The sequence below is a fragment of the Haliotis rubra genome, unplaced genomic scaffold (genome assembly GCF_003918875.1).
Source record: "Haliotis rubra isolate DU_JTF1 unplaced genomic scaffold, ASM391887v1 Scf364, whole genome shotgun sequence".
Taxonomy (NCBI): Eukaryota; Metazoa; Mollusca; class Gastropoda; order Lepetellida; family Haliotidae; genus Haliotis; species Haliotis rubra.
Window position 1 is genome coordinate 960218 of NW_025767040.1, and position 72089 is coordinate 1032306.

A 72089-nucleotide genomic window follows, 5' to 3' on the forward strand; every position below is an offset into this window, starting at 1 on the left:
GATCGACTGCACGTGCAAAACCTGATTTGGCACTAACGTCATTTGCACGACGAATGGATGGGTTTGAGTGGGTTTTGCTAACGTTTTTCTAGAGTCGAAAGATAGGGATCCCATTTCGGATACATAGATGTATCGTCAGGGAAAAATTATTCATTATTTTTCAAATTACATTTTGTGAAGTTTCTTTTTTGACTCAGTATATGACTGTGTATAAATAGCAAGTAAAGAACTAAACATTACCACAACGAAAACAGCAGTTCCCTACCCTGGACACACATTCGAGTATGCTAACTTTTCCAAATAGAGGTGTATTGAGGTTGTGTATACGTAATAAATACTCTGAACCATTTTAGTGTCAGTATTTTACCCCGTCTGTACTTTTGTCTTATTTTCATTATGAAATGCTTGATATTAGGTTCAGTCATATTTAACCATGTAAATGCAAGCGGTGTCGTTTCTGCTGCTTATGTGCTTCAACCCCATATTGTCCAGATAGCCATGCTGTGTCTCTGAATAATAAGCTTACAGAAATACACAAAATATTGCCGACCGATATACACGAATGTACTGGTTTGGAATGAGGGATGTCTCGGGGGCTGTTACATTTTGCCTCATACTTGTTGAAGTGGAGAGATACTGTGTGAACAAACTGTGCAGTTTGTGGTCGAGCGAATGACATCCGGACCTCGACGTTGAAGAAACAACCTGAAGCCACAATTGAATTCGATCACGGGATTGTCTGGCCCCGACTCGATTATTTACAGACCACCGTCATGTAGCTGGAGTATTGCCGAGTGCGGCGTTAAACAAACTAACCACCACAGTGGGGTCATAATACGCCATGGCCATCGATCTTCCTTGAGTTACAACCAGGTGTTCTAGTGTGTGTAATTCCTGAAACAAATATATCCAGGAAAGCCCTTGCAAGTCAAGATTCATGATGTAGCAAGTCTAGATAACGAGTTTCGGGAAAAAAAATCTCCTTTTCATTTTATTTTATGATTATTATTTATGAAGTTTTTTTCAGTAAGATATGTTCATTGCAGAGACTAGATGTTAGTCTAATGGACTGTTTGTGTCATTGGAATGTCCTTTTGGGAGCGTATCAGTTATGTATCTGTATTAAGGAAAAGAAAGTTTTTAAAAAAATCTAAAACACATCCTCCTCTCTTTATATACATGCGTGGAGAGTCATGTAAGATACAGCGACAGTAAACGTGGACTTACATTTATTATGTGTTTTTTAATGTTTAATTTGTTCGATACAAAGCATGTACACGTATATGCCATTATTCATTTACGTTACCAAGTTACCTTGGAGAGCATGGTCTGCTACTAAGTTCCGGTGTGGGACGACATCATTATGGTAACGGGTGTGTACGTGTTTGGTTTGTTGTTGTTGTTTTTGGGGGTGTTTGTTTGTTTGGGGGTGGGGTTTGAGGGGGTGGAGGTGGGTTTGTTTCTTTCTTTTTGGGTAGAAACACCACTCTTTCAAAATTTCTATTTTTGTTCCCCTCATTTCTTAATAAGTGTACTATCCCGTCGGCGAAACACTTTAGTTGTGGGTGCGACGTTAAATAAAGCAAATAACAACAATGACTTCTTTGAGAGGCATTGTAGAAGTTATATAGATGAAGGAAAACCAAGTTCTATGGATAGTCTACTTCTTTCGTTGCAATAAAGAAGTTGACTATCCATAGAACTTGGTTTTCCTTCAACTAACAATAATTGTAATATCAAGTTCCATAGCAACTTTTTAGTGGGGAGTGTTTGAAATTGGGGCCGATATTTTTCGTTTGTGTATTTGTTCATAAGACAGAGAAACACATCGCAGCCAATTAGAAGCTTGACTGGCATTTTAGAAGATGTTATTTGATGAACATGGAGATTTTTCTGGGTAACATCTCAACGAATAAAAACGAAGATGTAACCCAGAAAAATCTCTATGTTAATGCAGCAAATTTTCATTTCATTCGTTTAGATTGGCGACTATCCAACAGCAGCATGAATTATTAGGGTTGCGCAATATAACCGGTTTACCGGTATTTACCGGTTCAAACATGAAAACGATACGTATTGCGATACGCTGATCGAAAACCGGTATTTTGACTTGCATTCGGAAAACTTCGTAACACTCGGAAATCTTCGGTTATTTCCTTTTTTCATTTGTGCAAAATATTATTCACATTTTTATTTGTAATCATGAATAAAAGCTGTAGTTAAAGCTTAATCAAGCATAGTGATTTTGCTGTGTATTTGCTCTATAAATCAAGCAATACCTAGTAGTTTTTTGTTTAAAAATACTTCATGCAATATATTGCAATACATATCGCAATACATGCTTTCGCATCGCAATATGAAAATTCTCTGCAATACCCACCCCTATGAATTATATTATTGGTCTGGGATTATATTTACGTGTGTTTGTTGATATTAATGAAATGAAATGAGTATCTGCACCTGGTATGTTGCATGTTTGATCATACAAAAGTATGTATTGAGTTTCGATCAAAATCATTAAAGCATACATAAAATCAACGAAAGTTCTCGATATGATGCCATGTTCCAGTTTGCAACTACTTACAGAAATTATGATTCAAATAACATTCCAATTCACAATAAAGTACATAAATGTATATAAATCTTTATATCAGAATATTTCTTTCATTAAAGAATAAAGGCAACAAATAGATTTAAAGCATGATTGGCTGGAAAGACATGATAGGAAATCAATTAACTTAAGCTTGAAGCAACCAATGTCACACAGATCGTACCGCTCATCAAATGGGTGTACCCACCGACAGCTATCATGTTTGCTTTGAAGGTTCAGTACGACTCACTTTCAGGGTTTTGTTTGTTGTTGTATTATTATTTTTTTCATTTCATCTGTTTTAGGCTGAAAAGTTCCAAAGCCAGTTTTGGAGATATCAAGAAATTAACCAACTTTATACTGTTTCACTGAAGGGGTCGTTTTTGGCACTGGTACAACAGATATACAGCATATGTACGTTTCTGTATACAGAAAGGTACCCTAAACAAAGTCAAAATACATAACTGAGAGACCATATTTCTCAACTCAAAACAAAATAGGTTCATACTATAATTCCCGTTTGCCTTGTTAAGAGTGGCACTGTACATCTTGAAAGTCACTGTGTTTGCTAATTCGTATATAAAGCAATCAATTGCATCTCATGCAATAGTATGATTGTTCAGACCAAGAAAACGGCGCGGATTGGAGTCGTTCTAGGGTACATTTCCGGTATTCTCTCTTAGGCTTGGCTATGTTTCTGTATGCAGAAATAGGTTGTGTAAAGAAACGTACCATGGTTACATATCTGTGGTACCTGTACACATAGCAGCCCCTTCTGCCTCAGTTTGAAGGTGAAACAATGCTATTACATTAATCAATGGATGCCTATCAGCGTGATGTGTATTTGTAAAGTTGAACATGTGTGTTTTCATGCTTCTTTTGGCAACATTCCAACACCAGGAACAGGTTTCAGCATTTTGTACTCATTTTTGGAAAGTGAACATGTGTTGTCGACACGGCAAGTTAAATCTCTAAAATCAGTTTAACAATCTTGTCATTTTAATAATACGTGGGTATGAGTACTGCTGGTCCTACACAAGGCGATCACATCACCAGTTCCAGCTTCCTTCCAGTGACATCCTTCTACAAGACAACAGCACATTCTAAAGATAGTTGAGAGTAGCATCAAACAAAGTGCTTGTCAGGGCACTTCTCAGAACAAGTACAAACACAGTGATGATGTTGTTGGAACAATTTCATTGTTTTTACTGCAAAAGCTTCTTATTTGCATTGTTTCTGAGATAAATCCAAAAATAGAACATTAAAAGGCCAGCAACCAACATTACAATCTCTTCTTTCTTCTGCATGTGGATTATCACAATGTTAATTACCTTAAGTGCAAGACAGGCAGGGTTTAGGGTGCATTTAGAGGCAATCAAACTCATCATCAACAAGGAAACACACATTAAATAGGGAACTAAATAAGGAGGAAATATGTCAGACCAACTTCGTATGTAGTCTTGCCTTTCAATACCATTTGTAATTCCCTTCATTGCACAGTCACCAGTGTATTGGATACAGCAAACCTCATTTGACACTTTGGAAACCTGTTAGGAGTTTGTTAAAATTAGAAGGGCTATAATTTGCCAGCCAGTAAACACAGTATTATGAAACATGCACTGATCAGAAAAATAATCATACATTATCACTAACCAAGATAAATCTGAACAAAATTGGTATTTCTTACTCACTAAAGTAAACTTCTTTTTTTTCAAAATTAACATTTCACCAGATAATATAAGAAATTTAGAATGAATTCACTTAAAGTGACCTATTTCCATCATACCAGGACCTGCATGAACATTCACATAACACAATTAATTATTACATGTACTTAAGGAGCTGAATGTACACATGCTTTGATAACAGATCTAATTGTTTCTTGATATTTTCCTCTTAGATCTAGTGACTCATCCAAGTTATTTCTGAAGATACATTAACATTACAAATTAGTGAGTTCACATTCACCAGAATTTTGTCTACAAGGAGTATCCAAAGTAGTATTATGCAATGTTCCAAAATAAACAAGAAATAACAAGAAACTATTATCATGATCATGTGTAATCCTTCACAAAAATCAATCACTCTTAGACTTGCAATCTCAGTATGCCATATTAATAACCATTACTATCATAAAAATATTCATCAATCTTATTACATCAATATAAGCAATTTATTCTATAGTCATACAATACATCATATCATGTCAAATAAGAATTTAGCAAGAAGTATTGATTGTGTCTTAAAATCTGAGGTCTCAAAACTGATATAACACAAATTTGGCAAAAATAACCACATGCTACCCTGGTAAATAATTTGATCCGAAATGCTCATATTAGATGAAGACAACAAAAGACCTGCCGCATATATAATTATAGATACATCTTCAAATAAAGAAACATAACTTCTGTCAGAATATATAATATAGATGCATGAAGATATCTTAGCATTATCAGTGGCAAATTGTCAACAAGAGTTGTATTGCAGCTTGGCTCTGGCATAGATTACAAGTACTTATGAGCAAAATTCCCATCAACAGCGCATTCAAAACATCAATCAAGATATTTGCTTTCACATGGCAACTAGAATGAACTTCAGATCAATGTACAGGAAAGGTAATCACAAATTCTTGTTCAGTTTCCAGTGAACAGACTCAATGAAATTTTCTTTTGCTACTTCACTTGCACATGCGTATGTACCTCAGACCAACATACAGGAAAATTAATCACAGATTGCAAGGCACAGCTACAAACTACACAATGCTGAGCACTTTTTTTTTCAATTCTGCCATAATAAATACTACAAAACACTGTCAAGGTATCAACTCTTTAGCAGTAGAGTTGGAAGAGATGACAAAATTATATGCCAGATGATAATTGTGAGTAGTCCACTTGCTAAGGTGTATCAGCATAACATTCTTCATGTCATAGGAATTAGTTAAAATCACTGGTAAGTTTACAGCAAGATTCAGTATCGCAGTGCTCTTGATTTTTAAGCCTGTAATACTGTTGTTCATAATAAGAGAACTGGAACTTGCAGAACTATTGCAAAAGGTAAAGTCATGTAACAGAATAACAAACAGTGTCAATGCCACACCACTTGCAGGCTCAAGCAACAGGAGTAATGAGCAAAGGTCCCATGGAATATGCACAATGTTGGGACTGTACTCTCTATAGAATTCAGTACATATATTACAAAGTAACCCATTCTAGTCCAAGATATAGTCATGTCTCTCCTTATAGATATTCCCCAAATCTTGTCCAAACGCTTTTGGACTATCTCCTGATTACCAGTGACCAAGGTAGGGATGCAGAGGTTTCCTAGGAAGACTAGATGTGAGTGATTGTTGTCCTACAGTGGTCAGGAGCCCATGTTTCCAAATGTCTCGACCATTTGCCTACTATAGGCCTGACTTAAGTACAGCTAGGCTAGATCCATCTATTTGCATACACAGACATTCGGTAATACTGGGAATGGGTTCAAGCAGCAATGCACTTTGCTGTGTTTAGGAACATGGCAGGCTGTAATAAACCTCCATCTACTACTGTTTCACTCTCAAAAACTTCATGGATTGATGTGCACAGCTAGATCAGATACTTCCCTGGGATACCCAGAGACTGTTAATTCTTCACACCTGCTGTTATGAAAGACATTTGGCATGTGGATTAGCCTTTGCTCGGTTGCTGATTGTTCAAAGCAGTATTGGATGAACTGCCTGACGACTGAGGTGCCTGTGCCTGTTGTGCAGGCAGCTGTGATGATGTTGGAAGCTGCTGTGGCTGCTGTTGTTGTTGCTGTTGCTGAGACTGGACAGGAAAGGCATTCTGCATGGGAGCAAACGATCCATGTGCAGCAGAAGAGTTAACTGTTTGCGTCTGGGGGTTTGCCATCATTCCTTGGAACGAGCCTGGCAACTGAAATGGCTGAGATATTTGCTGAGCATTGGCACCTGGAATAAAGCCTTGATATTGAAAGGGGAAAAAAGGTGGTAAGCCCTGGTGAAGATATGGATGCATCATCTGATGGTGAGGTTGTTGTCTCAGCATTTCTGGAATGGAAGTCGGCACGGAGGAAAGATCAACACTGGATTTCCGACTACTCTCATTTGAACCTTCACGGTTTTCACCACCCATTCTATCAGACGTTTTCAGGTCTGAAGTCTCTGTGTGCAGCTTAGCTGCACTCCGCACACGATTAAGATGCACAGAACTATCAGCTGGGGCACTAGATGAGGCTTGTAAACTCAGAGAGTTGTCCCAAGGACACTCCTGTTCCTGTTTCAGTTCATTTAGGGATTTTTTGGTTTCAGGTTTGGCTGTAGAATGTGTGTTTGATCGACTGAAATCTGCATATCTTTTGAACAGATCCTCATCAAATGTACCTTTTGGCTTTTCTGTCTGCCCTTGACCACCTTGATCAACCTTTTGGGAAGTGGCAGTTGGAGCTACTGTCCGTGCTGACCCCATGGACAGCAATGCAGGCGACATTGTATGCACAGTCAGTGGACTCATCATTGGAGATGCCACAGTATGTGGCATCATGCTAGACAAAGATATGCCCTTATTTTTCAGAAAATCCTCGATCTCTTTATTGTGCTTCAGGTGCAGTTCTTCCATCTGCTTCTTCTGTCTGTAAAAGATACATTATTTTAGAAATCATTCTCTGAAGTGGTAATTCAAATGACTGACTGACTGAGTTTAGTTTTATGCCGCTTTTAGCAATATTCCAGCAATATCATGGCGGGGAACACCAGAAATGGGCTTCACAAATTGTGCCCATGTGGGGAATCGAACCCGGGTCTTCGGCGTGGTAATTCAAATGAACTTGCACTGGATCAGTTGAACTAAATATCTTTTCCTAACCTTATATATATATTACTAAAATTCATAGTATCAGAACATACAATCTTGCCCGTCAAAAATGGCATCATAGTGTGGAAATGTGGTCGTCAGTCTCAGGAAGGAATATTGACCTCATTTCATTCTGGAGCATGAACAGATTTCACTGTCAAGAGTGTAGAAAATGAGTAGGTTTCTAAGACATAGTGCAAAACTCTAGTTACATATGTTTGCTTTGGAGTCTCACCTCAAAATCATATTATTGTACTCTGGATCATGATGTAGAACATACATATCTTTTTTGGCTTCTTTCCCTTCTTGAGGCACCACAGACTGTTAATGAAGAAGGTTCCATGTTAATTGACAATACACAATTGTAAACATAATATATCATTAATATATCGTTACTGCCTGACTGAGTTTGGTTTTACGCCGCTTTTAGCAATATTCCAGCAACATCACAGCGGGGGACACCAGAAATGGGCTTCACACATTGTACCAATGTGGGGATTCTATATCGTTACTGATTAAGAGTTAAATGAATACATACAAATTGCCACAACCCTGACCAACCAACCCTGTGAATCAATGCCATAGAAAACTAAATACAGGTTCAAACTAACCTACGAAAACCTATGTGTCTGTAATTTCAGTTGTGCTTTGAAGCTGATTCACAAACACCACGAGGTCAAAAAAACCCAACCCAAATACCCTTCAGACAAACATTTGCAAGACAACAGCAAATTTACCCCATTCAAATGTCTTTCTGTTCATTTACCTTCCTATTTTTTTCTTTTTGGAAGGGCAATGAAGTAATGATGCAGACATTCACTGTATTTCACAAGCCAGCTCTCTCCCACCTTAATCTTGACACTGCTGGTACTGATTACTGGCTATTGTCTAGTGAATCAGAATATTCTGATGCAAACTATGTTGCTGCCAAATTCTAACTAAAGATTCCAGATTCCATCAGAGCGGTCTTGTTCAATTTCCTATCAAGACATAATTCACAGATACCCATTCAGTAACAACATGCTCCTTGACAATAGGTTCAATAGGTCCCAAAATCAAATCAAGAGATTTAGTGCCGACTTTATCAAATGTTAATGCAATATAAGCAAATTTAGGGATAGTGAACTACATAAAGTAACCTTCAGGAATTTTGTTTACATAGGACATACTTTGTTAATGTCGCTTCCAAGACTAATTTTGTTTCTTTATGGTTGACTACTGCTTGTACTCCCTTACCTTCTTCCTCTTTGTGCCCATCTTAGAAAGACGTGGCTCATTTTTGACGACCATGGGAGATGTCTGTGTGCCCATATCAACTGAGTCGGCAGGGATTATGAGCTTATTGCGAGGAGCATTAGCAGAAATGAGTGATGACTGTAATGACAATGAACCTAAACCCATGCATGAACCAGCACCATCTTCAGAAAAAGGATGTGGGGGTGGGAGCTGACCTAATGATATAGAGCGTTTTTTCTTAGCAGTAGCATTTCTATACAACTCTTGGCTATCTAGTGATGCAGCACGTGCCATTTTGTATAAGTGGCTATTACTGGCTCCTACAGAATTATAAGAAGTATCACTATCATGCAACCTTTGCAGAAATCTACTTACACCAGTAGCTTTGAGCATGCCTGCACCTTGTGATCCTTCATCAGTTTTGTTAGTATTCTGAGATGGAATAGATACAGTATCTGATGTGTTAGTGGTCATAACCTCCACCAAATGCCCATCTGCTTCGTCCAGTGACTGAGAAGGACTAATTGTCACATTGTCTTTCACAGTTGTCACTGAGAATCGTCCCTTTCTGGAAGTAATATTTGGCACATTTTCCGGTAAGTTACTCCTGTCAGATTGGTCAAGAGTTTCACCACTACAGGACGCAGAAATATCAGTTTCTGAACTTGTCTGATCTACTGCTATTTTGTCCTCTGTCACTGCCTCAACCGTAAACCGTGACCTCCTTTTCACAGATGTCTGGATTTCATTGGTTGATGACAAGTCCTCATTGGTCTGATTACCATCTGAATGTATATATACGTCATTATTTACAAATCCTCCTGCATAACCATTAGCAGGACTTAGGTCTGTTTGTTGCATTTCATCAGTCATGTGAACACTACCACCTTCAATCTGGCCCCCTGGAGCAGACATTGTCATTATAGGCATTGTATGTGATGCTGTAGTTTGCTGAACATCCTTCCTATTGCCATGTAACTTTTTGATCAATGCTTGCTCAAGGTTGGCTAAATCAGCCTTTCTACTCTGACCATCTGTACTGTGAATAGAGCCATCCGATGAACCATCCTCTGACATTGCTTTCCGAGACTGGCCAGGTGATCGTGGAGGGGAAATAATCTGACCTAAGACACCAGTTTCCGGGCCATGCCCTTGAGCTGGAGCTACACCTTGAGACTGTTGTGAACCCATGGCTGCGGTTGTATACATGGGCATTTGACCTTGATACATCCATGCTTGAGGAATCAAATATTGAGGCAGGGGATTGGGCTGTTGCGAGGACTGGGGCTGTTGCTGCAACTGGTTCATCATGATGTATTGCTGCATCATCTGTTGATGCATTTGCATCTGCAGCATCTGATCAGTACTTGCATAATAGGGTGGGTAGTAGAGGCCCTGATAATGGGGCATCATGCCCTGGTACTGAAGCATCTGCTGCGCACCATGCATGTAGGGATTCATCATAGGCACACCCTGACTCTGTGCAGCTTGAGTGGTCTGACTACTATCTGAAGAAACACCTGATGGTGCATCTTGTGCCTGCACCTGCTGCTGAGTCTGTGACTGAGACTGGAGAGAAGTGGATGGCTGCTGAACATGCGGTGATTGTTGTTGAGGTCTACCTTGTCCATCCATTAATTGACCTTCCATTTGTCCACCCTGAGGCCCAACCTCACCAGGAGTGACTGCCTGACTGCTTGCCTGTCCTGCTACTCTTTGGGATGTCAACTTGGTCAGTTTTTCATGAAGATCAGATATATCGATTGGCACATCAGATCGTGCAGTTGTGCTCTTCCATGATTTCTCATACTCAGGATTGATTGTGTCTGGCTCCCCAACATGGGTAGCGGAGTTGGGCATGTTGTCTGGAGATATTGTATGCTCCTCTCCCTCATCTTCAGTAATCTTGGTCTCCGAAAGGTGCGAATCACAGACCCTGCTCACGATGAACTTCCTACTTTTACTGAAGACCACTGTGGAATCCTGCATCTCTCCACAGTCTGTATGGGATGCAACTCCAGAGCTATCAGTCCCCGCATGGTCAAACTCGAGCCTCTGAAATAGCAAGCAACATGTCAGTTCATGATAAAAACAGATCTGGTAAATTCTGCATCTTAAATAAATTGTACCAATAAAAACACATCTTGACAGTGTTAATTTGAAGAAATGTGTTCGCTTAAGATGTAATTATAATTTTCTTGTTCGTCTGATGTGACTAACCTTAACTGAGTCTCCATCCATGACCTGCCTGACCCTCCTGACTGAGCTGGGACTGGATGTAGGTGTGTTGGCAACACTGACACATATTGACACAGAGGCTGATGGGTCCTGGCCGACCAGAGCAAACACCTGCTGGAGGAGATCTATCACACCATTCACCTGGCTGCCCAGCAACAACTCAGCACCAACCTGAAGTACAAAAGTTTCAATATCAACTGGTGGTTATCCTATAAATGCATGAACTGTACACATTTAAAAAGACAAGATGAATGAGAAATGAGTCAAATTAGCAGTTATGACAATAGTATACTTATCCTGATACAACAGAGCAAATATCCTTCAAACAAAGAACCAAAATATGATTCTCCTCCAAGGGGGCTCTCGCCAACAAGGTCCCCAAACAAGAGTTGCCTCCCTTATCCCTCACACCTGGAAACTGCATGAATCAGACAAGGACAGTGGGGTGGTCCTTTGAATTGTTCTACCAGGATAAGAATACTGAATTTCATAAATATCCTATTTATTGAAATTACTATATATCCTGATAGAACATAATGCAAAGCAAATCTCACAGATGGAGTCTGTGGTTGTGAAATTAGTGTGTTGGCTCCCTTGGCCTGATTATGTCATGGATGAGACTTGCCCACATTTGACTAATCCCTGTACCTACTGTAACATCCTTGATCTGACGATAGAAATGTCAACAACCAGGACACACATTTCACCCATATGGGGAAAATGAACCCTAGCCTTTTTCTTCACAAGGCAGCACTAAGCTACTCCACTGCCCTAGCCAGCAAAGACGTCAGGTACACAAATAGTGGCGAATGCCTCCTGACAGGCCACAAAGGTCAAGGCAATGACATGGAGCGAGAGAACATTGAAGCCCACAAATGCTTTGCAAACTCTTAGAAATGCTACTACAAATCCTTCTTCGCTGACCTCTTCTGCCTTGCCTACTGAACGAGACTCGGTCAAAATTAACAATCTGACCAAAATGTATGGCAAGTGCATTGCTGTTTCTAAGAATTTACCATGTCACCTCAGGGAAGATCGAAGCCATTAATTTTCCTACAGTGAGTGAGTATGGTTTTACGCCACTTTTAGCAATATTCCAGCAATATCACGGCAGGGGACACCAGAAATGGGCTTCACACATTATACCTATGTGGGGAATCGAACCCGGGTCTTCAGCATGACAAGCAGACACTTTAACCATTATGCAACCCCACCACCCCAATTTTCCTACAGAAGTTGAGGGAATGTAGCACATCCAAACAGCATCATAACTAGTGTTGGGAATCGGACGCGGAATCCACTATCGATTATAGGAGGACATGTGGTGAACAATTATCAAAGATAATTGAAATATATACATTTTAAATGTAATCACCAATTTCAAGGGTTTTCCCCCAGGTTTTTTCTAATTAATGTTTTTTTCATAAATAATACTGTCATGCAATGAAATGCATGCATGCAAGAAAGACACTGGAATTGTAATTAAACAATAAAAGTGGTTAAAATTTTACAATGTGCCTAGCATTACACTGTTGAGCGCATGTTTGTTTGTGAATACCCACCAAATTTAATGGTTAGTTTACATCATTCAAGTGTGTTATACTAAAACAACAAAATTCTGATTAATCGAAAATGTTTTTTACAATTGATAATTATTTTCCTTCTTTCAAGCGATTTTTGATTATTTTCGATCATCAGAACACCACTAATCATAACTGGCTGTGGATGCCTTTGTGAAGATGTAAACAGAAGCAGTGCTGTCACTCAGGACAAGGAGGAAAGATTTTGACAGTTCAAGACCATTGGTTGCATCGACAAATGATGTCTCTTGTAGCACTTGAAAAATGAAGTCATTGAGAGCAGTAAACCAGCTGGTGAAGGCTATCTCTGCGATGGTGAGGCCTTTGAGGATGTATTATTGTATTAATACAATAATCAAAGTGATAGTAGTAACAATATTATGAATAGAGATGTTTTGGTCCTGTGTTCAAGAATCAACAATAGGAGGATATTTGCACAATACTGTATCAAGACTATACATACAAAAGTAATAAGTCCACTAATAGAACAATCAACATGGCCTATGTGGTGGCCATATTGAAAACTGGCTTAAAAACATCTTACCAAATCCAGGAGTCAACATTGGTGGAAACAATTATAAGAATGGCCAGATACAATGGATCCAGCTCATAAATCATTATTTAGATGATTCTCACCTTTTTGTCTACAACTGTAACAACAGTGCTCTGGTGAGCAAAGTCTTAGAAGATTATTGTGTCATATGACTTTCAGTCAGGGGAGGTAATAAAGAAAAACAAGTAAATTTCAGAAATGGTATTGTGCCTGAGGCATAATGTGAAGTAGTTTTTCCACAATACACTCCTTCAAGCAAACTTACCAAATTTTCAGCAATCTCCTCAGGTTTATCATTTTCCAAGGAAAATGTGAAAGTGACAGTGTTTCTATTGGATAGCTCCAGCCTGCACTCAACCTCATTGTCAGCACCCACACTGAGAATGGTAGCTCTTGGGAACTTTCTCGAGAGTTTTCCGCCGTTTGGGACGGGACTTCCTCTTTGACTTGTCTTGAGTACTGGATCCTTGAGCTTCATTTTCACTGCAATTGTAAAAACATTGGTTAAATACAAGGGAAAAAAATTCAATGCCATATGCACTAACATACTTGTACAGAATGAGCATAAATTATTACTTACCACAATTTACCAATTGCACAACCTGTCTCACACCCATTTTTTATTCTGAAACATCAATTCACCATTATCAGAAATATAACATAAATCTCCAAGGCCTTGTCTGTGATGAAACATTTCAGCAACTGATAATCTGGAAGAAAATATTTTTCCATTAGGCTAGACAAATAAAGAAAGAAGTAGTTTCCACCATGACAACAGTGACCACAAACTGCAAGGAAAGGCTGCCTACCTTTCTCTGTTGGAGTGTGTTGCATCATCCTGCAAGCAGCCTGTCGAGTGGCTGGAGGGGATCTGGGATGTGCCTGACGTTGAGGACTGAGGTGCAGATGAGCCAGTTTGAGTACCTCCTTGTTGAAGTTGCTGAGCAGCATTGATGTCCAAGTGGCTCAAGTTACTTGCCTGAAAAGTGAAACAATCAGTTACAAACCCCTCTTTCTGTGAAGTTAAAAACCTTGCAAGCCTTCAATCTTCAGCTGGATACTTACTGAATTTAATTAAAAACAGATAAAGAAATGAATGTTCAAATATTACACAATAGTTCTGGAAAAAAGAGCTAGTGTTATATTTACATGTTCTTTCTTAGCAGGTCTATACTGCAATGTTTGAGTTTTTTTCATTTGATATTTACAGTTCATAGTTGCTTTTTGTCATCACTTTGACGCCTTGGTTAACTTTCTCCAAACGATAAATAATAACAAATAATATTGAATAGAATAACTACAAGGGTGTTAATAAAGATTTTACTAGTTTCGAATCAGTTGCTTAAAATGGTACATGCTGAAAATCTATGAACAAGAAACAGAAAAGTAATCAACATTAAACAAACAAATGCATCTTTCTAAGTGTAAAGGCTTAGCAAAGTGCAAAATCTTCAATACAAATACTCAAAACTCATGATGTATTGGTGCAAGGTCTTTTCAATTTAAAAAGATCATGTTGGGATCCTCCTAAAATTTTATTTAAAGTTTCATAATTTTCAAAATATGTAATGAGTGGTGATTGTTAATAGTTGGTGTTTACCTCAAGAAAAAATAATGCAGGACAACTGAATGAGGAAAAAAGGGCAGAGCATCAATAAGCAGAAGTCCCCAAGTTCCAGCTCATGCAAATTTGACTTAGGATTAATTATATTCCGGTATCACAGATACAGATGAACATGACACAGCCATGAGCATGCAAATATTCCTGCCCCTTTTCTCTTTCAGGTATCCCTACAAATACAAGCAACAATGTGTGCAAAAATTATCATGTTTTACGTAAGATGTAGTGCCAAACATCAAACAAAAGGGTCCTGCGTTTTTTTGAGGAAAACACAACTTTTCTCTGGGTATAACCCACAAAATTGTGCAACTTCCAAAATGTCTTAAAGGGGTCTGGAACTAAAAAATAACCAATACAGGCTGGATTGAGATTCATTAGAAACATATTCCTAAAATTGTGTGTGTTAAACTGGAAAACAATTGCAGACAGTAACCACCTGAAATTAAAGAGATATAGGTTAGAAGCAATGACTGCTTTCTCTGGCAAATGTGATATTAAATGTTAATAGGTGCAAACAGCTCTCAGCAACTAAATTCAACCAGCAAGGAAGATAAAAAAAAGTAAATGTGTAGCAATAGATAACAAGGAACTACCATATAAAACCTTTCCTTTACAAAACCAGCAAGAGAATGTAATAAATAATACCAGCCAAACCAAATATTTTGCTACAATATTTTGGTGACAAAGTCCACAAAGCCATAACCTTGAAATTGAAGCCATTAACTACACTACAGAGTTAGTACAGGTTAAATGGTTAACTACATGCAAAGAAACCAAAGTATTTTGTGCAACACACCTTGGCCTGCAATCTGGTTTTTACAGGGGTCTGGGGAGCAGAGTAAGGTCCTTGGTGATAGTGCCGAGAACCTGCCACACCTTTCTGAGGGGACTGCACCTCCTGAGGTGTCAAACTGCCTAACATTCCCTGTCAAAATCAGTTGCTAGTTGCACTATAAACAAGACTCAGCAGGCAGACTGCTGCCCCAGGGGAAAAGCTAAGTTGAGTATGAATAGAGTATAAATAAGTTTCAAGCATAAAGTTTGGATAGAGTTTATGATAAATATAAGATATCAGTTTCGGTCTCTAATGACTCTAGAAGTACCTTCAATACCCCATGGGAAAAAACCTTGTCTCGTACTCGTTTCCAACTTTCAGCTCCTTTATGCTGAGAGAAAAATCAGTGATGTTGATGATAAACTGCTATAGTTTGGTGATGAAGCATGTACATATTGATATTCTTGAAAGCAAATGCTCCACGTCTTGATTGGTAAATACAGTGTGATGAACAGCTGTTTACTGTAACATCACTGTGACATTTATTAGCATACACTGACAACACAAAACTTACTGGTTAATATATTATTTTGGTTAAGAAATTAGCCATTAAATATCCATTTACATGTCAGTTAGTAAAAACTTGACATCAGGCAACCCACAATATTCATACATGCAAGATTTTGTCATCCACATTTGTAGAAAACAAGACACATCCACATTTGTAGAAAACAAGACACCAGTGACATAACGTCAGACGTTTTCTACACAATCAACTAGAAGAAATGATCCTTCTTTCTACAATATATGGATGACAGGTAAGGTCAGAAAGCTGTACTTTTTAACTTTTTAGCTGTGCCTTTAAACATTACGACATTTTTTTCAGATAAGATACTTAAAACAAAAACAAAAACAAAAGTTTTCATGCACTCATATTTCAGGGACATTAGAAGAAAGTCTTAAAGTTATGTTAACATATTTGCACCAAAATAACATTCTTTCAAAAAAATCAAAACAAAATCTTTCTCTTTTATTCAAGACAGACTTCGGAATGTCCCTAAATATAAAGAGGCCGACAGACTCGCTAAGTGATCCAAAAGTTTGTTTTTACCAACCTGCGACACCTGGGATTGTAGAGATGTTTGTGATGTCTGCTGTTGAAATGTTGTTGACTGACCATCATCCTGTCCCATGCCTGATATGCTTGTTTGAACCTGCAACATACAAGTTGCTATGGACTTCAGACAGGAAAGTGGAACTGCAATCATACTCCCAACAATATTTCTGCTATTACACGGCAGCTTGTAAATATATAATGATTGGACCAAGCTATCCTGGTATGACAGAGCTCCAGATGAGCTACATACTCTTCAATATGCACAATAAATCACCAGAAACCAATCCATTTTCATGATCTTTACTTGCTGGTCAAACACAGATATCATGTAACCACGAACACACTATACTGAATAATGCCAAAAAGTGACATGTCTCACTTACTGTATCTCAGATATGTATTACTGTTGTGACCATAACGCTATGTGACACCCTTTGGGATTCACATCAACAGATGGAAACTACCTAATTCTAAACAGAATCATTAATGGGAAAGGTTCACTCTATCGCTGAAGATTACTCAACATATAGGACCCAAGCCAAAAAGAATATGATGAATACCCTACGCAAACTATCAAAACTCAAAGTGAATGACATATCAGGAAAGATTAATATTCTAATTGTATGATGATCAATGCCCAACCATATCATCACCATCTTAGTCGGCATGGTGTCCCTATGTAAATTTGTTTTTCTGTCTGCATCTGGGCTCACACAAGAAAGTTCCTTAGCATGCATGACGTATTTAGGCAACAACTTTGTAGAAGGAACAGAAACAAGTAATATAAATCAAATATATTACAGTTCAACATTTGTTTTGTTTTTGTTACAATCACTTTATATTTCTCCATGACCATTTATTTCTAAATAACATCGTTAAAATTGTCTGTATTAAAAATACAACAAAATTACAAACCTGCTGTGGAATATTTGGAGCTGATCCACCAGACAGTTGTTGTGATTGTTGCAAATTTGGCAAATTAACGTCAGATTTACTCTCCGAAATAGCAGCTGAGACTACAAACAAAACATTAAGGGATATAGGCATAACACAAATATATTTCACAATTTGATGTTGCAGTATGAGATAAAAGGCTTATTATATGGTGGTATTTATATCACATAATACAACCCTCAATCCCAACACAAGCACTGTCTGGCCCTCGGGCTGATATGAGGGTTTGAGGAGACAATCCAGGAATAGATATGAGCATCATCAACATGATATGCATCAACCAGTGAGTGAGTCTGACCACCTCATCCTATTAGTCACCTCTTATGGCAAGCATGGCATGCTGAAGTCCAGTTCTAAACAGGTTCATTTAAAAAAGAATGTTGGAAACTACAAACCATTCACTCCATCCTCTGCTGGTGTCTGCTGTTGTCCACCCCCATCTGCCATGCCCCCTGTACACCAGGTAGTGCACTGAGACCCCCTCCAACCTGTGTCTTACTGACAGCTGGGGGAACCTGCCCCTGGACTAGCTGTTGAGACACATTAGGTTGAGGCTGACCAGGCTGATGACCACCGGTTACCTGGATCTGTGAGGTGGGTAGGGGAGTTGAAGTGTCCATTCCTTGACCAGACACAGGAGGCTGAACTTCATTCAACAACTTCTCTCTCTCACGCTTCACTTGAGCAATTCTTTCACGGATTTGTTTTGTTGCATTACGTTCATCTTCCTCTTGAAGAAATCCAGATTTTACCTTGTTTTGGACAAACAAAATCAAAAGCTATATTAACAGAATTCCAATTTGACAGGTGGACAACTTCTAGCTATATTTACTAGCCCCAAAATGTGAGGGGTTTGAGTTCACAAGCAATAACAAACCAGAGTCCCTGCAATGCTGTCTTGTGGCAATTGTGGTTTAGAAAAAAGCAAGTTTCAAAAACAAATTCAACTGACTATCATTTACTGAGCTTACTGGATCATACACAACTTCACAAGACAGCAGCATTAAGTCACAGACAGATCTTGAATATAAACTGAATAATATTTGGAATACATTGCATAAGACAGTTCCTCTACATTTCATATTTCATACCATGTCTTGAGCAACCTCTTCAGCATTATCCTTTTCCAAATGAAAATCAAACTGGATTGCTTCATTTTCCTTGTGTTTGTCTTTGCGTTTCTTGGGATCAACAACTCGAAGTCTGAGCTGAATGATTGGACGGTCTGCGAGTTCATCATCCCGGTTGACCAACTCCACCTTCAAACCACTGTCTTCCAAGAAGAAGCCATGCTGAAGCAAGTCCTTCACAGTGTACCTTAAAATATAAAGGACAATGTTTTGGGCAATGAGTTTTATCAAATTACCACAGTAATCTTGTTCAAAATGTACTAAAACAATATTCACACACTTGAACACAAACAAGATAGCAATTACATAATAGTTTCACAACACATATGTCCACCCACGACATGTGTCTCAGTAAGTGTGCTTTCAAGCCTTATTCACATTTGCATACCTCCCCTGTACAGAAACTATAAATAATCTTGACAGATTATGCCTTCTGTAAGGTGAAAGATTGTAAGGGTTGACAGGTGACATGTTTCGCAAAACTGCTGTTGCCTAAATATGAATAATTCCTATTACAATTACATGTAAAGCACCTTAAGGCATCATAAATGGTGAATAAAGAGTTCACAAACCATACACACTGTTAAGGACTCCTTGGTGCCGTGACTTTTAGTCATAGCATTCTGTAAGCTTTCTGGTCATTTTTAAATTGGTTCTTGCAATGAATCCCGAACTTGTGACCTTTCGCAAATTAAAGCATGTTGTACTTCTAGAATTCTTAAATTTCAACTACAACATGAACAAAATATATACATTTTCAATTGACAAGATGGATTTCAGATGATAGGAAGCTGCTAATATTGCCTTTTACTACAGATACTTACCTTTCTTCTCTTTTTTGCTTGATACAACCCTCAATAATATCTCTGATTTCAGGATTGTCTACTTTATCACAGGCTTCTGGACGTACACCCTGGAATTAACAGAAAAGTACAATATGCTTATAAAAGATATGAAATGTGTGAACATTTGTGAAAATACTACAAATTTCCCTCAGAGATGAGGATTGTTTGTCTACTGGTTACTAATACACACTCCATCATATCTGAGGATGTCTAAAACCACCTATCAAAAATTATGAATTCACAATGCCTTTTAGAAAGTGAAATGTAATGGGACTCAACCACAATCACTTACTTTGAGACCCTTCTGACAAGTGTAAATTGGCATGGTTCCATCGCCTAAAGGTACGAATTCCCAATGCCTTTTAGAAAGTGGTCAAATGTAACATGTTATATTCGGGATCATACTTTTTCAGTAAAGTACAGATTTCTAGTATTTTTTTAACACACTCTGAGAGTGAGTGTTTAAATCCCAGATGGGACTCAACCACAAAAAGTACAAGAATCTGTACTTCACTGAAGTGTTATCCAAGATATAACTTGTTACATCAGGTATTTAGTGAAGAAAGTGTCTGGGGACTTACACTGGTAACTTTTCTGTAGATTTGAGCAGCATTAGAACATTCCTTGTATGGGTACTCTGACGTCGCCATCTCAAGCATACACATTCCGAAAGCATAAACATCTACTGCCTCATCATAGTGTTCTTCATACATTTCGGGTGCCATGAACTCCGGCGTACCTTAAAGAATACAAAGATCGTGGAGTCTTTGCATCCTGACGCTGCAGTCTACAAAGGGAAGAAGGGGGATGGGGAAGACAAGATTAGTACATGGTTTCAGCCACAACCAAATAATCCTGAAACAAACTGGCATTAGCTTCACAATATGCAAGATCAAGAATAAAGGACTGATACCTGCCATTGAATTCCAGTTCTTACCTGAATCTGGATGTCAGATGAACAATCAAATAAGTGTAGACTCTGTTGCTAAAGGGAGGAATGGGAAAAAAAGAGGGAAAAATTGTCAGGATAAAGACTTTGAAACACAACCCTTTTGTGTTCCAGTTATTGTGATTTTGTTTATTTCAGCCAGTCAAGTATGACTGGCTGATCACATACCTGTGAATTTTGGGAGTTGTTTCAGAACAAATTCCGGGAAAAATCTAGTTGTGGGAAAGCATGAAAATTAATGTAAGTACATAAAACAGACACATGGGACTATATCTTATCATCACTATCACAAGCAGCACAATTCCAATGCAGCAACAATGGATGTTAGACAACATGTGTCCAATGTAAAATACTTACCGATTACACTTTTGGCAAATGATTTATTCTTCAAAGTTGCTAGTCCTAGATCTCCTATTTTGACAGAACCAGTTGTACCAGTAATGAAAATGTTGTCACATTTCAAGTCTCTATGTATCACAGGGGGGGTTCGTGTATGCAGAAAGTACAATCCTTTCAAGATCTGCCGGCACCAGTTCTTCAATACCTTGATGTTGATCTTCTTGAATCTCTTAATGTAGCTACAAAACAAACAATGTCACAATGAAATGCATGTAGCTGTCAGGTTTCGGTTAACATTTACAGAATTTTAGAACTCTTTCCTTCACAATGTATAATGTTGACACTCAGTCAATAGGAAAATAATTTGGATTTAATATATTTTTACACTGAAAGTTCAGATAAACGCTTAAACTGATTTAACATTTGCATGAATAACTGACTGACTGAATTTGGTTTTACACCACTTTTAGCAATATTCCAGCAATATTCCAGCAATATCACGGAGGGGGACACCAGAAATGGGCTTCACTCATTGTACCCATGTGGGGATTCGAACCCGGGCCTTTGGCGTGACGAGTCAACGCTTTAACCATTAGACTACCCCACGCCCCATTTGTATGAAGAAGGCATGTTCAATCTACGATTTAAAATTAGTACACCCAAAATCACTATCTCTGACAAATCATTCGGTGCAGGAATCTGCTATCATATTACTAAAGCAAACAGAGTAAACTATGGCTATCACAAACTCAAATGGACGACGAAGTTCGGTTGTTAAAACTGTAGTTTGCTACATGCATTTTGATTATAATATACAGCAAGTTCCAGGGGGAACAGTATCAGCTCCTTACATCCATCTGTTCGGTATGAACATAGTTTACTGTGTACATATATTCCAGGTTAAGCAGTGTCAGAGGAGACAGGTGTCCCTTTAGTTGATATGGGATCTGAAACTTATACTATTAGGGTTATGACTAGGCGTGAGTGAGTGTGGTTATATGCCTTTAGCAAAATTTCAGCAATAGCCTGGTGGAGGCCACAGTAATGGTTACAGGAGGATAACTTTTTTATACTAGTATGATGAGAAGTTGAGGTATAGATCAGGCCATTACTTTTACATAAAAAATTCTAAAATGCCATTCAAACAGCTACAACCACTACTCCATGGCCCCAACGATCCCTTAACTTGCATGCTTAACTCTTTCAACACCTGTCAAACAGAAACTTTTACTGCTGTGGCAATTTATCATGCATATATTTTCACACTAAACATTGTGTCCATGCGAACTTAGATGTAGAATTGTCGTTTAATTTATCTCTTTATTTAATTTATAAAAAAGATTTGTTTGTAACATCATTATTTTGCTCTTTGAAAATTCTGATGTGGACCCACTGCCAAAGCATGCATACAACAAATGGTTTTCAGAATATCATGAATAATCCTAGCATGTCATGGTGAGGGACACAAGAAATACCTGATATGGGCTTTACACATTCCACAAACATTGGAAATCGAACCCTGGCCTTCGGTGTGAGGAGTGAACTTCCATCCCCTGATAGGGTGAAAAACAGACCCACCCTGGTGTGTACATTACTAACATGATTGGCCAAATCACTGGACAGTGTTATTATCATTACAGTATTATTCATCAGGTCATGTAGCCATCTGATTCATTGTTTTGGCCTCTTGCAAGATATGAGACCTTTTTCCACCACCACAAGAATAATGTAATTTAGTTTTTACTTACGTTTTTAATGTTCCCGAAGTCATCAGTTCTGTTACCAGGATGATAACTTTTCTATTTCGTCTATCTGTTTTCTCCCAGTAATCATAAAATCTCACAATGTTAGGATGTTGCAGTTCTTTCAACATTTCGGCTTCCTCTTTGAATCTCTGGCGCTCACTCTTGTTCCATTTCTTGTCCTAGAAACATCAAATGTTTAGCATCTTACAGAAACATAAAATACATGTCAATATTTACATGGAGTTGTTCACTTATCTGTATTTAATTACAGACAGTGTAGAACACAACATATTTTGGGGGTAAAATTATCACTTTTAATTGAGAAATAATTGTTGTGGGTGCACATATCTAAAAACTTAAAATATTCTGTCTGATGTTACTGCTAACATATAGAACATGAGGCAGATCATTTCAGATGTAAAGAGCTATTATTTTTCCTTCTCAAATATTTAACATTCAACTTTCTTCCTGTATTTATTTCATATGAAATGGCTAGTAAACTAATAAAACACTGTGGCTGAGATATACATATATTGTGCAGCACACAAATATACATGTTAGCATGCATGAAGCGCATCTTAATGTTTTACTATGTACATTGTCATAAAAGAATGAAAAATTCAAAATATATCATTTAAAATTTAACAAATATTCATCAAAGTGACAAGAAATGACACAAAATGCAAGCAAAGAACTTTTCGTAAACATGGTAAAATGAGCAATTGTACAAAGGAGATATGGTGATGATAATGGACGTGCAAACATCAGTGAAATCTGAATCTACCATGCTGAAAGTTTGTGTAATTACAGATTGTGTTGAATGCTGGATGTAGTTTCAATGAAAATGTTTTTGTCAGATTTTCTTCAGGAAGGTAATTTTTTTTGTTTCCATTTCATGTCCAATTTGATATAATATCATTAAAAATGAACAATATTCTATAACCCTGTAAATAATTGATTCAGCTTGATCATACAATTATCTACCTTCTCTGTATCATATGTAACCATATGGTAACTAACTTCAGAAGAAAGATGAGAAGTAATGACACATTACTGATCCTGTATTTGGGCAACTTGCAGCTACCTGGCCTTCCCATAGAAAGTTTGAAGTATGGTTAACCATGAATCTGAAGCAGTCAATCCTAATCTTAATCACTTTATTAATATACAAACTTAACAAAAGGTCTCACAAAAATATTCACTGCACAATACGCATAGACAATAAGAAAATCTGGAGGGTCTAGTTTCTCTATCTCTCTCTCTCCAAATCTACTTATTTCTCATAAGCAACTTGTCCAAACTAAGCAATGGACAAGTAGTTCATGACCAGAGGTGTCCACCCCTGTTGAAGGGGCAAAGGAACAGTTTTACAGGTCACAGTCAAGTGTTCCTTAAGGAACCAATCCATGTATATTTTGCTTTCTCTGGGGCTGCAAATAACAAATGTCAGTCGCTTGGCTTTTTTTATAGTAATGATAAATAGTAAAACTTTTGGCTTATCCCTGAAGTACCTTATGTATTTTAACTTATCCTTAAAGGCTTTAAAACTGGATGATTTGAGTATTACTATTTTTCTATCAAATCATGAAGATTATTCACTGACACATTGAACTGAGGCTGAAAGCATTTAAACAAAACAAGCTTCCAAATACATGAAATACTGGCCATTATGTGTCTTGTATCAAGCAGCTTATTCATATACTGTATTCATCATTTGTTCAAATCATATGGTATTTCTACACATCTGTCTCTCTCATCTTATTGACCAACTAAATCCAGGTACCAATAACCAGTAGCTAAACATTTTCTTCCTCCCTAAATGCAAATCTAAATGAAAACTGAATGAATGTATAAATGTATTGGTTAGATCTTTTGGAGACTACCCCTGATAATAATTTATTGAAAAGAAAACGTTCCTCGATGGTATTAATACAAACTGTATTTAGAATACTAGTATTCTAATTTAGATTGAAAAGTAAAGGTATCCAAATTATCAAAAAGAAACAATAAGGGGTTATCAAGGTGACATCAGGAATCCTACTTTATATACTGACACTGACTTCTCACAGTGGTTGCTATGGCAGACATGCATATTTGATTCCACTCATTTCACAAATCAAGGTCAGTACAGAAAGTTCACTTGATTCTGTATGCAGCATATTTCCCAGAATGTTTCAAGTGTGTAGAGCCAAGTTTCATGAAAAGGTGCTCTACGATATGCCCTACCACTTTACAATGGTAAAAACATTCTTGATTAACACATTCAGATCGAGATGGGTTGTAAAATGTCTTCATTCATGCAGTATTACATAATATATATCTCTAAACACTCATCATTCTAAACTCGTAGCCACTGGATTTCATGATGCAATAAAACTGTGACATAACCCATACAGTAACTCTGGGCCCAACACAAAACATTTCAGTTAAGCATGCCAAAATACCATTACAAATTCTATGAGTGTTGGATGTTTTGACTTGAAAAAAGGCGACAAAATGTGACTACACAACAACAAACTGTGAGGATATTTGAGGGCAGCAATTCAAAATGGTGAGTTTCAAATAGGAATTTGAACCAGTTTGAAGAGACAAAAATTGGTTTATGTAGCCATAGCACATTACAGTGATGCATCAAGTTCTCCAACTGAAGGGAAACAACTCCCTACAAGATCCAGTACTTCACAGGAAAGATCACACATTAAATCAACTATAAAGGATAATAATACCAGTGCAAGAAATTAAGGAAGATCCTGGAGTCCTTGTGATTTATTGCAAGCTCAGATTGCAATGTACAGATTATGATAAACAACCCTTGACTTTTCCATCAATTTCAAACAATAAAAAACCCTTGACTTTTCCATCAATTTCAAACATAGCATAAGCAATGTTGTGTCTGTGCTCTTAAATATCAAGACATTACGGGATGACAAAGATACAGAGATTAAGACATTAGAGTTGTAAATTTATGAGAGTTAGCCCATATCATGAGAAAGATATGAGCCTAGTTTTAGAGTAAGTTGCCAGGTAAATCTTGTTGAACAGAAATAGTAGGCTATTTGATTTTTAATGGGTCAATGACAAGGACCCCCTCACATGCCAGCAGGTACATTAACCAACACATCAGCTCAAAGATATGTCTGATGTTTTAGTTCCATCTGAAGTCATATGATTGAAATGCATCACTGCAATGTCATGTCAGTGAATACTTACATCCGAGGAAAATACTGGTCGGTCCTAAGTAACACAAGAAACGGTTGAGTTGCAATAAGTTTGTACATATTCAAGAAGGTTCATGTTTCCATATGAATTGTGTCAGATGCACTTAATTCCTATTTTCCATAAATAATCTCCCTGGATTTCAAAGATAAACCTTGATTAGCTTATTGTATTTTAATTCATTTACATATTAAATGTGCTCTTTTTAAATATAAGATAATCACAATTATATATGAGTTATTATAATATTATGTTGCTTATTATTTATCAGGAAAGAGAACAATCATTTTAGAACTGGATTAGTTCTGTTTTCACACAGGTGTTGTGTTGTGTTGCGTTGTGTTCTGTGGTGACACTCCGAAACTTTATGGTACTCGCTAGTAAATACTAAAGTCTGATTAGGCAATATAGTGACTGAGGTTTCTGAATTCATCATTTACAAATTAAAGTGAGGATGCATATCTTAATGAACCAGAAACAAGTGTTCTTTCATAAAAGGAATCTGGATAAACATGTAAGCTGAACATGCAAACATTCCAAATGAACAGTTAAAGTGCAGAATACTATTATTCTCAATGAAAAGAAGGGGGCAAAGGCAAGATTACATCTCAGCCAGCTCATTGTGAAATGATTTTAACAAAGCAAGCTGCTCAAAAATATTCTCCCTTAGGTGTTGGAACACAAAATTCTATGGAGCACATTGAAGTTTATTGCTGGAAGTGATGAATCATTACTGTTAAAATAGACTTATCAGATTTGGATAGAGACATTTCATATTCCAAAGGCAACACATATTATAGGAGTACTTTTGGTATCTTTTCTCTAGGATTTACAGTGAAGCATATATTTTGCTTTTACTGAACCATGATAAATTGTACTCTCTCAGACTTAAACTAGTGGCTGCAGTTGCAGACTTTAATTAGTATGATATTTTACTATAAAACATATTATTTATTATTATTCCTATGGTAAATCTAACACTTGATGAATCATTCCTACTGTTGTCCACTAATATATACACACATGTGGTTTAGCTCGTATTGCAACAAATTCATGAGTTACAATTTCTCAAGTTGCCAGGGATGAAAACTTGGTACTTCCGTTCTGCACTACTGGAACCTAAGTAAAAAGCTGGATGTATTCCTTTCCCTAACTCCCAATCACAAATCCCTTGTGGTTCATGTTAAGTAAAAGTAAATTTCTGTCTTATACATTGATATTTCTACATTTCAGAATGCTGTGGCTTCAGAATGTTGTTACAAATTATTTCTTTAACATCAGTCAAATATGGAAATTAATCCATAAATATTTTCCATCAATGGCATCAACCACTACTTCTTGTGTGTATGGCAGAGTTGAGCCAGTTCATATGCTAAACAGTCTCGACAATCAACTGGTACTGATCAATCATAAACCATAGAAGAAAACTCACATCTACAGGGATCATTTTGGATTTTATCTGATGATAGTCAAGGGCCCATGCTGTTAGATATGAGTGGGCACTGTGTCCCATCACAAGTGCGTCAACGAGGTACCAACCTGAATGTTGTCTTAAACAAATCAACGGATTATTTGTCTGTGCACAACTGACTGCAATTTTCTGCTTTATGAGTAAAAGCACAAGGTAACCTTAATCCATAAATATAAAATAATACCTAGCAGAACATAATATATCATTTAAATGGCAAATCAATATGTCTAGTCATGTTTTCTCTGAAATTTAAATGATTTATTTACCAAGTTTCTTCATACATGTCCGTTCATTTGTACATGATTTCATCGAAGGGATACAATGTACATGTACGTACATGCACATTATGCTTGATGAGCCGATTGTGGCATGACGGGAACCCGAGGACTACTGAAGGATGCATTGTGGGATTATGTAGACATATGTGGAAGTTACATTGAAATACATTCTCATTTATCCGTACAGATCCTAAGAAGAAGGAAATAGTTGATGGAATGGTCTGTACTTCCTGTGTCATCAATACAACATTAACATGGTTACACTAACATAATAAGATAGATTTTTTTATGAGAGTCTGTGATGAAACTTTCACTGCAGCAATTAATGAGCCATAAGGACCCCTGATGCTGTTTTTAATGTGCCATTTTATATATCTATGCATGTGTACTGCGCAAGGGTACGCTCCAAAATGATACCCACACCTATACTTTCAAAATCGTAAATATTAATTAAAAAATCATCAGATCACATATCCCCTGCTCTGGCTTAAACCACCTTTTGGTTTACTACAAATGGATACCGTAATGGATAATGCTGTTCAGTATTTTCCAAAATCTCAAATCATCAAAATGCACCTTGCCAAGGGGAATCAATTCTACTGGAGGTGTTCAGTATAACCTACAATAGTAAAGGGAGATAATGCCCGCTGGACTAGCTCTTCCAATGTATGTATGCTGCAAAGGACAAGGTCATTATGTATATTTATCATAGGTGCCCTCATGTTGATAACCGTCATGTTTGCAGTTGAGGCTAATGGGGATGCTTGAATTAGTTGTATAATTGCCCTCACTTCCTAAGGTCTTACCCATTTGTCATGTTGTTAAATTAATGTTGTTTAAAAAACTTGACCTTGTTAACACATCCCCCCCCCACCCCACCCCCACCCCAAAAGAAAAGGAAAAAAAGAAAGAAAGAAAGAAAAAAAGAGAAAAAAAAAGCTTTTGTATTCTCATATTCAAGCTGGCATCATGTTACATTACAATTGGAAACCTGCAACATACTCTTAACTCTTTCAACACCGGTCAACCAGAGGATTTTACTGCCATGACACAGAGTTCCCAGAGACTCTGAGGTCATAGATGAAGCTTATGTTTATCAAGGAAAATATCAGCTTGTAAAACATTATTGCTACTACATATTATACACCATTTGAAAGGTCTAATCCTACTATTTATAAATATGAAATTCATATTTTATCATATTATTCAAATAATACAGCTACAATGTAAATAAGTCGATATTTAATGAAAATGCAAGCTTACACATTTACAATGTCCAGATAAACCACGAAGGGAGCAAATAATTGATCAAATGTCATTATATTCCCTTACCTTTTTCTTTTATATATTTATGTTTACGTAATCGGAAAATTATTATAAAAAGATTTCTGAAATAATATGTATGGTCGTCTATTTCCCGATATCAGTGGCTTTCCGCTCGGTAACGTGATACAACAGTGGGAAATACCTCCGTTTTGGAAGCTTTGTAAGAATATAATGTTTGATGGTGGGTATCGTTCAAAAGCTCTGAACATCAACAATATCACTGTACCCTTGCCATGAGTATTTTCTCAGTTGTAAGAAGCGATTTTATTGGATAAAAATTTATGCTTTTCTGCCACAGTCTGCTATGATGATCGTGATTGGTCAAAATCATGCACATGACCTAACGCAGCCAATCACATTACAGCAATGGATAGCGTCCTTGTAAAACGAAAACTTTTAGATTCAGATGAAAGTTTTGGGTAAAATCATGCTATTCTGGACGTGTTACACAAAAAATCACCACCTATACCTATATTATGGAACTTACTGGACGTATCGAGCTAGGTTATGACCTGTGACAAAAATGCTTCATGCATATATTTTAGCATTAAACAGTGTGTCCGAGTGCTAAGTTCGAGGCAACGAATGCAGAGACGTCACTTGAATTACATTACACGATCGCACAAAATAATGGAAATAGTAAGTTGTAACGTATTGTTATTGATTTTATTCTTCAGTTTATGCAATTTGTTTAATTATTATCTCGAAACATCGTTACTTTGCTCTTTGACAACTTTGATGTGGACCCGTTGCCGAAGCATGAGTCCAAGAATTGTTTTTTTCCAATAACATTGCGAAAATAGTTTATAATTCTAATTCTGTCGATAAAATATGGTCATTTCAAATGTAATAAGTGTTTTCAGATATTGTGAAAAGTGATATATTTAATAAATGAATCAAATGTTAGTTAGGTTCCTAAAATTATATATCATTTTGATGCAACTACTATGGTGTTGAATGGGTTAATTAGACAATAGCAAGTGACGGGGAATGACAGATTATCTTTCCAGAGTTGGTTATGGCTTGTTTTACCCATATCAGTTTTGATCTATAAAATGCTAAAATGAAAACATCATTCTCTATAAGAAAACCTGCGATGTGGGAAATCCCCATAACCCTACGAGTTGCTTGGCTGTTTCATTTTCTGAAACTGTTCAAACATTCAATCAGCATTCACCAAAAGGTGTAACCTCCCTGGGACTTACAGGAAAAATACTACCCTGTACCCTCCTTCCCATATGGGTAATAACTACCTATCTTAAGGACAGGATTTTAAATTTTTCCAAATTCCACAACATTGACTAATTATTATACAAAATTCCTATTTCTCCAATAGATATTTTTCAGTTTTAGTGATAGTAAGGAAGAATGTCTAATGGAAATAAGCTGAAATCCTACAAATAATCTAATTATACTTGTTTCCATCAAAATCAGTAAACCCATGTCAACATTCATTAAACTACATGGTCCCATGTATGGTATAAGTTACTATAACTTCAGTTGTTTGTGATCTTCAGCCTGTTTATATATTGTATTGGTTTACATCTATTTATCTTTGAAATTCTAGTTGTTTTTACTGTCCCTCATTAATTGACAGGTTTTTATTATTTAACTTGATGTATTATGAATGTATAACTTGTTTTAGTCATGACATGGCTGAAATACTGCCAATGTGACTTATATAAAATCTTAACTCACTCACTCATTAAGCTACACAGTGGACTTCTGCAAAGCATAAGAAACTTGGATTTCCCTTGTAGATTTCTATACGCCACAGTGTTTCATAACAGGAAATCCAAAAGTGGCAGTTTCACACTTAATAAAATGAAACTTATTGGCTGCACTGACAAACACTACCAAAACTAATAGTCAACTGTCAACAAAGACTCCAGATACATACATTATGATTATCAATATTATGATTATCAATATTATTCATGTTTAAACAATACAATTATGAAAAAAAGTCTATCTTACTGAGGATAGCAAAGGCAGACGAGTCCAATGAATCCCCAAAACGTGCTAGCAGAGCCAAACAGTGATACAGAAATTGAGTAGAAGCATTAACAGATGCATGCTTGTGACTGACCCATCACAGGAAATATTGTAAAAAAATAAATTGGTTTTAATTTGTGTGTAATTATAAATTCTTTTGGACCATTTAGGTTGAGCTCAGAAAACTGCAGTCTTGATTTTACTTTTGTATTCAATAAGATTATATACTAATTATACCTTTTAAATAAGCAGATACATACTAGTGGTGGTCCGATTAATTGAAATAATCGAAGATTGGTCGTAATGACAAAACAACCAAGCAATCGATCATGTTTTCTCATAATCGAACACAAACAATTTTGGACCACTTGTTTGCAATAACAATATTTTTCAAAAGGTTGATTTTGTCTCTAAATTGCATAAGCACTACAAGCTCGTTCCAAGTCATGATTAAGTTTATCTTAACAACTCCAGGAAATGTATGTACCTAACACACTAGTCATCCTTTAAAGATGTGAAATTTGCAAATGCATTTTGTGCAATTTTCGGAAAAAACCGAGGGAACTACATGTTTTTTCTTTATTTTTTGTGCATTAACAAACATAACCAGGAAAATTTGATAAATGACGCTAACCAAATATTTTCGATGATTGATCGGTTGTAATGAACCAATCATCGATTATGAGATTTACACCAATTCCCAACACTAATACATACTTGATCCAACTTTCCATATCCATCAAATGACAGATTAATCACTCAATACTATCTCTCTAATACTGCCAAAAAAACCAACATATTTAAATACAATTTCAAGTTGTGTTTATCATTTGGCATTTTAAAGTACAACTTTTAAAGTCATCAATGTAATCATTTGCAATTTTCTTGTACAACAATAAAAAATTAGCAACATCTTTACGTTAGGGCTTGTTACTGCTCACAAAATGCAGATTGATAATTGGAGCTCAGAGTCAGTACTCGATGAATAATCGATTCTAATAGTCAACTCCACTACAAAAATCCTGTGGACAGTAATGGGACACAATCATAACATTGTGCAAACGAAACAGGCACTGGTTAATACTACGATCAAGATGATCAAGGATACTTCCTTTGTCTCCTGGGTCCAGCGATAATCGCTGATGCATGAGAGATCAATCGATTGACCGAATATTTGATCAATCATATGACCACTACTTTACCTGATTCATTACAGGCTTGTGAGAGGTTGGTTGTACTACCATTTTGAACATAGTTCAGCATATAAAAGCATGCCACCTTGAAATTGGAAGAAAGGAAAAATGTATGCAGATTGTTACGACAGTGACCACTTCCAGATTTGAACCAATGAACCACTGGGTACAGGTAAGTGTAAAGAAATAAACAGCAAAATGAAGCCTCTTCAGACAATTGTTGCCACAATATTTCCTTTAAGAGACCTAAAAAATGTAAGCATGCTGTTAAGTTTCTGTTTTTTCACAAATAAATTATTTCATAAAATACACCTTCAAGTATGTGCTTAAGTTTTCACTTCTTGAACAAGTCATGAATGTGATGTGGAAACAGTCAGGTGCTGTAATTGAACAGCCTTATGGATATTAGACAAAACACAAATACATCTACCATTTATTACCGTAGATAAACCGATCTCAAAGATAAGCCAAATCCCTAACTTGACCCTTGAAATCAGCATCAAAATGTCCCATAGATAAACTGACCCAGAGCTACAGATAACTTTTTGGGTCATTGAGTTATGTACTCACTTGTGTTCATCTCAATTGGGTATCCTAATTTTCCTTTGAGTACCTACCTCACTCAATACTCAAGTATGTGCTGAAGTTTTCACTTTTTGAACAAGTCATGAATGTGATGTGGAAACAGTCAGGTGCTGTAATTGAACAGCCTTATAGATATTAGACAAAACACAAATACATCTACCATTTATTACCGTAGATAAACCGATCTCAAAGATAAGCCAAACCCCTAACTTGACCCTTGAAATCAGCATCAAAATGTCCCATAGATAAACTGACCCAGAGCTACAGATAACTTTTTGGGTCATTGAGTTATGTACTCACTTGTGTTCATCTCAATTGGGTATCCTAATTTTCCTTTGAGTACCTACCTCACTCAATACTCAATTGGGTATTTTGTCCTTTTCCATTAATTGTAAAAATATAATAAAGTTTAAATGTTATTTATATTGGATCTGTAACATGATAAATGATAAGAAAGACCGCAAGTTGCCTAGCTCATGTGTTCAAATAGAACATCTCAATATACCTCAGTTATTTTATCTATGTACCGGTACGCAAACTAAGATTTGACATTTTGGTGTGTACCAGTTAGTGGTGTTCCAATTAATTAAAATAATCGAAGATTTGTCGCAGTGACTAAACGACCAAGCAATCGATCACATTTTCTCATTATCAAACACAAACGATTTTGGAAATATTGGTTTAGTGTTTGAAACACTTGACGATGGAACATATCTTAAAAGTTGTCAGGACCTGAAAACATGTTTAATTCTTAGAAAACTCACTTCACTTACTGAAGAGTCATGACTGAATATTTCTTGAAGACTCAGGGCAATATATCAGGATATTTATATCGCAAGGGTCCATGATACATTGATGTATCCCCTCAACAGATGATCTATCCCGATACAACTTAAATACTACTTAAAGTTGTAAGGAGTGTTGCATTAGGAATAGGAAAGGAGTCTCTTTGAAATTCTTCTGAATCTTAATAACAAATTTGAATTTGTTTGTGTCTGTTATCTTTGTTACATGAACAAAGGAATTGGGGTATCAGTCAAAGAGTGTGAACATTTTACAAACTCTGTGAACTGCAGAATACTTGTCTTCAAGTAATTGAAATATGCAGATATGTTTTAGTTGTTTGACAAATAACACCATTTATTAACAACTATGAACGATGTCTTAGCTTTGTTAAGAAAGAGAACAAAGACAAAATAAAATTTAGAAAGCAGTCTTAAGAGTTTTTTCAGTGATTCTGAATTCTGATATAAATTACACTGAGTTGTTTGTGAAACATTGATATAGAAACACAATAAATATATATATATTAGATCAAGGTAAACTGAATTTGTTTGACTATACTTTGTTAAGCATAAAATGCTGAAACTTTATTAGATGAACAGCTTTTTAGTGTGTGTGAATGTAACACACAATCTGCTGTATAACAAATAAAGTTTCAGTCATTTTATCTACCATATCTATTCTGTTATTAGAAAATGTAAAGTATCGGGAAACATATCATATCACCACCATTGTATCATGATGATAATTGTCTCGCAGGTTCCTTGCCAATACTTTCATGATATATCATCTCGACTCATTAAACTGGTATTGGGATATATCGTCTCGCCACTTAGGCCATGAGCTTACACAGCTCTAACATATATGCAATAGACTTAATGAGAATTAAGTTTTTACAGAAATATTTGCGTAATTTACACAGATACGAAGCTTATCTGTACCTCTGCTGACCCCCCAACCTTCACTCATCTTTTCGTCATGCTCAATCATCGGGAAGAGTGTCAACAAATCCTTTTTGAATTATGCAAGTTTATCTTCCTCACGGGCCTCACTTCCTAACATTATTTATTCTTTTAAGTGCAAAATAGTAAGTTGTAATTAGGGCGGCTCAATATCTATGAAGGCAGTCTCAGGACACAGATAGAAATACTTTTATAGTTAATTACAGTAATTACATCCACTGTAGCTGATGATGAAATGGATAATCCACATAAGACTAATAAGAGGCTTTAGCGAACCAAACTTCCTAATCACCTTTGTGAGTGCCCTGTGGCACCCTTGGAAAAGCACATTTCTATCTTTTCTGAATTTGCCAGAAAATATTTTTATGGTTAACTAGCGACCAGCGTTTCAGCCAAGATAATATCATCACAAACATATTAGCATTTGGTTCAACATTGATACAAACATTACTTTAGTAATATCATGGTATATCAGCTTAATACGGGAGGAGAGCAGGTCTGATGGTGCTGACAAGCCTAGAAATAAACTTGAGGTGACCCAGAATGCAGCGCCTCAGACAACTGGGCCACCCTTGCCACTTATTTCTCAGCGTAAAACATTATTTCATCCCATAAATCCATTTTCTGGTTTTACTCAAGGCGCATAACATTTAAAAACAATCGGCAAAAATATATGTTTTCAGCCACACTATATAGACAAACCAGTAATTAACTTCACTTTGAATCAGGCTTAAACAGACTTCAAATTATGTTCTTAATTTTAAAAGAAAGATGGAAAAGAACTTGAATCAAACAATATTTTTGGATGTGTTGATAAATGAAAACATGCATGTAGCCATATCAATCTGTGCTCATTCATGGCAGTTAAGTTTCTAATATGAAATGATCTTATAATGTATCATTTAGTCCTGCTACAATTCACTCTTGTAATCCAATTGTAACAGGACTAAATGATACATACAATTTCGCTCTCGCAGTCGAACCCATGAAGATCTGTGAATTGGTCTTCAGCAATCCATGCTTGTCATTAGAGGCGACTAACAGATCAGGTGGTCAGGTTCACTGACTTCGTTGACACATCGTCGTCGTACCTCAACTGCGTAGATCGATGCTCATACCACTGATCACTGGATTGTATGGTCCAGGTTCGATTATTTACAGACTGTCACCATATAGCTGGAATATTGCTGAGTGTGGCGTTAAGCAACAACCAACCACTTGCATAATCAGTGAAGCGAACCATATCCCTTCATGAATTTAAGTCATTATATGTGGTCACTGGAATACTGGAATTGAATATTCATGTGTACTTCTAAGAGAGTGTTTTTACTTGGAACAGTAGCATAACTTATTTTGCGAATGCACTATCATTATGCTATAAGTATAAGCGGCATTGTTTACTCTTTTTGCTTTATAGAAAATAGAATCCAAACGTTTCAACTCAAGCAATTAGATGACATTTGTTTCTTAACTTCTTGTTATTACACAAAGTATTCATATACATATTCATATTTGTTACTATATATTTGTAAAACATCATATTCACCTCGTCGTGTATTCATTGCAGAACTAGTATCATTCAATGACAAGTATTTGTTAATGTGCCTTACTTGCCGATTTTGACACTTGAACTGAGCTAAGAGTTCAAGATGAACAACACCGTCATTATCCCTCATCATAAGCACAGACAACGAGATGTACTGCTGGAGTTTACAGCATCTGACACTTCAAAAGGATTTTTACTGGCACTTGTCATTCACAACAGATACTATGATTTCACAATGGATTACAGTTTTTACACTAAAATTCCTGACCAATATGTTATCAACATTTCAAGCGAGCAAGCATGATTTTATGCAGCATTAGCAATATTCAAGGAATATTAAAAGGTGTTGGATATTAGAAATGGGTTTCACATATTGTACCTATGTAGTGAATCAAACGCAGGTCATTGGCGTGACAAGCAATGCTTTAACCACTAGGCTACCCCACTGCCCACTACCATCAACACTGGTAAAATGTCAAGCATTTGATGATGCTACTGAGTATTTGACCTTAGCAGAACATGGAAGATAGTGCCTTGTAATCTTGAGAAGGTACAGGTCAAAGCAGAAGATTACAGTACAGCTGTCACTATCATCATGGATGAAATACTGTCCAAGACTTGACAGCTTTATTCTAAAAGGGGCCGTCTCTTTTCTTGGCTACTTGTTAACTTAAATAAGTAACTGACTGTGTGTTTCATTTGCAGGAAGAAGAGAAATCAAATTCAATGACAACTTCATTGTTAAATAAGCATACATACATGGGATGATTAATAAGCATACATACATTGATATGGCATGCTTCAAGTAAAGATCACCAAGATGTTTGTGGCTCAATATTTTTATTCATTGCAAGACTCTAGGAAAGTACTTCGGCCTTTACTTCTTCCTTTTGTCACGAGACCACTACACGCATTCACACAAAAATACATGGATTGTTATGTTTCGAAGCCAGAATCAGTTGAATGTCCTTGCAGTGGTCAGTTATATATACTCCCCATCAAAAGTTTAGACTCGCTAGTGTAAATGTAGCCACTTACTTCAGTCAACTGATCTAAACTAGATTTTGCAAAATATTCTATACAGTTTAAGGGTACTGTTTACACATGAACTGATGTATTAAACAAATTTGTAATGTTGAAAAGTTTATTTGTCATGAGTTCAATAAATGATGAAACTCAGTGAAAATTGGCGAATTCTTGACAAAACTTTACACCAAAACGCAGCTGTTCACATGCATGATATTTGCACATACTTTTCAGCAAGTTGATGCATGATCCTCGTGCAGTTCATCTGCATAAGGTTTGCAGTTGGTTCCCCCACGTTAGTGGAAAAATTCATCATCGATGTAACCACATGCATATACATAACATGTAGTGAGTAAGTGAGTTTAAACTTTTGATGGGTAGTATTTTTTAGCTCACTAACAGTCATGTTAATAATTCTGTATTGCCCAAACAAATTAGTAAACTGAATGCATGACCAACATGCCATGTATTTAGGACACAACTACGCTCTATCAACTAACCCAACTAACTGACAAACTATCCCATTTAGTTGAGTCAAATGACAAACATAGGTTACCTTGTCGCAAAGTTACCTCTGAAGTCCCATTGGGTCTCAAGGGAATTTAACAACATGGTAAAATATTAACCATCCACTTTGTCACTTTCACTCTGGCTGGCCATAGGATTGAACAGTGCTGTAGATGGTTCACAAAGAAATGCAATATGCATGAAAACGATTTGACATAGATATTGGTTGGTAGTGCAAGAGGAACCAGTCCTACAGCCCTTGCTAAACTACCAAAAAGTTAAAGTACAACGCCAGTGGAAATTTCCCACTTCAAGAGTTTTGCTACTTGTTATCAGTAAGGGTGGGAATTGCATAGACCTTTCATTTTGCGATATATTGCGATGCGAAAGCATATATTGCGATGTGCATTGCAATATATTGTAAGAAATTTTTAAAACAAAAAACTACTCATAATCGAGTTAATGCTTGATTTATAAAGCATGAACACAACAAAATCACATTGCTTGATGAAGCTTTAATAAAACTTTTAATGACAAAATAAAAATGTAAATAATATTTGGCACAAATGAAACATCTGAAGGCTTCAGAGTGTTACGAAAGTTTTAAGTTTTCCGAATGCAAATATCAGTTTTCGATCAGCGTATTGCAATACGTATCGTTTTCATGTCTGAACCGGTAAATACTGGTAAACCGGTTATATTGAGCAGCCCTAGTTATCAGTATATGGACTTGTGGAATACAAATGTTAGCTTTTGCAGCTTTTGTTGTGTTAATCATGTTAATGGAAGACATTTGCAGAATGTTTTGGCCAGATTTTTCTTTAGCAAGACTGATGCATACACAATTTGGTCTACTAGTCTGTGTTCTGTTCCAAACTGCAACTATCATGGCACTACAACTGCCCATGTTGTGAGGGTCTATGTTAATGGGAGCTCAGATCTTTGTGCTATGAATGCATTGTGGCCTTGAACTTATGATCATTTTCAGTTGGCTTAAGTGTTATTATGTGGATTTATATTAACTGAACTTCCTACATCAAACTGGGCAGTGGGGTAGCCTAGTGGTTAAAGCGTTTGCTCATCATGCCGAAGGCTCTGGTTCAATCCCCTCGCCCCACAGGTACAAAATACTACATTGTGTGAAGCCCATTCCTGGTGTCCCTCGTTGTGATATTGCTGGAATATTGCTAAAAGCTACGTAAAACTAAACTCTCTCACTCCTACACCAAACAGAATTTTACAGACACAGGGTTGAGGATTGTGCCTAAATTCATCACTACATACGCTATTATTTTATACAGTACATGCCAGATACATACTTTATCTACAACTGCAACAGCTATATGATTGATGTCCACCAGACATGATTTTGGCATCATGAGTTACAATACATATCATTAAGACATTGAGTACAGGTTCAGGCTAAAACGTCACCACAGCAAAACGGCACCCTGAAAAACGACACCATTAGGACATAACGGAACCTTGGCTTGGTGAAAACGGCTACAAATCTCATGGCGAAAACGGCACCAACTAAAATCTTATGGGGAAAACTAGTTTGTTATTAGATAATCGGATTGCAGAATGTCTATATGATAAATACATCTACTATCATGTCAGAACTATCAAAATTTAAGAACGATGTATTTTTATATTCAAGGATACGATGTGAAAACTACTTTAATACGGTAAATTACTTCGATTATGTATCCAGCTATTTGAACAATGTACTGGAGCAGCATTTATATAAGCCACTAGGCTTGTTCGCCTATCCAGGTTTCTTTGATGAAATAAAATATGTTTAAACCAAATACATCTACTGTGCCGACAGTGACTGGAAATGGGCATCCCATAGCCGATAATCCGGATTGCAGAATGTTTAGATAGTAAATACATCTACTGTGCCAACAGTGATTGGAAAGGGCATCCCAATTTAGCATGAAGTCAACTAAGTCTGACCACCCGATCCATTAAGTTGCCTCTAACATGCAGGGTTTCATACCTCATAGTGATTGTAGCAATGTGAAATCCTCAAAAGTATGTCAAAGAATGTGATCATCTTAGCCTGAAGATCCCTTGACAATGGGCCATTTTCAGGATTATTAGCCATTTTCTGAATTTAGAATGGGCCACTGCCCTTGTATCAATAGTAAAATTTTAAGGGCCATTTTTTATTTTAATGTGCAAAATGTGCCCCTGCCTTTCCCAATCCCTGCCTTTGTAGAATGATACCTAGACTCCTTCATAGGGTGCTTTGCGAGTAAATAATGCAGACAGATTGTCATCAACATCTCATATGCAAATTTTAAATGTTAACACAGGAAAATACATATAATCATATTCTAAAAACCTTAATATCACTATTGGCAAAGTGGTATGACCTAGTGTAAATGATCTAACAACCACCTACAACATCAACACTAAACCAAAACAAGAGCATCTCTACAGCCTGCAAAAAAAACTTCTTTAGTCTGAGAAATAATGTCTTCTTCATTAAAATAGAAAATATGTTTATTCAACATACCGGTATTTTGATTTCATCCATACTGCATTTAGGAATCCACTTAATGCTTTAGATATAAGTCTTAGTTTTCCTGGAATGTAATCTGAAGAAGTGTATTACTGGAACAAGCACTGATGGCATATGCTAGTGTCTGGGTTAATTAAATGTCAGGGACACTATTAATATTGATAATGGCATCTGTGTCAGACATCAAATAACAAAAGTTCAAACATTGAAAATGTAGTATATCTAACTTCAATCACAGCCATGCAGAGCAACAAATCTTGGCTTCATAACTCTAGTGTACCTATGTCTACTTATGTACTGTTAAATATGTTTCATTACTATACTGAATCCTTAAAATGCAAAATATATCCAGTGAAAATGAAATGATCTGCAGACAGAGTAATAGGGCACTATAGATATGTGGATAATAAATATTAATAACATGCATATATAATTTTGTGTGTATGCATTCCATTCCAGTTAATGAGTGTAAAATTGAATACCTCAGACAAACTGTTGCATGTGTGAATCTATGATTTGCACTGGTGTCTTGTCCTCTATCAGCATCACATAATCAAAAGTTCTTACCAAACCAAAGAACAGGAACAGCACACTAAATTCTCACCTGAAGTTCACACCACGCCACTGCTACTCCATTTTCGCTATCCAATCCTTTGAACACTGTTTTGAAAGAACCACGGCCAATCTCAATATCAAATTTAAGAAACCTTCCACCCGGTGAAGATGACAAGGGAGTTTCCTCACTCTCATCTTTCCTTTTTTCACCTTCCTTTTCTTCTTCTTTACGTAATTTAGAATCTGCTTCAAGTTGTAACCTCAAAGCTGTATCACTATCTATGGAAACACTCTGATCAGATATCCTAGCATCAGGGCCATGACTATCAGCAACATTCACATACATGACATTACTCCGACTGGATAGTGCTGAACGCAATTCTTCTGTGACAACATTACTTTCTACATTATCAATTTTAACACTTCTTTTCACTGGTTTAGAAGGTTCACTGATAAAACGATGATATCGAACAGGTGTTGAACTGTTGATCTCAACGTCCTTCCCAATAGTTGTTGAAGACTTATCAGGTTTGATCACCAAACAATGTTCCTCTGATTTGTTTTCCTGACTTTGAGCACTAGTATCCTTTCTTTGCATTGATCTAATTCTGTTGGAAAGATTCTCATTTGAACCGTCTTTCAAATTTTCAGTTGACGACCTAGTCCTAGCTTTACTATCTTGTTTGACGGTTATTTCTTTCACTTTGGGATTATCAACATTAGACACTTCCTTTTCCTCAACACATGCAGATGATCCTGGTAGACTTGATGATCTATCCTTTTTCAGTATTTCATCTTTCGGTTCCACATTGCTGACAACAAATCGGCTTGTCTTCTTTCCAATAGCCTTCTCAGACTGCAAAGACTTGCCAGTTATATCATCGGAAATACATCTCCTGTCTCTTTTAATTCTACTTCCTGTTGAGGACCTCTCATGGCTTATCCTCTCTGGAGACTGTTTATTCCCATTTGCTCGCCTGTCTACCTTACGAATACTGAATTTCTGACCCATGTCTCCAGAACCCCTCTTTCCCTTCAAGAAGACAGGGGATCGTGTTGACTTTCCGGTTTCCCCTGGTCCATCATGTGCTTTATCTTGGGGCATGTCTAGGGATCCATTTACAGTCTGTTCAAACTGACCTTTGTTCATTGTGAAATTCCAGACAAACCAAAATAACTCAAAATGTAAACAAAGGTTAAATAAATAAATCATGTAACAGTCTGTACCTGATGTACTGAATGGTCAGTCCCTTTCTGTCACTCGTGTGTGCCACACTGAAGACAAACCGAGTTGGGGTTTCCACATCTAACCTCTCCATCGTGATTTCATCCGGAATCACACTTTATCCGAGACAGATGTAGATTATAAACAAAGAATAATACAATATTATTCAACTGGTCGATTCTTTTCGGCGAATGAGAAGAATCAAATACTCACAGTTTCTCGCTAATGCGGAGGTTTCGATACAGGCATGATCGCCTGTCAAATTACCTTCTGCCGATTCAGCGATGTATGTAATACAGCCATGTTTGTAAGTCTGCCAAGATGTGTGGAAAATGAATATTCACGTTGAGTTCACTCAGCAATGTTCAAACAGTCTGGAAAGGCTCCAGCCATCCTATTTTCCTGTACTTGTTTTACATGTCTGATAGAGCTCACTGGATATCGGTCAACAACAGGCACTAAAATATGTTGATGTAATTGCCTTCCACGATTGTTAGGAAGCACAGTGTCCCCTCAACACGAAGGCTGGTGATTGTGGAACAATTCCCACTCATGGGAACAAGTCTGGATCCATCGGTTCACTCATATTTTCGAAGATCTAGTCACAGTTTTGACACTTATACACCTTCGTCTTCTCGATACAATGGCGGCTGAGTCCCCTGTAAACTGAGATTGCGAAAGTAGTTCGTTAGCGTTCACGTGAATTATCAATATGAAACACAAAATCGCACAAACAACATAATAACTACACTAATTCTATTTTAGTCACATGCAAGCATATTGCCAGTATCATATTTCACAAAAACTGGAATCATGCTAACAACTTTTGAAAATAGGAACTATTTCTCGAGAGGCGTAGAGGTTGTGAAACGTCGGATATCCGTCTGGGAAGCAGACGAAAGCATTCAGAACAGTCTGACCTCCGTGGAAGAGACTGGTTCGAAGTGGTGGCTTCATGCCGGGGAAAGAAAATGCAATTTCCAGTCTGACTCAGAGACCTATTTATTGAACAGATATTGATCTAAAGCTGATGTCTGGATGTGTTTATTGGACATGTGTTTTCCCCAACACAGTTATGAGAAAAACTAGTGCAAAATGCACCTTGGTCATATAATTATGTTGATTTCACAGAAACCGGATTCGACTGGTTCGATCTTATGTTACACATTGTGAGACTAAGTACACCATCCCATCTGCAGAAAATCGGAACATATGGCTGCAGGTGACGGTGACACGTGTATGTGAAATAGATTACACTTTGTCTTGATGCTCCGTTCACATTCCATTAAAGTGTACGTTCTAACATCGCAGGGGACAATGATTTCAAACATAAAGAAATAGATCTACTTGAATTTTTTTTATTATGCAGATATTCGCAAAATACAGTAAATATATTTGCAACTCAACATCTAATAACTCGATCGGTTTATCTGATTACAGATCTCGCCCCCGTGAAATGCAAGAAGCATTTTATACTCTTCATGCATGTTGAGGAGTGGGCGATTTTAATGCATAATAAATGTATATCTACGTCTCTTCCTGACAGTAGGCTAATTGTCCATTCCATATACACTGGGATAAGCTTTAATGTGGAAGTTTCAGACACACTTTTTTATAATTCAAATGTATTTGATGTTTAAAACTACATAAAGAAAATATTTCGTATTGAAACAAATTTTCCCATAAAACAATTTATAATCAGTCCTTATTCACACTTATAACACTTACACTTAAAATATCAGTTTATGAAACCAAACACGCATAAATCGGAACCTGTATAATCCCGCTATTTATAATGAAGGCAGTTTCGTGGTCGAACAGTGCTAAATGAAATACATACATGTACAGCAACAGGTCACGGATAAATGCAGCTTAGTCAGTAATGCTTAACATATATCGTCCGGCAATAGCTATACATTCGTGAATAAGCACTACATAACATACATTAATTATTTGATTTGCATTCTACAAGTTGGTGAGTCAAAAATGAAGCACACAACTTTATGGATGACAAGTTGTCATCCATGAAGTAGATGCTTCATTTCTACCATATATTGACGGGCCGTGAATAGCTAATTTACTAGGACGTCTCGTGGCGCTCTGGTGCACACTGCATATATTGAAGAGCCCGGTCTTTGGCTACCTACTAAGTTAGCCATTAAGGATAATTACTGTATATTGCCGGATCGAGATTACGTCAAGGTATTTAACACACACCATGCGGTCTCGGATGTCTTGCAAATATACATCTAATTCGCTTAATGAAGTGCATTGCCTGAGTGATATGCAAACAGGTTGTTCGCAGGACTGTGAACCAGCAGCAGTTTTAGGTCAGTGAGAGCTACATAGTGTCTTACTTAAATATGCGGGGGGTTTCAGCCCCATTATATCCCACATCACCTGAATACCCGTGACGTCAGTGGCAAGGCACCCCGGTTTACCGTTAGATTCACTTCCATACATATCCGGTCTTACCTATATATACTCCACCCAGTTGGGTCACAACGGTCGATTTAAATTTTTGAATAGCCCGTTTTAACGAATGTATTTAATTTCTCGACTTTAAATGTTTAACGACAGCGGTACGCGTATTCAAAGTTTATTGGTTGGTAACATGCTTATTTTGTGTTTTGTCGCATTAGCTGTTAGTTTATTGCTGAACCTCACGTATGCCTGTATGTATTCCTTCATGGTGATCTTATTCACCTGTTTAATTCACTTCATCATTCGCTTCTAATTTATGACCGTCGATACAATTTCATGTATGTAAGACATACATCGCCAGCAGGTGCGCCCACCTCCTATATTCTCCCGTGTCGATCATAAATATTTGTGGACAATACAGGAAAGGAGCGAACCCAGTTCTTGTACACCACGGTTTCCGCTGCAGGTATATGGCTGTCAATGTAGGGCCCTTCTCATCGAATAAGGTGTCTCATTACACACGCACACGCACACGCACTGGCGAACGCATACGCACTCACGCATTGTGTGTGTTGGTGTGTGTGTAATCTACTGATCACAGTTTATGAGATCCTCTCCTATCTAACCTTATGTATTATTTTGTATTTGTATATGTATATGTACAGTGCATGAAAGGTGTGTATATACATACATACATGGCTTTCGGTATCTCGGCTCACGCACCTTTGTTTGTGCAATGTAGACCGACATACAGGCGCGCCAGTCAACTAACACCTAGCCTCTGAAATAAACACTTAAATTATACTGATACCACATAATGAAAAGGAGCCCCAACCCCTCTCTCTTGATTCAGGGTGTGTATTGCAGACTAGTGCGCCTGTTGTTGTTGAGTAAAACCGGATAACACAGAGTCCGGATTTGACAGATTCCACTGTAAGTGTATGTACCAGTATACGGGGGTTTATTTGACCCCATTTCTGAAGCCCCATATACCCAGTGAGGAAAGATGCAATTTACAAATTTGTTCTCCCAGGTTCGATAACTTTGATAGCATGAGTTTCGTCGGTTTGAAGTTTGTGCTGAGAAGACATCCACATGCCTTGATATGTTTGGTTCCATGGATGAGCACGACGGTATAATCACGTTACTTTTCCATATATCGTTGCGTTACATTCCCATTGACATTTACGGTTTGTTATTACATGTATATAATTAAAGCATTGAAATCGGCGCAAGCAGTCATAAGCCATAAATAATTCCGATTAATCTGTGTCCGCGAAGCTACCACTTGAAACTGCCTCTCCTTGCACTTCCGTCCTAGCAAGCACGTCTACGGCACACATCGTTAAGAGCCTTGAAATTCAACACAGAAACTGAAACAAAGGTCATTACCACTTCCAATGCTTTTCTTGACAATGTTTCTATAATTTGTTCAGGAAATACAATCATGCATGACTTTCTCATGTTCACATCGTGCTGGGAGGACTATTTGTATTTTTTGGTTAGAAAATCTTTGGAAGCGTTAGATTTATTGCTTGGTAAAAAGAATTCTTCGAAAGCATGAGGTTTCAGGAGAGTGTAGAACATGGGGTTCGGATAATGTTTCTTTTTCGTTTTTCTTTTGTTTCTTGTCCTTTTCCCTTAAACCTGTTTCTCTGTCATTAGATAACGCGTAGGTAATGTACGGATGTATTTTGCTAAACATAGATCTTTACTCAATCACAGACACGTTACATCATTGAATACTTTCTACTCACACATTGTGGAATAACGTGTACAGCAAATTATGCAAAGGTGATATATGTCTATCAGAGAAACAATTCTAACATTATAATAATGAATATTGATGCAGTTGCCAAGACAACCGACCTGCTCGTGAAAACACTTTGCTTCTCATGATGTTTCTAAATACAAATAAGTAAGGTTATTAAAAATGGGTCAAATAACAGGATTTTATCCGTGTAGCCTCCAACAAAATGCAGAACTTATAGAAAAAAGTCTTACATTCTCAGCATGTTTCTGTGGAGGTTTTACCGTGCGTTTACCCACCCCTCCCCTCTTCGCCCAATCCCTCTCCATGTAGGGGCATTAAGGCATAAACAATCGACATGTGCTGGTCACCAGGTGTCTCTGCATGTTAACGTTAGCCTGCAACACGCGTCAGGAAACATTAACACATATATTACACATGAAAAATATTACTAAGTCGAGGAATGTATATTATTCATTTTGATTTGTTTTGTATACACACGCCAGCCAAGATCTCGCACTATGTGTCGTGCATTCCGAAATGTTCCGCTATTATCTACACAAGGGTGGAATATGTAAATATATGAGTGGCATGATAACGATGCTACGAACGACGGAACATGTAAACAATTCGTCCTCTAAGTTGAAATACTGTGATATATATTTTTATGTTTAAAAATCACCGAGACCTAGTATTCAGTTTGTGATTATTACGGACAAGCGGTAGCTCTAAGACCTGCATCACTTCGGGCTTCACTCCCACATTCACCAGACACACTGTGCTGGAATATTGTTCAAAGAGGTGCTACTCACTCACACGAGTGTAAGTTGTTCATGTATGCTGTGAATGTCCATGCGCAGCTTTACCCAGGCATGTGATATTCCTTCTTTTGTGACAGTATATACACACGGTGAATATATCCTACAATCCAATTTCCAGTGCTGTGGTATACAGTGAGAATACATTCACAAACAAGGACCAGTTGAACAAATTACAGAACAAGTTACGTAATTTTTATTTTCTCAACATCAAAATTTGAAGGGAATAGATTTGGTGTTATAAACGGGTGATTTTTACTGGAAGAGTTGCTTCTCTAAAGTCGACAGTGATCACGAGTGTGAATCTCCAAAATCCGTCCATTGTTTATGTCAATACTTGTGATTAAGTGGATTCTGAATGACTTCGTGGTTATTTTTAATAAACTATTATTCCACTATTCTACTTAACCCAGTGGTTAAAGCGTTCGCTCGTCACGCCGAAGACCCGGGTTCGATTCCTCCACATGGGTACAATGTGTGAAGCCCATGTTTTGTGTCCCTCGCCGTGATATTGCTGGAATATTGCTAAAAGCGGCGTAACATTATACACACTCACTCTCTCACTTACAGTCACATTACGCTGTATTATCTGTTTTCGTCAAATCTGAGGTCCAAGGTCCACCCACACCAACTGCCCGCTTGTCAAATCTCCGGTTTAACCATCTCTTTCTATCTGTCCTGGCAGTCACGACACAATTCACCCAACTTCCGTCACGTGACCCAGCACAATTCACGTTAACGGCTATCGGTGAAAGACAGATCTGGAAAATACCCCAGTCACGGGTTCACCCTGTCTCACGTACCCGAGTGACCCTAACACCCGTCGCGCTCACGTTATGCAACCAGACACATGTCCACCATCCCAATGTATACCCCAGGTAAACCGGATGACCAATCCTGGTCACACTGCCTGCCCAGGGTATTTACACCGGGGTATGTACAGGGTACATACAGTTGTCGGGCTATTATTAACAGTGACACAGCGTGAGGTGCTAGTTTCCTTTGCTCTAACTTCCTCACACGTAATGAACTTATTGTAATGCCAAACGTGTATCGATCGTCGCTGCTATGGGCAGCTACTCCGTTTCCAGGAGACGAGGCAACCTGGCAGGTCGCTGTGACCTTTAACAGACCTGTATATATTAGTTGAAGCAGACTCTGGTGTGTTTAAACTATTACCTTCAATGTTCAACATCACAACACTGCGTCTATAGTGAAGGTTGTAGGTGGCCGATGTACAGGCGTTGGGGAGCTACGTGGATGGAGATGGATATGTAGAGGTGGTATTTACATATCCATCTTACATCTTATTGGTGATTATCGTAGTTCTTGTAGGTCTTCTAATGTATGTCGACTGCAGTGGGAACACTGTAGCAGCAACAGAAACAGTGGTAGCTGTTAAAGTGTGCGTGTGCGTGCGTGCGTACGTACGTGCGTGATGAGGTAGCAACTGCCCTGGCTTAATCATACAAATCATTTATTCATTTATACATTTTCAAATATATTACAGAATATTGAATACTAGTGTATCTGTGTAAGTAAGAAACATAGCAACATCTGTAGTTGACCACCATGAAGTCTAATACCGTTACACACAATATATTCCTGTCATCTAAATGTGACGCTGGTGACTAAACTACTCCCTGAAGTTGATATGTTTCAGTCATGGCGGGGTGGTAGTGACTGGTGAGTGAATGGTTTGGGTGTTTTAGTAATATTCCAGCAATATTACGACGAGGACATTAGAGATGCTTCAAACATGATACCACACATGGTGGGGATTCGAACCTGGACCTTCTCCCCAGCTTCTTCCCAGCTGTAGGACTAAAGTAGTAGGCGGGATATCTGTAGTATCAGTAGTTTATAACAGCCACATCAGCAGTAGCCTTTACATCAGCATCAGTAGCCACAATATTATCAAAAACTGGCCACGTTTGACAGCCAACTACTGCAGATTTTGCTGACATATAGGCTAATATACCGTCAATATTCCTGATATCCAGGCTACTACTGGCGATGTTGCTGCTACACATGCTACTAGTAATGATGTTGCTGATATACCGGCTACTGCTCAAGATATTGCTGGTATACCGGCTACTGCTGCAGATATTGGTGGTATACCGGCTACTGCTGCAGACATTGCTGGTATACCGGAAACTACTACAGATATTGGTGGTATACGGGGTACTACTGCAAATATTGCTGATATACATGCCACTACTGCAGGTATTGCTGATATACATACTGCAGGTATTGCTGATATACATGCCACTACTGCAGGTATTGCTGATATACATGCCACTACTGCAGGTATTGTTGATATACATGCCACTACTGCAGGTATTGTTGATATACATGCCACTACTGCAGGTATTGCTGATATACATGCCACTACTGCCACTACTGCAGGTATTGCTGATATACATGCCACTACTGCAGGTATTGCTGATATACATGCCACTACTGCAGGTATTGCTGATATACATGCCACTACTGCAGGTATTGCTGATATACATGCCACTACTGCAGGTATTGCTGATATACATGCCACTACTGCAGGTATTGCTGATATACATGCCACTACTGCAGGTATTGTTGATATACATGCCACTACTGCAGGTATTGCTGATATACATGCCACTACTGCAGGTATTGCTGATATACTGCACTGGTATTGTTGATATACATGCCACTACTGCAGGTATTGTTGATATACATGCCACTACTGCATTGTTGATATACATGCCACTACTGCAGGGTATTGTTGATATACGTATGCCACTACCGCAGGTATTGCTGATATACATGCCACCACTGCAGGTATTGTTGATATACATGCCACTACTGCAGGTATTGCTGATATACATGCCACTGCCACTACTGCAGGTATTGTTGATATACATGCCACTACTGCAGGTATTGATATACTGATATGCTGATATATGCCACTACTGCAGGTATTGCTGATATACATGCCACTACCACTACTGCAGGTATTTGCAGGTATTGCTGATATACATGCCACTACTGCAGGTATTGCTGATATACATGCCACTACTGCGCAGGTATTGTTGATATACATGCCACTACTGCAGGTATTGTTGATATACATGCCACTATATAGGTATGACACTACTGCAGGTATTGCTGATATACATGCCACTACTGCAGGTATTGCTGATATACATGCCACTACTGCAGGTATTGTTGATATATGCCACTACCTGCCACTACTGCAGGTATTGCTGATATACATGACTGCAGGTATTGCTGATATGCATGCCACTACTGCAGGTATTGCTGATATACATGCCACTACTGCGGGTATTGCTGATATACATGCCACTACTGCGGGGTTGATATACATACGCCAATTGATATACATGCCACTACTGCAGGTATTGCTGATATACATGCCACTACTGCAGGTATTGTTGATATACCTGCCACTACCTGCAGGTATTGCTGATACATGCCACCACTGCAGGTATTGCTGATATACACTGCCACTACCTGCCACTACTGCAGGTATTGTTGATATACATGCCACTACTGCAGGTATTGCTGATATACATGCCACTACTGCAGGTATTGTTGATATACATGCCACTACTGCAGGTATTGTTGATATACATGCCACTACTGCAGGTATTGCTGATATACATGCCACTACTGCAGATATTGCTGATATACCTGCCACTACTGCAGGTATTGCTGATATACCTGCCACTACTGCAGGTATTGCTGATATACCTGCCACTACTGCAGGTATTGCTAGTTTAGGGGAGTGACTAGGTCAGAGGATATTTAACAGAGTGAGAGAAAGGGGACGGAAGGGGCGGGGTGCGTATGGAATGAGAGAAAGATGAAGGAACCAGAGAAAGACACTGCACTGATGCTGATTCCATGGAAGTGGAATTCCAAGAATGTGCATGCCCGCTGTGCGAGGGTAGACTTACTGACGGGGTCACTGATAGCGAGGTGGAGTTCGCCTCGTGGCTGATGGTAATCACACTCGGCTCTCTCCGTCCTTCTCCGGTGTTCCCCAAACTGCAAGTTAGCTACAAACCGTTTGTTTTAACAGATACACATCTCTCCTCAGGCACAAAGGGGATCTCTGTGGTAGATTCTAGCACGTGCAAATGTTTTCCAGCATGGTGACATCGATATGCCTCACGCCGAATCCATCAACACCTCGTGTACACGCATGCTCTGTGGAACCTCGTTATACCGGACTAGTCAGTAAACCCTGAGGAAACTGAGGAAACTGAAGTAGAAGAAAGATTAAAGCTGGTAGTTAGTACACTTCGGGTATTGGAAGCGTCGTTATTGTGGACATGTTTTTATACAAATGTATGTATGATTGGAGGTTTCAAAAACAAATAGCCTGTAGCATCAGGAATACAACACTGCCAGGTGATGTAATCTCTCTCTCTCTCTCTCTCTCTCTCTCTCTCTCTCTCTCTCTCTCTCTCTCTCTCTCTCTCTCTCTCTCCGTCTGTCTCTCTGTCTGTCTGTCTGTCTCTCTGTGTGTCTGTCTGTCTGTCTCTCTGTCTCTCTCTCCTCTCTCTGTTTGTTTGTCTCTCTCTCTCTCTGCTCGCTCTCTCTCTCTCTCTTTCTCTATCCGTCTGTCTCTCTGTCTGTCTGTCTGTCTGTCTCTCTCTCTCTCTCTCTTGTAATCATGGTTGTTTTGGAAGCCTTCTTCATTTGCAGTACACCAAGGCATGCACGTTGATATATGGCTATGAATCACATGGTTTTTACCACACTCATCTGAAAATAGTTCAGGGTGCGGTGAGGACTGAGGCTAGAGGGGGCCCGACCCTTGGTACCTGAGTCGGTCTGGGCTTGATAAGAAACACTACATTCACTGAGTGTGATAAACTAGTTTCGAGAGATTATCGTTAATCGTGACCCCCGTAGATGGAATCTGTCGCTTCGTCCATTACAGTGCTTCGTGCAGAAACAATATGTCGAGAATTAGCGTGTGGACCATCTGAGCATCATTAAGCTGTTCTTCACGGCTCAGAACACGAGTGAGTAACTACGATGACACCAGTATGAAGGAACCGAGTACGTACTTTAGCATGGTGGTCAAACGCTCTATGCTACACCCCATTCCAATATCAGATATTTGGATAGACTAAAGCTTAGTCTCTGAATATATATAAATTTGATAGTAACAAATAATCCCATTTAAATTGAAAAGGAGCCCCATTGAGATGTGAGATTCAGAACCTGAACCTGAGGGAATCTAGACTCGCAGGGAGGCTTCAGTGTTGCATTGAGGGTTAGGTAGTAGGAAAAATAATGTGGTTCAGGGACTGTGAGACAGGCTAGCTTGAGTGTTGCATTGAGGGTTAGGTAGTAGAAGAATATAATGTGGTTCAGGGACTGTGAGACAGGCTGGCTTGAGTGTTGCATTGAGGGTAAGGTAGTAGGGAAAATAATGTGGTTCAGGGACTGTGAGACAGGCTAATATTTGGAATGAAGTGTACAAAAAGAATAATGGATTATTTGATTTGAAACATGTTCTTTATCAACACAGCAAGGTGCATAACAGAAAAGACATGCACGGAATTCTCAACATTGAGAAGTGTGATGTATGGAAAGAACCAAAAAGACTGACAGAGTATCTGAGTCTGATCAGGCTCCGTGGAAGCGGGATGTGCGCTGCTTGAGATAACCCCTCAAGATGGAGGCATTCTGTACGACTCACATTTCAATACCCCTCTGAACACTAAGTGAGTGTATTGCTGCTGAAGGGAGAGGAATGTGCATCCCATATTACATATGTCCCGACATACAGATACAAACGTTTTGTGACAGACGCCCTCAGAGGAACACCCCCGACCCGACGTTGAGCGGTGCCACTGAAGCAGATCCGTCACGGTGCATTGTGGAAGCTTTCGGAGCACGTGCACCTCCCTGTTGCCAAGGAGATGCTGACGCCGATAGTAATGGTGCTGTAGCATTCAACACATTTACAGAGCCGTGCAAAAATAGTTTATGTCATGTGAGCATTGAGAATGATTACGTTGATTCGGAAGATGATAGCTGTAACGATGATACTTCTGTTGACTGGAAAGTGATAAGCGCATTATGATATGCCAACCACTACCATCATGGCGTCCGGCATACCTGTTAAATATCTTGGCATCCAATTTAAGACGTCTTGGGTCATGTCGGTGTCCACAGGTGCATAAAACAGGGATTCGCATACAGACATGACCATGAAGCGCATAAAAGAGTGAGTGAGTGAGTGACTTTAGTTTTACGCCGCTTTTAGCAATATTCCAGCAATATCACGGCTGGGGACACCAGAAATGGGCTTCACACATGTGGGGAATCAAACTCTGGTCCTCGGCGTGACGGGCGAACGCTTTAACCATTAGGCTACCCAGAGCATAAAAGAAGACGAATATCAATACCAGCATTGAGATGTTGGCATCCACTAAAAAGATAAACAATTCATGGCATCCGGCGTCCTGTATAGTGGCATCTGGATTCTGAAATACCACTTAACAGGGCTCGGCGACCGGAGTGCCAAAAGGGGGATTGCAGCGTCCGTCATGCATGATCAACTCTGACTAAACGCTGACGTCTTAAATCACAATGAACACAACGACCCATGGCGCTGTAGATGCCGTGGCTGTATTCTGGCGTGAATGAATCCAGTAACATCAGCTTGGCGTGAAGCTGGATCACCAGCTGGTGAGCAGTGCGGCCTGACGGTCACAGGACGATCTAGGTCACTGGGCCATGCATTATACAGTCTGAAACAGCTTACTGTGTCATATAGAATCGTATTTATCGGGTATCAGAGGGAGCCACCAAGCGTTATCTTATTTTGAATTATAGTCAGGATAGCACCCCTGGTAATGGTATTAATATGGAACTGTTGTGGTTGTTGTTTTCTAAAATACAAAAAGGATAATGTATTTGTACAACTGTGGAGTCTATGTCGTCGTGTATCAGCAGGGGGTCTGTACCAACTCTCAATACTCTCCTCCGCGGTATCAGCGCGAGGTGGGATGGCCCGGTACAGCATGTTTCACATCGTATTCATGCCCGCCATTCTCGCACGTATGCGCATGCGTGAGGGACTGAGTTGGCTATTAGTTGCTATGTATTTTTCAGCTATTTCTCAGATCAACACGGAAGCATTATGTTGTTTTTCGTATAAAAGATGACCGAGATGGTGTTTACAATTCCTCGTGATGTTTGTCTAAATGACGTCATGTTTTATTCGCACATTCACACAAATTATATCCGCAAGTTGGATTCAATGATAAGTTTCATAGTGAGGCAGTCACATAAGCAATTACTCGGTACGCTAGGTGCTCTCTCTCTATATATAAGTGTTTCCTTGCCAGTTTGTTAGAATATAGGAACATAGAAAAACTTAAGGACGCGAACAAATTCTAAGCATTTCCCCCCAAAGAAGTATGTATTTCCTTCTGACAAGGATGTTTCGTTTAATCTTTAATCAGAACGTGATTTCAGCTCCTGTAACGATCCTAACTTGTTCTACTTCAACCCATTTAGCTGTGCGCCTTTAAACTGTGGCACTAATTGTGGTGCACCCCATTAAGTTGTTCGCCCCTACACCGAGATCCCAGTTCTGCTGCCCACATCAAACTGTACGCCCCTACACCGAGATCCCAGTTCTGCTGCCCCCATCAAACTGTACGCCCCTACACCGAGATCCCAGTTCTGTTGCCCACATCAAACTGTACGCCCCTACACCGAGATCCCAGTTCTGCTGCCCCCATCAAACTGTACGTCCCTACACCGAGATCCCAGTTCTGCTGCCCCCCATCAAACTGTACGCCCCTACACCGAGACCCCAGTTCTGTTGCCCACATCAAACTGCACGCCCTACACCGAGATCCCAGTTCTGCTGCCCCATCAAACTGCACGCCCCTACACCGAGATCCCAGTTCTGTTGCCCCCATCAAACTGTACGCCCCTACACCGAGATCCCAGTTCTGTTGCCCCCATCAAACTGTACGCCCCTACACCGAGATCCCAGTTCTGTTGCCCACATCAAACTGTACGCCCCTACACCGAGATCCCAGTTCTGTTGCCCACATCAAACTGCACGCCCCGAGATCCCAGTTCTGTTGCCCCCATCAAACTGCACGCCCCTACACCGAGATCCCAGTTCTGCTGCCCCTATCAAACTGTACGTCCCTACACCGAGACCCCAGTTCTGTTGCCCCCATCAAACTGCACGCCCACCGAGATCCCAGTTCTGTTGCCCACATCAAACTGCACGCCCCTACACCGAGATCCCAGTTCTGCTGCCCCCATCAAACTGCACGCCCCTACACCGAGATCCCAGTTCTGTTGCCCCCATCAAACTGCACGCCCCTACACCGAGATCCCAGTTCTGTTGCCCACATCAAACTGTACGCCCCTACATCGAGATCCCAGTTCTGTTGCCCCCATCAAACTGTACGCCCCTACACCGAGATCCCAGTTCTGCTGCCCACATCAAACTGCACGCCCCTACACCGAGATCCCAGTTCTGCTGCCCCCATCAAACTGTACGCCCCTACACCGAGATCCCAGTTCTGTTGCCCCCATCAAACTGTACGCCCCTACACCGAGATCCCAGTTCTGTTGCCCACATCAAACTGTACGCCCCTACACCGAGATCCCAGTTCTGTTGCCCACATCAAACTGTACGCCCCTACACCGAGATCCCAGTTCTGTTGCCCCCATCAAACTGTACGCCCCTACACCGAGATCCCAGTTCTGTTGCCCCCATCAAACTGTACGCCCCTACACCGAGATCCCAGTTCTGCTGCCCCTATCAAACTGTACGTCCCTACACCGAGACCCCAGTTCTGTTGCCCCCATCAAACTGCACGCCCCTACACCGAGATCCCAGTTCTGCTGCCCCCATCAAACTGTACGTCCCTACACCGAGACCCCAGTTCTGTTGCCCCATCAAACTGCACGCCCCTACACCGAGATCCCAGTTCTGCTGCCCCTATCAAACTGTACGCCCCTACACCGAGATCCCAGTTCTGTTGCCCACATCAAACTGTACGCCCTACACCGAGATCCCAGTTCTGTTGCCCCCATCAAACTGCACGCCCCTACACCGAGATCCGAGTTCTGTTGCCCACATCAAACTGCACGCCCTACACCGAGACCCCAGTTCTGTTGCCCCCATCAAACTGCACGCCCTACACCGAGATCCCAGTTCTGTTGCCCCATCAAACTGCACGCCCCCACACCGAGATCCCAGTTCTGCTGCCCTATCAAACTGTACGTCCCACACCGAGACCCCAGTTCTGTTGCCCCCATCAAACTGCACGCCCCCGAGATCCCAGTTCTGTTGCCCACATCAAACTGCACGCCCCTACACCGAGATCCCAGTTCTGCTGCCCCATCAAACTGCACGCCCCTACACCGAGATCCTAGTTCTGTTGCCCCCATCAAACTGCACGCCCCTACACCGAGATCCGAGTTCTGTTGCCCACATCAAACTGTACGCCCCTACATCGAGATCCCAGTTCTGTTGCCCCCATCAAACTGTACGCCCCTACACCGAGATCCCAGTTCTGCTGCCCACATCAAACTGCACGCCCCTACACCGAGATCCCAGTTCTGCTGCCCCCATCAAACTGTACGCCCCTACACCGAGATCCCAGTTCTGTTGCCCCCATCAAACTGTACGCCCCTACACCGAGATCCCAGTTCTGTTGCCCACATCAAACTGTACGCCCCTACACCGAGATCCCAGTTCTGTGCCCCCATCAAACTGTACGCCCCTACACCGAGATCCCAGTTCTGTTGCCCCCATCAAACTGTACGCCCTACACCGAGATCCCAGTTCTGTTGCCCCCATCAAACTGTACGCCCCTACACCGAGATCCCAGTTCTGCTGCCCCTATCAAACTGTACGTCCCTACACCGAGACCCCAGTTCTGTTGCCCCCATCAAACTGCACGCCCCTACACCGAGATCCCAGTTCTGCTGCCCCCATCAAACTGTACGTCCCTACACCGAGACCCCAGTTCTGTTGCCCCCATCAAACTGCACGCCCCTACACCGAGATCCCAGTTCTGCTGCCCCTATCAAACTGTACGCCCCTACACCGAGATCCCAGTTCTGTTGCCCACATCAAACTGTACGCCCCTACACCGAGATCCCAGTTCTGTTGCCCCCATCAAACTGCACGCCCCTACACCGAGATCCCAGTTCTGTTGCCCACATCAAACTGCACGCCCCTACACCTACACCGAGACCCCAGTTCTGTTGCCCCCATCAAACTGCACGCCCCTACACCGAGATCCGAGTTCTGTTGCCCACATCAAACTGCACGCCCCTACACCGAGATCCCAGTTCTGTTGCCCCCATCAAACTGCACGCCCCTACACCGAGATCCGAGTTCTGTTGCCCACATCAAACTGCACGCCCCTACACCGAGATCCCAGTTCTGCTGCCCCCATCAAACTGCACGCCCCCACACCGAGATCCCAGTTCTGTTGCCCCCATCAAACTGCACGCCCCTACACCGAGATCCCAGTTCTGTTGCCCCCATCAAACTGCACGCCCCTACACTGAGATCCGAGTTCTGTTGCCCACATCAAACTGCACGCCCCTACACCGAGATCCCAGTTCTGTTGCCCACATCAAACTGCACGCCCCGAGATCCCAGTTCTGCTGCCCCCATCAAACTGCACGCCCCGAGATCCCAGTTCTGCTGCCCCCATCAAACTGCACGCCCCTACACCGAGATCCCAGTTCTGTTGCCCCCATCAAACTGTACGCCCCCACACCGAGATCCCAGTTCTGTTGCCCACATCAAACTGCACGCCCCTACACCGAGATCCCAGTTCTGTTGCCCCCATCAAACTGTACGCCCCACACCGAGATCCCAGTTCTGCTGCCCCCATCAAACTGCACTTACCGAGATCCCAGTTCTGCTGCCCCCATCAAACTGCACGCCCCGAGATCCCAGTTCTGCTGCCCACATCAAACTGCACGCCGAGATCCCAGTTCTGCTGCCCCATCAAACTGCACGCCCCCACACCGAGATCCCAGTTCTGCTGCCCCCATCAAACTCAAACTACCACACACCGAGATCCCAGTTCTGCTGCCCACATCAAACTGCACGCCCCGAGATCCCAGTTCTGCTGCCCCCATCAAACTGCACGCCCCTACACCGAGATCCCAGTTCTACTGCCCCCATCAAACTGCACTGCGCTTCACACCGGAGATCCCAGTTCTGCTGCCCCCATCAAACTGTACGCCCACACCGAGATCCCAGTTCTGTTGCCCACATCAAACTGTACGCCCCTACACCGAGATCCCAGTTCTGTTGCCCCCATCAAACTGTACGCCCCTACACCGAGATCCCAGTTCTGTTGCCCCCATCAAACTGCACGCCCCTACACCGAGATCCCAGTTCTGCTGCCCCCATCAAACTGTACGCCCCTACACCGAGATCCCAGTTCTGCTGCCCACATCAAACTGCACGCCCCTACACCGAGATCCCAGTTCTGTTGCCCCCATCAAACTGTACGCCCCTACACCGAGATCCCAGTTCTGTTGCCCCCATCAAACTGTACGCCCCTACACCGAGACCCCAGTTCTGCTGCCCCTATCAAACTGTACGCCCCTACACCGAGATCCCAGTTCTGTTGCCCACATCAAACTGTACGCCCCTACACCGAGATCCCAGTTCTGTTGTCCCCATCAAACTGCACGCCCCTACACCGAGATCCCAGTTCTGTTGCCCACATCAAACTGCACGCCCCTACACCGAGATCCCAGTTCTGTTGCCCCCATCAAACTGCACGCCCCGAGATCCCAGTTCTGTTGCCCCCATCAAACTGCACGCCCCGAGATCCCAGTTCTGTTGCCCACATCAAACTGCACGCCCCGAGATCCCAGTTCTATTGATGTGATGCGTTTGCGTTTGATTATGCATGCATTGCATTGGCGATTGCGATGGGGGTGGCTGGCTGGTTGGATGTGTGTGGAAGGAAGGGTGGATAGATAGAAGATGATTGAATCAATGAATTGTACCCGGCTATCATAGTGTGAGCAGTGCAGCAGCTGGCAGACCCGTGTACGCAGTGTTGTCGTGAGATATAGGCGCTGTCTGACGATCTCAAGTGTAATGGAACAATCACAAATACTATCACAGAACGTCGCAGCTCACATTCACCGACTCGCGAGGCTGGTGTTCCCCGCCTCTGGGAATCTCCCCCGAGACAACTGCCAGTGACGGCAGAACTCCTCCATCATCACCCACAACGTGCAGCTCACGGCGACCTCTCACACACCCCACCCCCCACCCATATCACGTGCCTCCAGTGGATGACTGAAAGTCTTCTCCAGCTTCCGTCGTCTTCTGCAACTGTCTGGCTCTCTATAAAACAAGGGGTTCTTACACTGAACTCATTGTAGGATAACACTCTCAGTGTAACGTCTCAGTCAGGATGTTGCTATCCCCCGACTGTCACCCCACACTCACCGGGCGTCGCCTACAAAGGCGGTGCCGACACGCCCTTATCTACTTCCACTGACCCAGGAGTATATATGCACAACTGAATTTATCTACCTGCATATATGGACGCCTACCTGAGCATATGCCCGCCCATATTGAAAAGACACGTGCATACCTACCTACATGCCTACTTGTCTGAAAACACGTGCCTACATGTTGTCTTAATACATGCCTACATGCTGTCTGAACACATCCCTACATGCTGCCTGAAACACATGCCTACATGTTGTCTGAACACACGTGCCTACATGTTGTCTTAACACATGCCTACATGCTGTCTGAACACGTGCCTACGTGCCTACATGCTGCCTGAACACATGCCTACATGCTGCCTGAACACGTGCCTACATGCTGCCTGAACACATGCCTACATGCTGCCTGAACTCGTGCCTACATGCTGCCTGAATACGTGCCTATATGTTGTCTTAATACATGCCTACATGCTGTCTAAACACATCCCTACATGCTGCCTGAAACACATGCCTACATGTTGTCTGAACACACGTGCCTACATGCTGCCTGAACACATGCCTACATGCTGTCTGAACACGTGCCTACATGCTGCCTGAACACATGCCTACATGCTGCATGAACACGTGCCTACATGCTGCCTGAACACGTGCCTACATGTTGCCTGAACACGTGCCTACATGCTGCCTGAACACGTGCCTATATGTTGCCTGAACACATGCCTACATGCTGCCTGAACACGTGCCTACATGCTGCCTGAACACGTGCCTACATGTTGCCTGAACACATGCCTACATGCTGCCTGAACTCGTGCCTACATGTTGCCTGAACACATGCCTACATGCTGCCTGAACACGTGCCTATATGTTGTCTTAACACATGCCCACATGCTGTCTGAACACGTGCCTACATGCTGCCTGAACACGTGCCTACATGCTGCCTGAACACGTGCCTACATGCTGCCTGAACACGTGCCTACATGCTGCCTGAACACGTGCCTACATGCTGCCTGAACACGTGCCTACATGTTGCCTGAACACGTGCCTACATGCTGCCTGAACACGTGCCTACATGCTGCCTGAACACGTGCCTACATGCTGCATGAACACGTGCCTACATGTTGTCTGAACACACGTCTACACATTGCGTGAACGCATGCTACATGTAGTCTGACCATGCATGTTAATTGAACATATGTTCACATACAGCCTTCGTACATGTAATGTCGATGGTTTATTTCTGATATACAATCTCAAATGAAGCATTGAGTTACAATTCAATAAATGTATCATGATTTAATAAATGATCCCATGTATCACACAGTCCAGAACCATACAATTTCCCTAGCCTGTCTTACAGTCCCTGAACCGCATTATTTCTTCAACTGCCTAGTGCCTAGCCCTCCCTGCAATGCTAAAGTCCTATATGAAGCAAGTCTCCTATCTCATTGGGGCTCCTTTTCAATTTAAATGGGTGTGTTTGTTACTACAAATATTACTTTCTGAGACTAAGAGTTTGTCCACATTTTCCCGTTCACATGTCAGGCGCGTAGCAACCCAATTTGTTCATGTATTAAAGCTCGATAGGTTGCAAAGCTTTATATAACACAGTATTAAGGCCTTTCCCAACCTTTTTAGCAAAAATCATGTGTAAGCCCGAGCTTTTTTTAACAGTGGTAGATGGGTACGTCCCTGGGGCCCGTTAACGAAATGCCATAGTCGTTAAAGAAGCAAGTCTTAATTTTCTGATTCTCCCAACTATTGACTTTAACATGTAACTTTGTTTCGGAGATCACTGTTTCTATCAAACTTACATATTTTCAGAGACTGAGCGCTAGTCTAGTCGGTTGCGCAAACGCGCACTTCCAGCTCACTGCCTTCTTGCTGGTGTATTCTTTGTTTGGAGCTAATATAACCCATGTCTGAGGCATTAACTTTCTAAGCCTGTGGAAAGAAATAATCAATTGCAACAACAATTGTGAGGAAATTAATAAACGAAGTTGTGCTAAATAGCTCTTCATGTCATGGAGAGCGCGCGCATTGATTCCACAGTGAAGAGCGCCACGGCCCGACGCCATGTGCAGCCCGCGCAGCCGCGAATGGCATTCTGACGTCATAGGTTACTGGGTGCGCCTACGCAGACAACACTATCTTGGTCGTCAAAGAAGTTCCAACATCATGTTATAGAATACATACGATCCGCGAGGTACGTTTCTGTTTGAATCAGAAATAGCTGATGGCTATTCACCTGGAAATAATCTACATACGACCTTGACACATTGACCTGTCTCTTTCAATTGATTAGCTGCCAGTCCCACATATTATGCGAACCTATGCGGGAGACTTTATTGGTCTTCGATCACTACACTTTTAAAAACTCGATCGACGTTTTGAAGGAGAGCTGCACTTCATGATTCAAAAAGCGTGGAAGGGGCACTGGATGTAAAGTGGCACCTATATAGTGTATAAATACGCTGATCGATGGAGGTGGTGCAGAATGTGTATATATGTCATTTGACATGTGACGATAGGTTACAAAGTGCGGACTCACTTGAACTCGTTTCGTCAGACAGTTTGCATAATGCAAGTTTTGTAGGATTGTTTAAGGAAATCAATCCACAGAGAAACAATACCGTAGTGTGTATACCGCGTCCTGCTAAACACGTTATATTTCAAAATATCGGTGTTCTGTACACTTGATAAGAATATGTTTGTATATTCTGTACGTGAACAACAATTGACAACATGTAATTACAGAAAACGCGATGACGTTCAGTTTAACATATCAATACTAGGTCACAAGGTATATAACTTGTCGGGCGGCGGGGTAGCCTAGTGCTCGTCACGGAGAAGACCCGAGTTCGATTCCCCATTTCTGGTGTACCCCGCCGTGATATTTCTGGAATAATGTTATAATCGGCGTAAAACCATACTCATTCACTCACTCACTCACTCATATAACTTGTCATACAGTATTGGAGATGTATTTGTAGAATGTGGTATTCTCGATTAATACCATGACCTATTTAAATTACAACCACTTGTCTATCATAACTAACACCGATGAGGATGATACGTCATCGTGCGCCGACGGTGTGGCTTTCTGTTCATGACATCAGCCACTGGTTGGCCTAGACCAGACTCGATCCAGTACTGAAATAATGGCGGCTGCCGTGTAGAACAACATGTATTCACTGGTTGGCCTAGACCAGACTCGATCCAGTACTGAAATAATGGCGGCTGCCGTGTAGAACAACATGTATTCACTGGTTGGCCTAGACCAGACTCGATCCAGTACTGAAATAATGGCGGCTGCCGTGTAGAACAACATGTATTCACTGGTTGGCCTAGACCAGACTCGATCCAGTACTGAAATAATGGCGGCTGCCGTGTAGAACAACATGTATACATCACTCTTTATCATCTCGTAATGAAACATTAAATGAGTTCATGGTATCCAATAACGCTACCTTGTTTGCCCATACTTAACCAAATATGAATCAATAGCATTCGGGTTTACATCAAAGTTAGAGCTATTCTCTTTTCGTTATATACCTCTGATTTTCCAACACAGTATGCTCATCTCCATTCTACGGCATTATTTAGATTTAGAAAAAATACATACTGTGTTGGAAACCAGAGGTATATAACGTGATTATATACCTCTGAATGACTTTAAGTAACCAATGACAATCCATTATTTACTGAAGTCATGGTTGAATATCATTTAATTGGTTTACCTCATGATTGGACCTGGTAGCTTCACCACTCGATCACGTTAATCGCGGTTCTTACCCCACATTACGTAACGTGACTTAATACTTAACTGACGCACGCACACACACACGAACGCACGCACGCACACACACACACACACACACACACACGCACACGAACGCACGTACGCACGCGCACATACACATTCCTAAAGAGACGATGCACCTAGCTGAGTTTTCAACATTTTTGCAGCGTGGACACTCCTGTGTTTCATGGTGTGTTTGATATCACAGCTTTGTTTTCTGCCTGAGAGAACCGCAGTCACGTCCATAATAAGCTATTGAACTAAGAGACGGTCGGGAAGAGGGTAAGTAGACGGTTGTGTGGACCAGAAACACGTCAAACGAAACATGTACGAGCTGGGAGCTGTCGAATGTATGTGCCGGCTCAGCACTTACGTCACGTGTTTATCTGGCTGGGCGCTTAATGGTTGACATTCAACTGAAGGAAGCTTGTTCACATCAAGGACGGGGCCACGGGAGGGGAGGGATGGGTCCGTTGTTTACTGGTGTTTATCAAGTCAAGTATGCGATAAAACATGAGCTCATCTGGTGACTGGGTGTTTGAAATAGACAAACTTTTGTGAAATCATACTGGAGGGGAGAGTTGTTTATTTATTTTGGGGTTAGAGACGGTGTGTGAAGGTTCTCCATGGCCGGGGGAACAAGGATGGTGGGGGAGTTGGGGGCGCAGTGTGTGCGTATGACAGCATGTGAGCTGTTTGTAGAAGCCCCATTCATTACACACTACAACATGAGATTATGTTAGTAACCCTCAACCTGAGATTATGTTAGTTAACCTCAACCTGAGAATATGTTAGTTAATTCAACCTGAGATTATGTCAGTTAACCTCAACCTGAGATTATGTTAGTTAACTCAACCTGAGATTATGTCAGTTAATTCAACCTGAGATTATGTCAGTTAACCTCAACCTGAGATTATGTTAGTTAACTCAACCTGAGATTATGTCAGTTAACCTCAACCTGAGATTATGTTAGTTAACCTCAACCTGAGATTATGTTAGTTAACCTCAACCTGAGATTATGTTAGTTAACCTCAACCTGAGATTATGTTAGTTAACCTCAACCTGAGATTATGTTAGTTAACTCAACCTGAGATTATGTTAGGTAACCTCAACCTGAGATTATGTTAGTTAACCTCAACCTGAGATTATGTTAGTTAAACTCAACCTGAGATTATGTTAGTTAACCTCAACCTGAGATTATGTTAGTTAACCTCAACCTGAGATTATGTTAGTAACCCTCAACCTGAGATTATGTTAGTTAAGTCAACCTGAGATAATGTTAGTTAAACTCAACCTGAGATTATCAACCTAGTTAACCTCAACCTGAGATTATCAACCTGAGATAAGGTTAACCTCAACCTGAGATTATGTTAGTTAACCTCAACCTGAGATTATGTTAGTTAACCTCAACCTGAGATTATGTTAGTTAACCTCAACCTGAGATTATGTTAGTAACCCTCAACCTGAGATTATGTTAGTTAACCTCAACCTGAGATTATGTTAGTTAACCTCAACCTGAGATTATGTTAGTTAACCTCAACCTGAGATTATGTTAGTTAACCTCAACCTGAGATTATGTAAGTTAACCTCAACCTGAGATTATGTTAGTAACCCTCAACCTGAGATTATGCTAGTTAAGTCAACCTGAGATAATGTTAGTTAAACTCAACCTGAGATTATGTTAGTTAACTCAACCTGAGATTATGCTAGGTAACCTCAACCTGAGATTATGTTAGTTAACCTCAACCTGAGATTATGTTAGTTAACCTCAACCTGAGATTATGTTAGTTAACCTCAACCTGAGATTATGTTAGTTAACCTCAACCTGAGATTATGTTAGTTACCCTCAACCTGAGATTATGTTAGTTAACCTCAACCTGAGATTATGTAAGTTAACCTCAACCTGAGATTATGTTAGTTAACCTCAACCTGAGATTATGTTAGTTAACCTCAACCTGAGATAATGTTAGTTAACCTCAACCTGAGATTATGTTAGTTAACATCAACCTGAGATTATGTTAGTTAACCTCAACCTGAGATAATGTTAGTTAACCTCAACCTGAGATTATGTTAGTTAACCTCAACCTGAGATTATGTTAGTTAACCTCAACCTGAGATTATGTTAGTTAACCTCAACCTGAGATTATGTTAGTTAACCTCAACCTGAGATTATGTTAGTTAACCTCAACCTGAGATTATGTTAGTAACCCTCAACCTGAGATTATGTAAGTTAACCTCAACCTGAGATAATGTTAGTTAACTCAACCTGAGATTATGTTAGTTAAAGTCAACCTGAGATTATGTTAGTTAACCTCAACCTGAGATTATGTTAGTTAACCTCAACCTGAGATTATGTAAGTTAACCTCAACCTGAGATTATGTTAGTTAACCCTCAACCTGAGATTATGTTAGTTAAGTCAACCTGAGATAATGTTAGTTAACCTCAACCTGAGATTATGTTAGTTAACCTCAACCTGAGATTATGCTAGTTAACCTCAACCTGAGATTATGTTAGTTAACCTCAACCTGAGATTATGTAAGTTAACCTCAACCTGAGATTATGTTAGTAACCCTCAACCTGAGATTATGTTAGTTAAGTCAACCTGAGATAATGTTAGTTAAACTCAACCTGAGATAATGTTAGTTAACCTCAACCTGAGATTATGTTAGTTAACCTCAACCTGAGATTATGTTAGTTAACCTCAACCTGAGATTATGTTAGTTAACCTCAACCTGAGATTATGTTAGTAACCCTCAACCTGAGATTATGTAAGTTAACCTCAACCTGAGATTATGTTAGTTAACCTCAACCTGAGATTATGTTAGTTAAGTCAACCTGAGATTATGTTAGTTAACTCAACCTGAGATTATGCTAGGTAACCTCAACCTGAGATTATGTTAGTTAACCTCAACCTGAGATTATGTTAGTTAACATCAACCTGAGATTATGTTAGTTAACATCAACCTGAGATTATGTTAGTTACCCTCAACCTGAGATTATGTTAGTTAACATCAACCTGAGATTATGCTAGGTGACCTCAACCTGAGATTATGTTAGTTAAACTCAACCTGAGATTATGTTAGTCAAACTTAACCTGAGATTATGTAAGTTAACCTCAACCTTAAATTATGTCAGTTAACATCAGGCACTCGGGGCACATTAAAGGTATATATTCCGCCTCACAGACCCTGAAACATACAATTTTCCCTTCTACCCAGGCCATTCTGTAATACAACACCCTTATTGGAGCAAGTCTAGTTTCCTCAGGTTTCCCCACTACGTCTCCTTTTCTAATGGAATGGAGTTTGATCGTTGTGGTTACTGTCAAAGTTAATAATAACATTGATGTCGTGGTGCAGAAAACATATTTATTATTTCTTTGCCTGGTTCCAACACAATTTGTGAGTGCCAATTTTATGACCAAGTGCTCATCTCCGAAATAAAGTAAGTCGCAGGGACTTTGGGGAAAGAAACAGAAATGTTTCACATGGAACCTGTGAAAAAGCTAGCCAGTTTTGTTAATTCTCACGCTTTTGAATTTAATCACAGATAAAATAGCGTAATCACGTATTTCATATTAGATTCCAAACGTGCTTCGCTTCCTCTCCAGTTGTGACACCGAAGACTTAACAACTCACACACTCATGTGTTGAAAGCTATACATTTCCTGAGGTACTTGAGAAATTGGTATTCAAGTATAAGACAGAATATTATGGATGCCATTGTCAACTTCTTTTATTGTATGCACAACGTTACTGGGCTTTCCCTTGCCCCTTCGTCACCTGCCGAAGCTGACATCCTTCATATTCATTTCCTGTTCTAATGGGGAACGATCAACTGCATTTAACAAATGAAGGTATGTAATAACTGTCCCCAGTACGAGGAACCTGCTGTCTAAATCTGTTTATTGAATGACTTCAGTGGGTTTAACTGAACAATTGTATACTCAATCTGCTGCTGGCTTGGTGTTCGTTATTCCACTAACCAATCCGCTGTCTCCTGGGGTTGTACACGGAATTGTACACGGAATGGTACACGGGTTGTACACGGGAAGCGTGACGTATGCTACAACTGCGTTCAATACTTAATTAATGTTACGAGTCCTAAAACATTCAAAGTAAATTTAAATCTACCACATTATTCAATCGTAGGATATATGCTATTTTAACTTATGACTGAAGGGATGGTGTAAATCCAGTTAGGGTCCATGCAGGTAGCAAAGTCACTGTAAAGTCCCCATGGTCCCTCACTCACTTAATGTTACGACTGATTCCCCTCTATCCTGTCAGTTTATCTGTAGTGGAACACGTTGGAGGCGAAGAAAAGATTGCTATAGAGACCAAGAGCTTGGTGGTCACAAACGTGTATTGGAACATGGTCTCAATGACCAACTGAACAATAGCACGCCATTGTGTATCCTCTCAATGTCGGGGCGGTGGGGTAGCCTAGTGGTTAAAGCGTTGGCTCGTCACGCCGAAGACCCGGGTTCGATTCCCCACATGGGCACAATGTGTTAAGCCCATTTCTGGTGTCCCCCGCCGTGATATTGCTGGAATATTGCTAAAAGCGGCGTAAAACTAAACTCAGTCAGTCAGTCAGTCCTCTCAATGTCAGTATTAATTATGATTAGTAAGTCATCTAAACGTAAAACGCCGATGTTTCCCGATAGCAACTACCTGCCCAGTTTGTTTGTTCAAGAGGTCCGTGCGTCTACCTTGCTTGCCGCAGGAATAAACCAGAATTACAAGGTGAGTTGACCTTCCTTTCAAATCTGCCTCTTTGATAGTAACAAAGCATGTGATTAATACATGAAGAAATCCAGCTCTGTGGTTAAAACCATTCCCTTGTGATGCAGTGTGTTAAATTACACGATCCTGGCTGTGATGTAAGTCACGGTGATTCCGACAAGCATGTCGCTAATCTCCACACTCATCCCCCATCTATGGTCGCCACAGGCTGCATCCCTACAAAACCTGGCCTCATACAGCGTCTGGCGTATATTAAAGTTTCAGTGTACAGAGGCGCGACTCCCTTCAGATGTTGTGTAAGCCGGTAGGACTTGAAACCTACATAATTCATACATCTCGGCACATCAAAGGGATCCCATAGTAGTGATGTAATCAGACATCTCTATCAAATGTATTGATTGACTTGAGAAACTTGTGAGTTGCGTCTAAAAACGCACGCCTTTGAACCGCATTATCGAGCAACTTCTAAAAGTTCCAGAGAAAAAAGCAGTTTCTGTAAGTTTTGGCAGAGCGGAGTAACTGATAGTGAAGGTCACATCATAGTCTAATTCTTTGTCTGCATTGCAATTTGATATAAAGTATTGACTATATTTGACCAGAAAAGGAGCCCGAATAAGATGGAAGATTTCAGATTGGAAATCTAGACTTACTTCGTCGTGTTTATATTGATCTTCAGTAACCCATGCTTGTAAGAGGCGACTAACGGGATCGGGTGGTCAGGCTCGCTGACTTGGTTGACACATGTCATCTATCTCATTTGCGTATATCGATGCTCATCACTGGATTATCTTGTCCAGACTCGATTATTTACAGTCCGCCGCCATATAGCTGGAACATTGCTGGGCGCGGCGTAAAACTAAACTTACTCACTCACTCACTATAATATAGCATGAGAGTAAGGGCTTAGCTTAGGGAATCTAGGCTAGGCATTTCATGATGTGATGGAGAAATACAAACGACAGCGAGTGTCGTAACGCTTCTACACGCCATCACGTGGTGTCCCCAACTGTAAAGGAAACTAAGCTCCTTCCGGGTATAAGAACTGATTTCAGTTTGGATATGGAGGGGAAACCTAGAGCCGCTGCGTCAGTGGGAACAATTCTGTCGAAGTGACTTGATGATATCACGTTGTCAGTACATCACATTGATTTAAATTGAAAATTCATGTGAGAGTTTGGAGACGTTGATCATTCTGTGAAATCAGCAACCACGTTTGCAGTGTTGACCTTGTAGCTGACCCCGGCTGTTGCAGTATTGACCTTGTAGCTGACCCCGGATGTTGCAGTGTTGACCTTGTAGCTGACCCCGGCTGTTGCAGTGTTGACCTTGTAGCTGACCCCGGATGTTGCAGTGTTGACCTTGTAGCTGACCCCGTATGTTGCAGTGTTGACCTTGTAGCTGACCCCGGCTGTTGTAGTGTTGACCTTGTAGCTGACCCCGTATGTTGCAGTGTTGACCTTGTAGCTGACCCCGGATGTTGCAGTGTTGACCTTGTAGCTGACCCCGGTTGTTGCAGTGTTGACCTTGTAGCTGACCCCGGCTGTTGTAGTGTTGACCTTGTAGCTGACCCCGGATGTTGCAGTGTTGACCTTGTAGCTGACCCCAGTTGTTGCAGTGTTGACCTTATAGCTGACCCCGGCTGTTGCAGTGTTGACCTTGTAGCTTACGATACTTCGTTTTCGGGTATCAATGGAAAGAAGATGACTGACAAAAATCTTTCTTCGGAAACATTATCACGTGTGTCAACTAAGGAAGTCTTATATCGAAAATATAGGTTTTCAATCACTGAATTATAGAAAAATTTGGGGTGGGTTTGCTGTGTTTGCTGGAACATTGCCAAAAGCCGCGTAAAACCATACTCCGTCGCTACTTTGGACAGTTGTCAATTTGTGGAATAGTAGTCAGTGTACACATTTGTACATATCAGACTCTGCGACCAGCCACTGGCAATTGTGATGAATAGGACAGCTAAAGGGAACCACCGAGCTGTACCCAAAGGCTGGAAGACCTGCCGTATCATGTGACCTGGGTACGACCTGGCGGAACGTGCAGTGTGAACATGTTACAAATGTCTTAAGCAGAATTCAATGTCATTGTGAAGTTGTGGGCAATTTAAAACAAATTAAACAGTTTACTCCAGTTATCATGCATTGGTACATGATCCCAGAGTCCTCGTTAATGGACTACACAGCAACTGTTCAAAACCTGACGTTGTCTTTTGCAGCAGGTGACCTCTGACCACTCTCAGGATAGGATGGCTCTGCACCCATTACATGCAGTAAAACTCAATACAGTGTTGACTGTCGACAGCTAGTACAAGGCCAAAGCTATTGTACATTGCAATGTCTGGCTTATCTGAGAGCATCTAGTGCAGTGTGGTGCACATATACAGGTCCACAGCAAAACCTGCACTGTTGTATCAGCTGATTGAGCCGATTGTTGTGTGTTGAACAGTAATTTAACCCCACTGATCTCAGTTGGAAGCAGGTTGTTATAGGAGAAATTTTACAATACGTAATTCATTTTGTGAGAACATTTTCCAATTTGAATATTTCAACTGCGAAACATTTTGTTATGATTCTAGTAGTTCAAAGTTCCATCGGTGGTATGTTTCAATTTGAATTGTGGCCGACCTTGGAATTGCCGAATTGAGGCCGAATTTGCTGTTGACACTGACTGGTCAGTAGTCCGGTGTAAGTGGTGTGAGCGTCACCATGCTTCCAGACGGCTTTACCAGCGACTGCTTCACCACTGTAAGCCACACGTACAGCGGCTAACGACCATTTAGATGCAGTGTCCTCACGCCCATTTAGATGCAGTGTCTCTATGCACGGCCATTTTGACGCAGTGTCCTCACGCCCATTTGGATGCAGTGTCCTCACGCCCATTTAGATGCAGTGTCTCTATGCACGACCATTTGGATGCAGTGTCCCCACGACCATTTAGATGCAGTGTCCTCACGACCATTTAGATGCAGTGTCCTCACGACCATTTAGATGCAGTGTCCCCACGACCATTTAGATGCAGTGTCCTCACGACCATTTAGATGCAGTGTCCTGACGCCCATTTAGATGCAGTGTCTTCACCACCATTTAGATGCAGTGTCCTCACGCCCATTTAGATGCAGTGTCTCTATGCACGACCATTTATATGCAGTGTCCTCACGACCATTTAGATGCAGTGTCCTCACGACCATTTAGATGCAGTGTCCTCACCACCATTTAGATGCAATGTCCTCACGACCATTTAGATGCAGTGTCCTCACGCCCATTTAGATGCAGTGTCTCTATGCACGGCCATTTTGACGCAGTGTCCTCACGACCATTTGGATGCAGTGTCCTCACGCCCATTGAGATGCAGTGTCTCTATGCACGACCATTTGGATGCAGTGTCCTCACGCCCATTTGGATGCATTGTCTTCACGCCCATTTGGATGCAGTGTCTTCACGACCATTTAGACCCAGTTATTGGTCTACTGCAGATTGCAGTGTATGGATATTGTCACGTCAGGTAGGAACACGTGTTATCAAGCCCGTCTAGGGTTCAGCATCATGGCAGGATATTATTTTATATCAATATTTAATCATACGCGTGTGAGTCATCCACGCCGAAAACTACCGATATGAAATATACATGAATTCTGCCTATATCCCCTGTATTGACCTGGTGTGTTAATGGAAATATACATCATCTGAAACATATCAGCTGCACCTGACACGACCTGACAATGCCCTATATTGACAGCAAACAGCTATAATTAGACCAAATGCTCAACGTGGTGTTGATTAATCACTGGACAGATTGGCCTGGCAAAGGATACCTTAACAAATTGTATTGGCCCAACATTGAGATCAAGTAACGTGAATCGTATTACGTTATAGCGGGAGATATATTACATACAGTCATCTTTATGACGAACTGACGGACATGACGAACTTTTTTCGGTTTCAGTCACATGCTATATGTTTTAGTTGAATTGCGTATAACGCACTACGGTTATGTCGAACTGGAATTAGTGGTCCCTTTGAGTTCGTCATAACCGTACTTTACTGCATTTGTATACACTCATTTCAGACTCTCACATGCTATAAGGGACGGTGGGGAAGCGTAGTGGTTAAAGCGTTGGCTCGTCACGCCGAAGACCAAGGTTCGATTCTCCACATGGGTACAATGTGTGAAGCCGATTTCTGGTGTCCCCCGCCGTGATATTGCTGGAATATTGCTTAAAGCGGCGAAAAACAAAAACTCACTCTCTCGCAAGCTATAATTTAATGCATGTAACTTTTAATGTAATATTTTAGAAAGATGAATCATAGTCATAT

The 72089-nt window shown here is 40.1% G+C and overlaps 1 protein-coding gene across 1 annotated transcript; it reads right to left on the reverse strand.

Moving 5' to 3' along the window:
* Positions 1 to 3767: 3767 nt before the first annotated feature.
* LOC124285625 lies at positions 3768 to 42386 on the reverse strand. Its single transcript, XM_046721886.1, is given in 18 exon segments — positions 3768 to 7219; positions 7676 to 7761; positions 9052 to 10731; positions 10897 to 11085; positions 13313 to 13450; positions 13452 to 13530; positions 13628 to 13672; positions 13857 to 14026; positions 15465 to 15593; positions 16559 to 16657; positions 17476 to 17576; positions 17915 to 18266; positions 18606 to 18831; positions 19469 to 19557; positions 20071 to 20228; positions 20796 to 21016; positions 22526 to 22701; positions 40545 to 42386. Coding segments are annotated over 18 exon segments (6066 nt in total). The 5' UTR covers positions 41709 to 42386; the 3' UTR covers positions 3768 to 6255.
* Between the last annotated feature and the right edge of the window lie 29703 nt (positions 42387 to 72089).